The following is a 72,089-nucleotide window of genomic DNA, read 5'->3' on the forward strand; positions in this document are numbered from 1 at the left end:
CCTTTCTCCATGTAAATGACTACCTGAATAAATAATGTTTTTCTGTTAGGTTTTGCTTTTGCATTTTCTTTGGATGTACTTTATTTTTGGCAAGCTTTCAGACCTACAGTTGTAGGTGCAGTTCCACTTTTGAAAGGCATATCAGCAAAATAAATGCAGAGGAAACTGGCAGAGATTTTTAAGAAGACAAGTACCTCCTGTCCTTTCAATGTCTGCTTTCATCTTATTGTATATACTTTTTAAATCACCATAGCCCTCGGTTACCCAGTTCTAAGTATTCTATTTTGCAGATGAAATATACTAACACAAGAGCTCTTTCTGAAGCTTTCTAACTTGATTACTGTCATTTGGAACATCTGCCTGATAAACTTCCGCATTAGCAGCCATTGAATGAAATGTGGTTTCATTCCTCAGGAGATTCATAGGTTTAATTCCAGGAATCCTTAATCCATGGGTGATTTTACATTAAATCAAGAATTAACCCTTGCTTCCTTTTTCTGTAAAATTGACTTTTTAATGGAGAAACAAAACATAGGTAAAAAAAGAGGTCCAGTGCAGAGATATTTTTAGATAGAATCTATTGTCAGTATCAGAACAGAATGTATAGTCTTTTATTCATTCCAGGTCTGACAACACCTGCACAATTAATAGACTATATTTGTAACAGCGGGCTGAGTGGCTATTGACCCATTTTTGCAAATAAATATGTAAGTATGCCTGAGACAGTAAGTATAAACATGATATCTTGAAGTGGATTTTAGTGCTGTAGCTTGGAATAAAAGGCAAATGATGAAAAAATCTGAAGCAAAAGAAAGCACACTTACCCTTTTCGCGAGACTTCTTTGGAGAGATTTCTATTACGCAGAGTTTGTGTGACTACTTATTCAACTATGAACTGTAAAATAAAAATCTTTTGACAATTAGAGTTAATACAAACAGGATTTTATAAAGAAGGTACAATGTGCTTGAATATGTGAAGCCAAAATTACTTCCTGTGTGTTTTTAGAGGTTTTAGCTGAATTGGCAGCGTTACTAAGAATTCCAGTAGCTGAAATCCTTTTGCTCTCTCCCAGTAATCCTTGGGTGTCACTTCAAAGTGGAATGACCATATGCAAGTTCATATGTTCTTTAAGAATAGCAATACATTTATTGAATATCATGAAGATAAACTAAAACACAGACCATAGGATCAACATTTTGGTTAGGAAGAGCTGTTTTCATTTGATGTTGCAAGAGAGATCAACACAGTGAGAGATTTACGGTATTTTTTTTACTGTATTTTGCTTTTTTATGTGACACATTTCTCAAAATAATTTTAATATATCTCAAAAGGAAACCAAAAGATTTAAAAGAAGTTTTTAACAACCTTTATACCTGTAGAAAACTTACTACGTTGGAAGGTTTATGACAAATGGCGTAGAGGCTCCTTATAGTAACAGAGATGTGACAGTATTAAAATGTACCAAGACAATAGTGAGTCATAGTGTTGTTTTAAACATTGGAATTTCACAATAAAACCAGTCAGTTAATGGCAGATTACTGATAGATGGGTAGATGTAAGATTTTCTTCACAAAAATTGAATTCGGACAGGGAAATGGAAATGAAATAACACTGCTTATATTGCAAAAGTGGTTTTCCTCTTCTTAATACAGAAATGGCTTAATTACTGCAATGATGTAGACTGATTACAGAGCTTATAAGTATCCCCAATAAATAACTTCCTCTCTTACTTACAATTCTTAATTCCAGTGAAAGGTTTGGGTGGAGACTGAGATGGAATACATATGGCCATCTTCTTGCTGACAAACTGTAGAATTACAAGCATTTGAAAACAAGCTATTTTTTATGTAATTCCAGGAGAGTACTCAATTATCTCTGTGCACACAGCAGACCAGAATTAGATTCCTAAATGCTTCCAGGAGAAGGATTTACTACATAATCCTCTTCTCACTGTTCCCCACTATTCTATTTAGGCAGCTCATGCTTTTTGAGATGAGTTTGTATTTTATCCTGTTCACAGGTATATATAGTTCTGCCCTTTTTATAAAACTACCCTTATTCTGTGTGATACCTGTGAATTCCACTAATCACCTGATCTCTTGAGCAAGGCACCAAAATAATGCTTGTAGCAACTTGTTTTCCTTCATACATTTAGCATTAAAGGCAAGCAACATTTCTTCCTAAGTAAGCATAGTGGCTTCAAATCAAGCAAGAGCTTAGATCTCTTATGTATAAAATAGATATCCATGTATCCATATAGATATAGATACTCTTAAAACTTCATAAAAAGATGGCAAAAGTAGTTTTAGAGGAAGGGTTCCATGGCAGTCTCTTTGTATCCAAGATTTTGATTTGAATTATTACAGAGATAAGAATGCAGTTACAAATCTTGACCACAGTTTAAATTTTCATATTTCATATTTTTATTCTGTTAATATTTTTAAAAATAATTTCACAGGCTGAGAAATCTGTCTCATTTCTCATGTAATTTTACAAAATCAGGAGTAAGTGACAGTTTTCATGAAAAAAGAAAACACTGAGATAAAAAATGTTCTCTTTCCTCCATGTTCCTTACTCTGTGTGGCTGACTTAATCATCTTCCATTCTTTGCAGTGGTTAATTTGGGGTACACCATGCCTACTGCAAACTGGCAATTTCTTCAACAACTTTATTTTTACAAGTGTAGGAAGGATATCAAGTTTGCAGAAAGAAATGCAGCTAACAAAGACACTTGAGAGGCGTTTTCTTTCTCTCAATTATTTTTCAATAGGCAGGTCTAAGTCAACTGGAATCTGACAAACATTGTTCTACTTCGGACGAAGGGCAAGAAAGAATACTGATAATGACAATCTTGCTAGTCTCAGTGGCTGGCAAAATGATGGGAAAGGTTTCTCCAGGAGTCCATGGAAAACACTTGACAGATGATGCACCCATTAGTCAACCCTAATTCAGGAGAAGGAAGTCCTATTTAAAAAATTGAATCTCATTTTTATAACAAGGTTACCCACCTAGCTGAGCAAGGGAGGACAGCTGTTTTTTTATCTCAGCTAAGGTTTGACACTCTCTTGGTGTCCTTCTAGACAAAAAGTCCAGCATATAGCCCAGACAAAATCATAATGTAACAGCTGAACAATTGGCCGATGGGTCTATGATTCTATTATATTTTCAACAGTTTATAGGCCAGTTTGGCCCAGTTCTGTGACTAATGGAGTGGGGAGACCCACGGATCCTCACCACGGGATAGGGGAAAAAGGGGAAATGGTAGGTAGATGGGCCTAAAAACAAAACAGCAGCAACAACCTGAGGAGGAAAACGAATTTACTAAATAAGATATCAGAACAAAAATAACACAGTATAATACAATATAATTGTAACTGAAGCTAATAAATCAAATAAAATGAGAGAGAGTGTCCAAAAACCAAAGTACTTCTCTCTGATGCTGAAGGTGAGACAGCTAGGGAGCACACAAGCTGCCAGGGTGAGCAGAAATGGAAAAGGGAGGTGTCTTGTGACCTGTAAACAGTTTTATCTTTCCATCTGAACAGAAAATGGAAATTCAAAGTCCTCTGGGGTATGTAGTTGTTCTTCTCTTCCGAGAACCAGGTACCCGGAACTATCAACAATCCACAGAACTGGAGTGTTAACTTTTTAACTCCCAGTGCACTACATGATGTTATGATGTAGAATACCAGTAACAAAAATCATAAAACTGTTACAGACAAAATGTAAGAAAGCATTTCCAATGAAGGCATGTCATGGTTTTATGATTTTTGTCAATAGTATTCCACATTAAAACATCATGTGAGGCACTGGGAATTAATCCTCTAAGTCCATGGACTGCTGAATTTCCAGGTACCTGATTCTCAGAAGAGACAAACTACATACCCAAGAGAACTTTGCGTTCCCATTTTCCATTCACAGAGGGAGAGATAAATCTGCACACAAGTCCCAGAGACTTCCTCTTTTGCTGGTCATCTCAGCAATGGAGGTTCCCCAGCTGTCTCACCTTCAGCTTTAGTATAAGCCCATCAGTTTCAAACACTTTTTCGCTCATTTTATTTGTTTTATTAGCTTCAATTCCAGTTATATTGTATTATTTTGCATTCTGATGTCTTATTTAGTAAATTAGTTTTCTTCCTCAGATTGTTGCCACTGTTTTGTTTTCAGGCCCATCTACCTACACTCTCCCTTTTCTCCCTTCCCTTTTCAAAGGGTAAGGGTCCATGGGTCACCTGCCCTATTAAGTCATGGAACTGGGCCAAACCAACCTGTAAACCACTGACAAGGAATATTTAGTTCATAAGTTCATAAGTTCATAAGGTTGGAAAGGACCTATAAGATCATTTAGTCCAACCATCCTCCTTTCATTTAATAACTGAAACTGTGCCTGTTACAACAGCTTCAGATAGAAGCAGGTCAATATATCTCCTGCCGCAGGGAACAGTGAAGACTGTTTTGCTATAACTCTCTCTTTTAACCAAGTCAGCAAAAGCAATTATTGACTGCCAGATTTAAACAGTATCTTAAACAGTATTTGCAGAAAGTGAGTGAAGACTATTTTGGTAAGAGATTCTCAGACTGTGGAGATGTTGTGGATTCGTCTGTGATGCAGAAATTTCATTCTACAGCAAAAATGACCTAACTTCTTTTAAATCAGAATTGCCACATATATAACATAAACCATTTGTGTGATTAAGGGTGTAATGTGTCAGGTATCATGTCCTGAATACTAGGATGTGATTTGATGATTTTCTGATGTTACCTTTGAAGTGAGATTAATTACCAGACTGTCATCAGTCACTGACATCTGATTATATAAATGATGTTATATGTATTCCTAAAATTACTGATGTTCATTTAGAACTTTCTTTGTCTATCTGCCAATTATTTCCACCTAAGTTTACTGTAAAATCTTTTTTTTTTTTTTAATTTGAAAAGTGTAACCAGGACTGCTTCTCTCCTTTTACATCTTTTATCTTCAACAAAAAAAAAAAAAAAAAAAAAAAAAAAAAGTGAATCCAGCAGTAGAAAACACTTTCTATCTGTCATTTTTCATCTAGGAATTAGTAGAGCAGTTGAGTTACTTTCTGTGGGGTGTTTCAGATACAGACATGCTGATGGTCATGGAAAGGTGTGCTGGGCTCTCCTGGCAAAGTTTTGGCAGGTTAGCTGCTGGGGCGGTCTCTGTGAGGGAACACTGTCAGTTCCACCCAGCTCCAGAAGTGTCCAAAATGTCATCAATGCTGGTTGTTCTTATGGGAGAGCAGATTTGAGATAAGGGAAAAATGGTGCACAACAGCAAGTGGGAGAGAGGAGTGAGGAACGAGAGAAAGACAGCCCTCTAGCCACCGAAGCCACTGCAGGAGGAGCTTGAGCAGGTGGCCAATCATGGATTTCCACAGGGCTCCATTTAAGGAGTAGTTCTGCTTAATATTTTTGAAACTTGAAGGTATACTAAGTTAGTTTATGTATAATACCAAACTGAAAGGAGCTGCTGACTTCCTCAAGAGGCTTTGCAGAGATCTCAGCAAATTAAAGGGTTAGGCAATTACCAATTGCCAATTGCATGAAGTTTAACAAGAGCAAGTGCAAAGTGCAACTGGGTCAGGACAACCCTGGCTATATATTTACAGTATGGGTGAAGAAAGGTTGGAAAACAGCCTCACAGAAGAATCTCGGGTGTTCTGGCTGACAGCAAATTGAACATGAGCCAGCAGAGAGTCCTGACAGCCCAAATGGCCAATCATACCCTGGAGTGCACCAGGACCAGTGCTGCAAACAGACAAGGGGAAGAGTCCTCACACTCTGCTCTGCAGACACATAAAACTATTAGAGAGCTCTCAGAAATACGGTTTAAATTTTGGGTGGTCCTGCTTCAAGCCAAGAGTTGGATGCAATGATTCCTGTGGGTCCCTTCCACGATATTCTATGCTTCTATGATTCTGTGAACATTTTTCACTGTATTTTTTCCTACCCTGCTGAGGAAGGGGAGTGCCAGAACAGTGTGTTGGGAACCAGGAGACAAGCCAAGGTTAACCTTCTTCAGATGGGAAGTTTAGACATTTCTTCATCTCCCGAAAAAGCAGTATTTATTTGTGTTTGTTGGGGAATAAAATTCAGGTCATGATCTGCTTGTAACTTTTTCATTTATTTGCCTCTCCCTGGGGATCCTGAGAACTTGTGAAACCAGCTCAGACTGTAGTTGCATTAACTACACCAAACCCTCAAGAACAAGATCCTCATAAAATTTTATACTCTTTAATGAAAATATTGACTTCAAGGTTTCAATTTTTAAAATAAGTTTCTTTTACCATCAGACATTCCTGCTTGCAAAGGTATACTTCAAGATACAGTACTCAGGACTAATTGTGTTTTGTTTAGTCTCTGTATGGGAACTGTTGAATCACGGCCTGAATCACTGATTGATCACCAGAGGTGAGCACTGAGTCAGCCACAGGGGCACAGGTGAAGGTAATGTACCTGTGTGATTGGAAGGGGTGGAGCCTGGCTCCACCTCTCCCAGACCCCATTTAAGGGCTGACCACCACTGTGGAGTTATTGGCAAGCCTCAACCATCAGGAAAACTTGAGCCTCTCTTTATTTACCGGTTTTCTGTTCATCATCCAGATAAGCCTAGCAAAATATAACATCCACCTCATTATTTTCTGTGAATTCTGTTCTTTTGGGTTATTCACCCTACTGTCTCCTTTCTTTTTTTAATATATGAGGCCAGTATTGCTGCTGCCAACCACATCCTGTCATCCAGCAGATTCTTTAGCACTAGCACAAAATATTGAACTTCCTAGGAAAAAAGTTCTGCATAATTTTGCAGAAACATTCAGAAACTCAGTCAATTCCACATGCTCACCTGAGCATGAGGACAAGAAATGAACAGGCAGGTCCAGGAGATTCCTGGAGTCTGTTGAAGATAACTTCCTGATCCAGGTACTAGATGGCTGCTCTCCATTGTATTTGAAAAATCATGATTAAAATCCTCAGTGACTGTAAAAAGGGAATTATTACTCCCATTTTTAAGAAAGGGAGAAAGGATGATCTGGGGAACCACGCGCCAGTGAGCCTCACCTCTGTGCCTGGGAAGGTTGTGAAGCAAATTCTCCTGGTTACCATGTTAAGGCACATATGAGGTGAAGATTATCTGATACAACCAGCATGGCTTCACCAAGGGCAGTGGCGTAGTCGGCAGGATACCCTTCATGAGAGTGTTGTCCTTCCAGATATAATTTGAACCTTTTTTTCTGTGTGTGCCTCTTGGAATTGTGAGGAGTGATATTTTTTCATTTAAATGTGTGTACCTCTCCAAGAAGATCACTCTGAATTTGATAACTTAAGTGTGAAATTTGAACCTTTTTCTGTGTGTACCTCCTGGAGTTGCAAGGAGCATTATTTTTGAAAACTTAGATGTGGGCACCTCTCCAGGAAGACCGCTCCAAATTCTGAAACTTTACTTTTTATGTGTATACTTCTCGAGGACTTGTGAGATAATATGTGCATGCTTCCTCGAGAAGACCTCTCTGCATTTGGTGTTTGATAACTAAAGCTTTTTCATGTGCGCCTCTTGGGTAGTGAGGAATTGTGTACCTCTCCAAGAAGTTTGTTTACCTTAGAAAGTGTTGTTTTTAGCTTTTGTCTTTTTGTTTGTTCCTCTCAGCAAAAGGGAGGAGTGATTGGAACAGTATTTACCTTTGCTTGATAGGTGTGTTGTGCCTCCCTGGGTGGGGGTGAGGTGTTAGTTGTGCTTTTGAATACCTCCTCCCTCCCTCGGTGTAGACCTTTTGTGGGTATTGAGAAAATGTGTGACAGTGCCACAATGAGTTGTGAAGATGTATTATTTGAACTTTTGGAAAAGCATGGTGCTAAACTCTCGTTAACAGGAGTAGACTGGGCACGGCAAAACTGGTATAACGTACAGAGCGTCTCTGACCATATTAGTGTTCTGCAAAAGAATGCTCATACCCGAGTTGGAAAAGGGAAGGCATTTATTTGTGCGGTATTGGGCTCTGCTCTGGTTGCAGCTGTAGAATTCTGCGACCAGCAGCTTAAAGCAGAGAGCCAAGCTTTACAAGCATTGCATGAATCAGTTAAAGTAAGTCAGGAACTGATAAAAGCTCTGCAAAATCAAATTGTAAACCTAGAAGAGCATGTAGAAAGAGAAAAACATAATTCTGATCTGTTGCAAATAGCTTTAAGGGAAGTGTTAACAGGTAAGGATGCCAGTGGTACTAGTGCACCTCAAGAGAAAACTTATCCAAGGGAGTAATTGCAAGGTATAAAGGCAAGTGTAGACAAATTAGAAGCCTCCCCAGCTCAGTTGCATCCTTTAATAAAAACTGAGTATTCATACAATAATAGCGAGGATTTAGATCCTCAAATGAACATTAAAGAAATGCCTTTCTCTACTACTGAGCTAGCAAAATTGAAAAGAGATTTTGGCCACTCTCCTAAAGAATCAGAAACAGAGTACGTATGGAGGGTCAGCCTCACGGGTGGAGATCAGATACTTTTAACTGAAAAGGAGGCTGAAGGTTATTGGGGACCAGAAGTATTTTTAACTACTGGTAACAGTCGTGCTCCTTGGTCCCTTACACAGAGAGCTGCCTATTGAGCAGGTGGTCTTAATCCCATAGAAAGGGGAGACCCCCTTGCCATTACTGGAACTGTTGATCAACTAGTAGAGAATGTTCAGAAGGCTGCCTGTCTCCAAATGATGCATGACAGGAAGCTGCAGTTACACCATGAATCACCCATGATGTTGCCCGTTGATCCTGAGAGAATGACCCCTCTAATCAGGGGGCTTCCAGAATCACTGAAACCCATAGGCATACAGTTGCAAGGAAAGATGCAGGCTATGCCTCAGGGAGAAAGAACCTGGGCAATGTTAGAAGGAACTGTAACCTCTAATAATTTGCAGTCAGGATGCAAAGTATGGACATGGGGGGAGGTTGCCCAAGAGTTAATTAACTATGGAAGAAAATATGGGCCAGTGGTTTCTTCCTCCAGTAAATCTGAGCCAAGAGGAGTAAGGCTTGCAGCAGCCAGACTTGTCCTCAGGTCACCTAGCCCAAAGCTTAATGGAACTGAAAAGCTTTCATGGCCACTAAGAACGGATAGGCGAAGCATTGATCATAAACATAATGGTCTTTGGACTCTGGGCTGGAAAAAGGGCATTCCATGAAACTTGATGGATGGACTGACAACAGATAGGCTCAAAATGCTGGTGACTGGATGGCCGACTAGATCTGAGGAAAACAAAACCCTAGGTTCTAGTTGCCTCTCCAGCACCAGAAGAACTACCAGAGTCATCAGGAAATTAATTCCTTCACCTCTCGAGTGAGCGGGGGGTGAAGGGTGAATGTTAGGAAGCTCATGACTAGCACTGAAGGGACATTATTTGATTTGTTTTCATTATGCATATAAACGACTACCTGTAAACTGGATGGGGTATGTTATGTTGGAGTAATCCGCCCAATGTTATGCCCTTGATCTCATTGCAGATCAAGCCTCACAGATGCGGACAGAAGTACTCCAGCGTTGCATTGTTCTGGACTACCTGCTAGCTGAAGAAGGGGGTGTCTGTGGCAAATTAAATGATTCTACTTGTTGTCTAAAGATTGATGATAATGGGATTGATGCAAACGAATTGCTCAAGGTATATGAAAGATAGCACATGTTCCTGTCCAAACTTGGAAAAGCCCAGACCTTGACCTCTTTTCCTGGCTCCCAGGTGGCCCATGGCTAAATGTATCTTTTTTATTTATTATGTGTTATTGCAACTCTTATGTTTGTTCCTGGTATGATACCCTGTTTTATTCAGTTGTAAACTTGGGCAACATGTGATATCTTCTATGTACTTTACAACCTCCTCTGCTGATGAAGTGAAACATATCAGGGCAACAATTGTAACCAAGACTAAATAATCTTTTGTAACATGAAACTTTTGATTCCCTGCCCCCTCCCTCCTTTACCCTTCTGCTTCCTATCTTTTTTCTCACCATCATGGATCACCACTGTCCAATTTTTAAGCAACCTTTGAGTCACGGGGTGGTGTAAGAGACTAATATTTTATATCATTGCCTCAAAGTTTGCTGATGAACATGTCCGAACATGTCCAAGCTAGTCCTGGGCAAGGGTTGTGAAATCCTTTTGTCTAAGGGATGAGCAGATGGGCATGTCCTGGGGCAACAAAAGAGAGATAAGCTGCAGCTCAGTGGCCGCTTTACACTCTTCTGTGTGGTACTCATCTCCGTGGGGAGATAGCCATCTCAGGAGATGCTTGCCTGGCAGGCTAGCACGGGATTTGCCACATAGGCAAGAGAAATGAAGGATAAAAGAGGGATCGACCACCATGAGATTGTTGTGGTTTTGTTGTTGTTGTGGGTTGGTGCTCTTCCATCGGAAACCTCATGAGCTGATCCCTGCTGCTGAACTCCCTCCTGGGCCTGCTGCCTGAGACATGCTGCTTTCTCCTGGACCTCGCCGCTCCTTCGAGGTGTTCTACCATCTGAACCCTCACGAGCTGATCGCTGTTTGCTGCTTCTCCCGTGCTGACCCCTTGCTGCTTCTCTGATGCTGCCTGACGCTGTTCCTGGACTTTCCCCGCGCTGCTTCTCCTGTGCTGACCCAGTGGCGCTTCTCCAGGACAGCTGCTTGCTGCTCAGGGCTGCCCATTGCTGCTGCTGTTCTCCCCGCTTCTGCCACCCCTGCTCTTCTGCCTCGGACCGTCGGAGCCACTTGCAACCGGACCGCCTCTAGGATTCTGGCTGGTGACTTTCCCCGCGTTGTACAAACCCTTGCTTCTTTCCTATCTTTCCTATCGCTCGCCTCCCTTTCCTAATCACCCTAACAGTGTCCGCCTTCTCCATCTCCCTGGTCAATATTGGTAATAAACTGGTCGGACCAACATTTGAACCGTTGCTTCTTAATCTCACGCTGGCTATACACATACCCCTCCTTTATATTGGAGAATGACAGGCAGGTCTTGCCTGACTAATCTGGAGGCCTTTTATGATGGAGTGACAGCATTAGTGAACAGGGGAAGGGCAACAGCTGTCATCTACCTGGACTTCTGCAAAGCCTTTGACATGGTCCCTTACCACATCCTTCTCTCTCAATTGGAGACATATGGATTTGGAAGATGGACTGGTTGACTGGTCACAGCCAAAGGGTTGTGATCTATGGGTCTAAGTCTGTGTAGAGGCTGGTAACAAGTGGTGTCCCCCAAGGGTCTGTCTTGGGACTGGTGCTCTTCAATGTCTTTATCAATGACACAGACGAAATCGAGTGTACTCTCAGCAAGCTTGCAGACAGCACTGAGCTGAGCGGTGCAGCCGATATATTGGAAGAAAGGGAAGCCTTCCAGAGGGACCTGAACAGGCTGGAGAAGTGGGCCCAAATGAACCTAATGAGATGCAACAAAGCCAAGTGCAAAGTGTTGTGTGGGCTGGGGCAATTCAGGCCTGGTGTGCCCAGCACAAGAAAGAAACAGAACTCTTGGAACGTGTCCAGAGGAGGGCCAGTATGATGAACAGAGGGACAGACCATCTCTGCTATGAAAAAAAGTTGAGGGAACTGGGCTTGTTTAGCTTGGAGAAGGCTTCAGGGAGAACTCATAGTGGCCTTCCAGGACTTGAAGGGAGCATATTAACAGAAGGGGAAATTACTGCTTACGTGGGTTGATAGTGATAGGAAAAGGAGAAATGGCTTTAACTAACATGGGAAATTTAGGTGAGATATTAGGAAGAAGTTTTTCACTCAGAGGGCGGTGACACACTGGAACAGGTTGCCCAGAGGGGTAGTGGATGCCCTATCTATCCCTGGAGACATTCAAGGCAAGTTGGATGTGGCTTTGGGCAGCCTGCTCTAGTGGTTGGTGACTCTGCCCATGGCAAGAGGGTTGAAGCTAGATGATATTTGTGGTCCTTTTCAATCCCGGCCATTCCATGATTCCGTGATTCTAGAAAAACATCTCAACTTTCTCATTCTAAAAGGAAGGGCCTTCCTAGTGTTTTACATAAACATCACAAAGTTATTCAACATAAAGCCAGTGCCAGTTCAATAATTTACATATCCAGGGCAATTAGCACACTTTGCTGTAACGTGCTTCAGTGTATGTGCTGGCACCTAATCTACTTGCTAAAAGAAAGAAAACAATATGCTATTTTTCAGCTAGGAAATGCAAAGCCTAGGGATATGTCACTTTTCCTATTTTTGATTCTTGATAAGAATCAAATGTCCATCTTGTGTCTTGAGATAGCATATGGGACAGAAGGGCTCTTTTGCATATCCTTGAAAACAGGCAGACTGTCCAGGATGCCATGGATGCATAAGGAGTACCAGGAAGCTGCTGGAATTCAGTATTTCTCTAGTGGTCAGAAAAAGGAAACCAACCTTGTAGGCTATTCCAGCTTGCTATGTCAGAAGAGTCCTGCTGCTGCTGTAATATTTCTCAGCACAGAAATGCCAGTCAGTAGCATCAGTAGTGGACAGAGCCTGAAAGCATTTTCTCTCTTGTAATGCTCTTTGTGCCCTGACACTCCCATTCAGAAACAGTCTTCTTCATCTGAGGTACTTTAACAAGTAAGTCTCCAAATGGTGGCATTTCCCAAACCTTTTTTTTTTGTCTTTGTTGTTGTTGTTGTTGTTGTTGTTTTTTTTTTTGGAGGGGGAAGGGGAGTGGAGTGGGGTGTGCAGTGTGGAAAATTATTTACACTTCTGCTTGCTTTTTTTTTTTTTGCCATTTCTTTTATTCTCATTTCTGTTGCTTCTAAGTGATAGAACATCTATGTCAGTCATAAACAGCACCAGATATTGTAAAGCAAAATAAAACAAACTAATAAATCTAATATCACAATTGAGCATTTTATTTAACTCTCTTAAGCACTGGGAGGAGTATTTGGCAGAAGCCACCTCACTGGTCAATCAATTGAGATGGTCCTACCTAATCCAGATCGCTACATACATACAGTTTGGGTCCTTTCAGCTTCTGGAAAGGACAAACCCCTATGTGGAAAAGATAGTAAGCAAAAACAGCCCTTGGCCAATCACCATTTTCCTTGTAATATTTTACAAAAAAGCCCATACACTTTGGTTGCAGTTTTATAGATAATCAATGACAGTGCTAATCAGGGAATCAAAAGCAGGCACGAATTCTAATGTCTTTATTTCATTAACAAATAAGAGAGAAAGTAAGCTAAAGTCCTAAGCATGTTACATCCTCCTTATAACAGCCTGTTTTCATGCCATGGTTATGATGGAGAAGAGGCTTACAATGTCTACTGTTAAGTAGAATGACTCCTGCACAATTACATGTTTCTGTTTGTTGTGGCTACTGATCAAAGCTAGCATCACAGTCCATTACAGGACAATATTCTCCCACTATTTTTACTGTTTGAAGAGTGTACTGAAACATACTATTCAACTATTAAAAAGTATTAAAAGCATACTATCAAAAAGTACTTAAGTAATCAGCCTTACACTGAGACAATACAAAATTTGTTTAATAATTTTTATTTTTTTAATTTTGTAAAGCAGTGCATGAGAATACATGATTAAGATTTTTTTAATAAAAATCTGCATTATATTATACCCATGAAATAAAAACCTCTGGCAGACATTGGTAAGAGTAAAGAGGCTATTTTTATATTTATTCTTTATTTTTTATATCTTTATATTTTTGTATTGTTAGTCAATATGTATAACATAGAGCAATTTAATCACTCTTCTTATGATATGAGTGATTTTTTTTTTCCCGTTACATATGGACATTGTCTACTCTTGATCTGTTGCCAAACATTTCACAACAGTTTGGTCTGTCTTCATACTTTGATTCTCTGAAGAGTCAGTTTAACAAATGAAAGAGTATGGACTAGCAGGCTCAGTAGTGATGTTAGCATAAACTTTTTGATTTCAGGTTTGTTTGGAGGGCTTTCTCTGCTTTATCCTCTTTTGTTTTATGTTCCATTATAAAAGTCCGCCATGTATGATTTTAATTCCAAGCACTTTCAAGACTATAAACTTTTAAGGATATGTTAGATATACTGTCTAATAACTAGATATTAGATAAACTAGATAACATTTAAAATACCTTGCTAGTGTATTTTGTCTGCGTAGAATTAATAACAGCTTATGTCACTATATTTTTGTATGTTTGATCTTTTTTACTATTCATGTTCCCTAAGCATTAATAAATCTATCAGACTCAGTACCTCCATTCCAAAATTAAATATAAAAAGATTTCAGTTTTGTTTTACAGGTTCTTTACTTGTATTTGTGCTCAAGTGGTAGTACACACTTGAAAGTAAATATGAACTATATATTATTCTAGAGAATAAAATATAAATACTGGTAATAATTTTTACTGCTTCTCACACAATAGTTCATATAAACTGTCTCTTAACAGGTTTTCATCGGGTTAATTAAAGTTTGATTTGACCAGATAAAATCTTCTCATATACTTCTTTGGTTAACACGATATATGATTGCTTAGAATGATCTAAAAAATAAAGAGGATCAGTAATTGTAGATGGATTAAAACCTTCATCCACTAATCTAAATTTTTGTTGCTTGAAAGTTCCAGTCATTTCCATTGTTTCCTGTAGAAGAAAGATCTATTATTTTTTTACTCACTCTTCCACTTGTTTTTAGAAATCTTACTTGATACTGTTTGGTCTCATTGCTCTAGAACACTGTTTTTCCCAGAACTTCTGTTCTGTTATGGACCAACATGTGTTGACATAGTGGAAAGAAGCTGCAGTCACTCAAGAATGCTGTGAGGGTAGTGAGGCACTGGAACAAGCTGACCAAAGAAGCTGTGGACACTCCATGCTGGAGGTGTTCAAGATCAGGTTGGATGGGGCCTTGGGCAGCCTGATCCACTGAGTGGCAACTCAGCTCATGGCAGCTAATCTGAATAAGGTCTCTTCCAACCCAAGCCACTCTGTGATTTTTTTCTTTCATCTAAAATCTTTACCACAGACACCACTAAACTCTGAAGTGCTTAATTTTCATCTCAGACTAAGCTTATGATTTACCACTAGTCCTGGATTCCTGGATTCAACTCCTTCATTGCCACTTTGGTTAAGTTACAGCTTAATCTCTGAACATTGTGCTCCTCTCTTCATTAAGTAATCTTGCCAAAATTCCTAATGGACTCTTGTGAAATTCTAGCACAGTTGTTGCTATCCCTTTGACCTGTTATCAGCCCTCAAGGCAACTGTAATTAATGCTCTTCATACTTTCTCATACTGCATGGACCTCTGAGAGTGTTTCTTCCTCAAATTGTGCCAGGGGAGATTCAGGTTGGATGTTAGGAAATACTGCTTCTCCAAAAGAGTGGTCAGGTGCTGAAATGGGCTGCCCAGGGTGGTGGAGGAGTCACCGACCCTGGAGGTGTTTGAGGAACATTTAGACTTTGTGTTCAAGGACATGTTTTAGAGAGAACAGTTGGTGATGGGTGGATGGTTGGACTGGGTGATCTTGTAGGTCTTTTCTAGCCTTGGTGATTCTATGGTTCCTCCTTCCTTCTTCTGAGCTCCACTTCATGACCTCTATTCTGTTATCTTCTGTTTGCTGTGCCTCCTGCTTTACCTAAACCTTTCTATTTTCTCATTTCCAATTAATAAAATGGATTTTAGGTTATTATTCCAGTTGAAACAGTTCACATTTTAGTAATCCAAACCTCTTGTTTTCCCATGTTCATGCTTCTAATCTCTGCAAATCCTTTTGTATGATACCTATTCTTACTGTTGGATATATTTCCTATTTTAAAATAATCTGCAAATTGTGTTGACTTTATGTAACTCCTCTCCCAAAACTCCATTAATTAAAAAAAAATAAAAAGTAAATAGGACCAGTTCTAAAATAAAATTATATGATATGCGTACATGCACTTTCTGATATTCCATTAGCCCTCTTTGTGTTCAAATGGCATAGATGTTTGTATGTACCATGCAGACATCCAGCTTACCTGGATTCTTAGAAAAAGAGGACGGGCATAACCTGGCAGATAAGTCACCACTTGTTTATACATTTGCTCCAGGTCCATTGCTCCATTCTTCTTTAAAATAATAGAGGCCATTCCTGCTTTTCCTTCATGATCTGCAGGAAAGGAAGTGAGAACATTACAAAAAAGAAATAATGATGGACTGACAGTTACATATAATCTTCAAGTTTCAGTAGAATGGTAGGATTACATTTTGAGTTTATCCAGCATTACATATTTCAGAGATCACTCACGTGGTGAGTTAACCAACAGTGCTATAAAAAGAGTAGGAGTAAAATAGACAACCATTGTGGAGTACCATGCTCAACATTAATCAGTGTATGAGGACAAATAACAAATTTATCCGCCTCTCAAAAACAGAGTGCTGATGAGCTTTCCTGGATTAGTCAGTTGTACATTCTTTTCACTTTTAGCCTTTCTCTCTTGCCACTCAAAATTTCATCTCAAAACTATGAATCTGAATGTTGTCAACAAAAAGAAAGATTACATGCCTTAATCCATTTGAGTGGAAAGACAGTAGGTCTGTGAGGAAGAGAAAAATAGGTAAAATATAAGAGAAATACAATTCAGCAATAAAAAACCCTTCACATTTTAACTACTGTTTAAGTAGTAACAGCTAACCTTTTTCTCTTTTGTATCTGTTTTTTTTTCCTGATGCTACAGTTTCTGTGATTTGTGATTTGTGTCCCATAAACTGGCTCAGCCATTTCTTGAGAATCAGGAGGTAAATGCTGTGTGTGAAATGAGAGGCGCTCATATTTTTTATTCTGATTTTCAGTCAGTATTCTTCAATATGATTTTTCTTGTTTTGTGGCTTTTAACTGGTGGAAATGACATCTTTTTCACATTTTAATCTTACCATTGTATAAGGGTTTGACCTTGGCTGAGGGCTGAGTATCCAGGTCTCCTCTCGCTTACTCCCCTCTCTACCTCATGACAGGGAAAAGTTGAAAGAAAGTGAGAAGACTCATGTACCAAGATAATGGTAGTTAAGCAGGGAAAGTTAAAGGTGTGTGCACAAGCAAAGCCAAAAGCAGAACTCGTTTGCTCCTTCCCAATGGTAGGTAAAAGACAAGCTAAGCAGTGCTGTGTTATCAACACTGTTCCAGCCACAGAGTCAAACCACAGCACTAGAAGTGCTTCCTAGTGCTAGGAAGAAATTCATCTCCTTGTCAGTCAGATTTGCTACACAGTCTTAAAAGACATTAGCATTTATGGCCCAAATACTCTCATGAAAATTAACTAAAAAGATTCTTATTAATAAAGAAAAGAACATATTTTCTTTTCAGTAATTTCTTTTTCTTTTTATTCCTTGTAACGACCTTGGTTTTCTACTATTCCTATGTGCAAATGGTTGATGAGGTTTATTTAAACTTGAAATGAAATGGAATTTATTTAGATGCTTTCCTTTAAAGCAATGTTCATCATTCCCTTGTTGACATTATTTTATTCTGAAACATGAAAACATATTTTCCATGATTGTCAGTTGAATAAAGATTGAAAATTTAATTCAGATCATGCAGTTATCACAAATTCATGGAAGATAATTTTACAGAAGTACACATCATTGCATGCACATAAAAATGTTCTGGCTCATTCAGAAATAGTTGGCTTTTTCATCATCTACAATACACATCTTAGTGACATGTTAAAAAGGTGACCTTATCAGAAATGACTCATGGGCTTACAACACAAAATACAAGAGTTATGAAGGTTAACAACTAAACACAGGGGAAGGAAAAATAAAGCTGAAGTTTCTTTTACCTGGCACTGATACACCATACACATTTGCTTCTTGTATGAAGTCCAACATTACAATGACATCAGAAACTTCTGTTGTTGCAACATTCTCCCCTTTCCATCTAAAATGTGGAAAAAACAGATGGGCATATGTTTAAAAACCATTACCTTGCTTGTCGTCTCATTACGTTGATCTGATCATCAGAAGATAACGCTAGTAATTAGAGTGTTACTGGATAGGATCTTTCACTATAAAGCACAGTTTAGGTTTGCCATAATTTGATGATTTAAAAATTTCTGTGTATATCTAAATATGTCAGATGAGATCATGCTTTAGTACTTTGCACATTTTATCTGTTTCTGAATCCAGTTCTCCTTGCCTGCAGCAAAACTATCATTGGTAAGTATGATAACTGAAAGGATTGCTCAAAGACCTGAAGTTCCTTCAAAACTGTCTGTAAATGAATTACTCAGCTCTGCAGGAGCACTTTTTGCAAAATTAAGCCCCTAACACCCTTTTCAAGATCACTGAAACTGCATCACCATACTTACAAACTGACTGCTTCCAGCTGAAAACAAATAGTTCACTATTATTCTGACCTACATGTCTGTTTTTTAATGAAGAGATGTAAAAAAAAAAAAAAAAAAAAAATTGATTGTACCTGAAGGTATCTCCAGTTCTGTCCCAAAAATACAGGAAATTCTCATAGTCTTGAACCAGTAGGTCTCCAGTATTAAAATAAAGATCACCCTTCTTAAAGACCTCACTGAGTAATTTCTTTTCTGTATGTCTCTTATTGCCAGCGTAGCCAAAGAAGGGGTTCTTTGCATTCACTTGGGAAATGAGAAGACCAGCCTCACCTATATGAAGATGTGGAGACAAAGGTAAACTTAAAATACAAAAATCCTGTACTTCGCATTCATGTTCAGTTTTCAAAGAGGACTTTGCAAACCAGAAATCAAGTTTAACAGGGTTCAGTATTTAAGGCCAATCCATAAAAGCTTAATAATAAAATAAAGTAATAAAACCTGTTACTGCTGCTTTGCGACTCATGTAGTCACCTCTACACACAAAGTGACCATAAACACACAGAGCAATATTGTCTATTCAAACTTCTATCATATGTTTCTTCCTCTTGACTAAACAGTTCTCATCCATCAATTCTGAGATCACTAGTAGTTTTTTTATCACCTCAAAGTGCATAGAGCAAATAGTCCCTCTAGTCCCTCTTCCTACACCTTACTGAATTTCTAGTGATGCGTCTCAACTTTAGCAGCTCGCTGCTTAGTTAACAAGCCAGTGTATCCAAAAGAACAGCTGTCTGACCAAGGCAGTAAATCCACATTTGGGTTCATAACTTCAGAAGTTCTGAGAAAAACTCTGAAGAATTTTCAGTAATGTGACAAACATCATTGCTTTCATTTTAGAGTAAATTACAGGAGTTTTAATACAATTCTTCTTCCTCAGAAACCAAGGAGATATAATGTTGGATATCCTCTAATGCATATCACACTTTGAAAATAGGTATTATCAAGAGATAGTAGATACATGATAAGCATTTTGATGACAGTTACAGTCAGGCAACATATTTGATAAAGTAAATAAAGGAGCATTAAAAAAAGCACTTAATGTCTCTCCAAAATATCCCATCTGATCCACCAGTCCTCCCCGTGGATCTCCCAGGCAATCATCTGAATACGTAAACTTCTTTAAAAAACACAGATCACTTTTCCTTCATATTTAGAGACTCTGTCACACTGTCATTTTTGCACACTGTTCTGTGAGCCTATCCAAGGATCTCCTAAGTTCTTTTGGTGTCAGCACTGCAATGGCTAATAACAGTCTGTCTTACGTCAAAATTCCTCTTGCTTCTGCGAGAATGAAGATGAATAGTTTATGTTGCTATAGCACAGTATCACAACAGTAAGGTCCTTAAAAAAAGATCCTGGAAGTATCTGTATTACCACTGTGTCCTATTATAAGGCATACTTACCTTTTTTAACTTTCTCACACCAACCGTGCTTATTTCTAATTGGTTCATCTTTCTGGAAATCATACTTGATTAAATCAAACGGGAAAAAAAGCTGAAAATGGGAAAAAAGGTCTGCAGTTATTCATCTAGACAGTGACATCTGGTGGCAGCAAGAAAACCTTTAGTCTTGCTCATCTCAAAGAACACCGTTTCATCTGAAGCTGAAAATACTCGGTCTGTAAACGAACACATTGTCCTGGAGGTAACTGGATAGTTCTCATCCATCCCTTCTGAGTTCACTTGTACCATTTTTTATCATCTGAAAGTGCATGGAGCACAAACATTTTTGTGATCTTGTAACTTTCAGAACTACTTGGTGAAGTTACAGAATTGTACTGCTCATTTTCTTACCAATGAGCAGTGGGACGCACATATCAGTAGCACAGATGGATCAGAGTAGTAGAAGCATATGTGAAATCTTGTGCAGATACAAAAAGGCTTCTTGGGGTATCTTGCTGTCTAAAACAACAGGGAATGCTGATCCAAAGAACAAGGTTGCAGTGTGCAAAATGAACCCCAGAAATCAGATACTTTTTCAAGAAAGCTGAGGGTTTTTTTTGTTTGTTTGTTGTTTTTTTGTATAACACCGTACTATAGCTCTTAAATTCTTGAATTTGATAAATGCTACCGAATTTATTAAAGTAATTTCAAGGTAACTGCTTTATTCTTGATTGGTAGAATGGGAGGTATTCCTCACAAATAGAAGATTTTTTTGCTTTTTCTCGGAAGCTTTTATTTGGATTTCTGCATTTAATTGCTGTTCTTATTCACTTCTTTTTTGCACTGATATGTACTACTTCAATAGGTTTCATATGACAAAAAAAAATGCAATGAATGATATAAATAAGAATGAAATAGAATGATATATTATTCTGATATTTGTGTTTGTTTAGAACAGCAGCACACCCTCTTCATGTTCACTTTCATTTATCTACTCCTTCTGAGTACAGTATGAGAAATAAGTTTCTGTATCTCTATTGGTCTGTTTGATATATTATGTTGTTGTGAATGCTCAGAAGCTTTAAGGTAGTACTTGAGATCATCTAATGATCTGATCTAATGATGATTGAGATTTTTACTCTTTATGCTGCTGTATACACCTCTTAATGCTTTCTACTCCAAAACATTAACTATGCCTATTCCAGTTAGATTGTTGAAAGCAGTCGTGCAAATACACAATTAAAAGGAGAAAACAGAACATAATGGACATTAAACATTCAAAATGAAAGTATATGCCAATACATTTTCAATGCAAACAGCTATCTCTGTACAGAAAAATTTCTCTTCACATTAAATAATAGAAAATGAAGGCTCCAGAGCAAAGCATTTAGTCTGGTTACTGGCCTACATTTCTCTTATCTCATTCAAAATGTACTGGAAAACAGCCTGAAATGCTGAAGCATTACAATATTATTTTCACAGAGTAATGGATGTAGCACTCGTCATTTTAATCTGTATATTATTCTCCAGAACACTATATAAATGGGTCATCCAAAAATCACCATTCATCTTGCTGAAACTTCAAGTGAGTTAAACTGCAACATTATCATCTGCTACTGTGCCGCTGGGATGTTGTTTAGTGGTGGAATTGCAAAACCCTGTATTTTTTTTTTAACAAATAGGCTGGCAACATGAGTGTTTAAATATTGTTTTGAAAACAGTTTTGAGATTCCTACAAATCTCAAAAAATGTACAAAATGTACCAAAAAAAAAAAAAAGAAAGCAACAGAAACTCATTACAAGCTGTACTTGATACTAAGTAAAAGCAGAAGCAACACTTGATTTTAGTTAAACTTACATAGTCTTTCCCATCCATTGCTTAGTGAAATTCCAGGAATATGTGTTAAAGTTTTACTTATGAATACAGTTTTCCAGGATGTTGAGACATGGTTAAACGTGACTTTGTTTTTAAACTAAAAATTGCCTTTTCTGCCATGTAGTTCTATGGCTGTATGGAAAAAAAAGTCATAATACCAATTCAGCATTGCTGTTTTCAAAAGGATGTTTTAAATGTTGAAATGATTCCAAATTTGTTATCAACTTCTCTTTTCCATTAAATATGACTTAAATGTATCTTTGCTTACAGATGATTATCATCCAAACAGTTTTGAGTCAGAAATTCAGAATTTTACAATAGTTAAAGACTTTAAAATGTATTTATAAATTATATTGGAATAATCTTTCAAGGTTGTCATGGATTATTTTTTGTTTTTTATTACAAGCTCCCTGGGATTTCATCAGTTCCATTCCCTCCATTGCATATTCTATGCTGTCACTCAGAACATACTTCAGTGCAAGACTTAGATTTACATACATATTTGATAGTTGCAGAGAATGTAGCTTTTTCCCATAAAAAAATTCTGTAAATATATATGTCTGTAGGGGAACTGTTGAATCACGGCCTGAACCACTGATTTATCACCTGAGGCGAGCACTGAGTCAGCTGCAGAAGCACAGGTGAAGGTAATGTACCTGTGTGATTGGAAGGGGTGGAGCCTGGCTCCACCTCTCCCATTCCCCATTTAAGGGCTGACCACCAACAGGGAAGGATCTCTTGTTGGAGCTCTCTCCCCTGTGGAGTTCTGGGCAAACTTCAGCTCACAGTGATATGTAAGTCTTTTTTTTTTTTTTTTTCCTGGTTGTCTGTATACCAACCAGATAATCCATACAAAATATACCATCCACCTCTTGCTTTCTGTGCGTATTACTCTTTCAGGTTATTCACCCTGCAATGTCATAATGCATTTGAATTTGTTATATTACAATGACATTAATCAGAAACATTAGCTAGATAGAGATGTGAGTCAAGTGTAAATTTCAGACAGTGATTTGCTACATCACTAGTGTAATCATCAATACACTATCTTCTCTGTAAAAAACTTCATGACTTATCATCTAAAATGCTAGCCAGAGTTTTCTACTACTCTGCTCACTGCATCCGTAGTTACATGAGGAATATCCATATCTAGGAAAGTGTTTAGGGATCAGTTGATGGGCTAAGCTTCTCTTCCCCCTCCGTACATTTATCCGCTGGGTGAGATGCACATAGCTGGTTATACTGAGCGCTTCTCTGGGAAACTCAGAAATTCCTGTGAAGTTATTCAGTAATGTAGTGCATTTGCTCTTGGCTGTGCTATTCACATTCTACTTACTCACACACGTTCTGCAGACAACGTATTTATCGCTGGCAGTCTGAAAGAACCTGCACTTCTTCAGCTTTGTCAAAGTGCACTATTCATTAATCTGTCTATCTGTGAGCTCTCACTGAGCTGTGTCCAAACTCCCCAGGGAAGGTGACATTATCTCACTGAGAGCAACTAGATCAAGAGTCTGCATCATTCTATCTGTGCATCCATAACTGTAATCATTCAACATATTGAATGCAACAAATTACTGGAAGGCAATTTGGAATCTTATACGCATAGTGACCAATTCCTCAGAAACATTCAATAGAAACAACTAAAAGCTTTGGAGTCCAAGAATAAGTAAAAGTAGATTAAACGTTTAGTTGGCTATCTTCTTCTAGCAGTAAAGTGAATGTTCAGTTTATTCAGCGTATATATACACCGTAGTAACATTTTCAAGCAATCCCTCATATAAAGTGTATACTGTATAATAATGAATAAGTAGAAACATGAGCATTGCCTTGGGTTAGCATCTCATACACAGTGGCATCCTGGGTGTCTGGCAATAGCTATGCTGTTTACATGTTTCTAAGCATTAATTGTGTCCTCCATATTTTTCTAAGAAGAGTGTAGAACCCCAATATTCATCCCATCACCACCACTACTTGGCAGGTAATGACAGAAGACTTACTTTTCCTCATTTGGAGTACTCAGTTTGCCTTCTACAGCTGTAATCTTTGTCTGCCTCTCACCTTTAGAAACTGTCTTGTTTCCCTTAGATACAATGGAAATGACATCACATCAGTTCAGTTTTTCTCCATTAAAAACACTATACCTGGAATTTACCTGACATTATTACAGCTATGAATTTGTAAATTATGGATATACTTTTATAATACATTTAGTTCATTCTGACTGTGCAACTATGCCAATAGACGCAACAAAATTCTTTCCAACTTCATATCACATGAGAGAACCAGAAAAAAGGTTGATCTCCTTTACATATTGGTGGATATACAGTAATCGTCATTCAAACTAAGAAAAACAAACACAACAGTTACACTTCAGAATGGATTGTCAAATAACCTACAACCTGTAATACATATTTATAAGCAACAAAAGCCTGAAATAGGTCATCACTAACTTATGTCATTACAGTACAGAGTGAGTTTGTGTCATGATACTTGTTTGCAGAGTAATCAAAAACACATATAAAAGTAAAGAAACTTCATTATTTAAATATTAAAATAAAAAAGCCTATGTTATGCTGTGTTCATGATTGTGTCTTTCTCTCTGCCTCTCCTTGACTTTTCTGCAACTACACTTAACGTGAACCTTTGCCCATGTTAACACTGCTCTACTTTAGCAGACGTGAGCTAGCTGCTCCTGAAAATTAGTGTGTTACAAAGAAGACTGAACAAGCTGTTCCAGAAGGACTGCACAGGCTACAAGAGCAAAGTTCCCATAATAATATACTAGGAAACTCTTAATTTGACACATCTAAGTATTGTAATTAAACAAACAAAAAAAAGGGGTCATGTGCCATTTTGCTCTGCTAGCAGAAATTCTTTTAAAGAGACTGAGTACATCATGCTACTATAAATGCCCTAGAACAAAGCAAACTGGTTCTGAAAATGCCTGATGGTGCTTTGGAGAAGTCTTTGAGATCTCCTCAATTAGTAAGATAATCCTGGCTGAACTGTTACCATATAATAGCAGTCATATAAATTACCTAACAGCTACACATACCATGTCCACGTAAGTAAGGTGAGGTTTTTTGTCTCCACACTGAATCTGGTTTTCAGGGGTAACCTTAATTCTTCTCAAACTCTACAGACAAGTAATGTCAAATTAATACACATTGGTGGAAGAACTGGTAGCCGGTATACCTCAGATCTCTGTGAAGAATGGTAATAGCTAAATATTGAGCCTGCTGATAAACGATATGCTTTAGTTACTTACAACATACAAAGAAACAACAGAAATAACTGAAGCCTTACGTTTAAGGCAAAAGAGAGTATTGAAAATGACAGAATATACACTGATTTCAAGTCAAGCCAAATGCAATGAACGGCTTTTTCTCATTCATATAATCTCTTATTATCTTTCTGTTTATGTACCGAGTAAGTGGACAATCCCTAATTATCTTAGCAGATTATGTTGATGTTTCTATAGACTATACCAGTTTGAACTTGGAGCAGTGCACAAAGTAATGTAAAGGTACCTAGTGGAATCAAGTATTTAGTTTTGGCTGCATTTATTTATTTTTAATTCCAGTTTGCAAAAGGTAATTTTTTCCTGATATGCACTAATTGTCTTATATTTTAAATGTTATTATTAAAGAGTAACATGCATGCTTCATGTGCAAAAAAATATATATTAATATATACAATATATTATATAGTGTTGTTACAGTACGTATACTAGTACTAAAATACTAATCTTCTTTTTGGAAATCAAAAAGCAAATTTTATTAATATATGAATTGCCATTATTAATATATGAAAAAAAGCACACACTAATTGATTAAAAATACAGAAAATAAAGTCAGTAAATAGATAATTTCGAGTCTAGTCTTCTATATGCTGAAACCTACATATGGTACTTCCAGGAGGTTCACTTAAACTGTCAAAAGATATAACATTCTGAAAAGAAACTTACCAAGGTTTTGAGCAAATGTAAAGAATTAAAATGTAAGAATTAAAAAAAAAAAAAAGCTTAGAAGTAATGAAAACACATGGCTTAGAGTCATCTGAGGAAAAATATGTAACATTATCTCTAAGGCTCCTAATTCAGCAACTGCTCCTTACATTCCAGATTCCTGACTCCCTACAGTGGATCTGTCTCATCCTAAGGGTATCTATTAGCACTTGATTTCTGCTGTGTGTAATACAGACAGTGTAATACAATCAGTGATACAGAACACAGAAAATCAGCAGTCTGAATTAGTTCCTAAGCTCTCAGCAGCTCCTGAGAAACACAGTAGCTCCTGCAGTCTTTCTCTGAGTGTTTCCTGGTTGCTCCCTGCAGTGTCCGATTAAACAACAGCTGATGGGTTCCTATCCCTGACACAAAGATACAAGAATTGCTCTGGGCCTTGAACTGTGTGATGCTGTACTGAAGTTGAGTACCATGGAACATACAAGCTATAAACAAACTTGGTCTTTGTCTGAAGTCATCTCACACTGTTAGGTTTCCAAAAACAATTATTACTTCTCTGCAAAAACAGATTGGACATAATGTTTTTCTGTCAGCTTTCTTCAGAAGCACAAATGAGACTTAAAATATATACACAGGTAGGTATTGGTTATATTCTAGGTGATGTGTGTAGTCCTATTTATTTCACAAGTACAAATTTGCATAGATAGCAATATAATATTAAATACCCATTCTCCTTGCTAGAAAGCTTGACTAAGTAATCTTCCATGTTCATAGCTAAAGCTTGAGACAAAGGATATTTACTGACCTCTGTAGCCACTTCAAAAATAGTATTAATAGCATCAAAAGGGCAAAAACAATAAATTTCTTGGTGAAATACTTAAAGGTATATGTGTGAACGTACGCACTGTAAGCTGACCCTTTTCATTATTCTTCATTTACTTGGACAGGTGAAGGAGAAGACAATGTGAATGTTACAAATAACATGTACTGCTCTTCCGCAAGAAACATAACTTTGCCCTTGCTACTAAAATACAAAAGGTAGGCTATTCCATAAGTACTCAACAAAAAAAATTGTCTAGGTTCAGTAATCTACAACAAACAAAGTAAATATAGAAGACATTGTAGGAAAACAGGCATGGAATTTTCGAACTACTGTAATTGATAAGTGCTGTTTGCCATATTTATACAATCATGTTTGCATACGGAATATATTAGCTTTGAAATTTCAGAACAAGGAAGCAGATCACATGCAGTACAGTTAGAGTTATATATAATTATATCTAGTTATAGTATATCCCTTAAAGCTATTGATGTATTACCTTATTACTACCGATTTCAATTTGTGCCAAATAGCTACAGAGTACTACATAATATAAATATAACCTGAAAATGGCTTTCTACATCATCTGTAGATAACTAAATCAGAGTAGAACATCTGCATGTTTACTTCACAGATGCTAAGTTCAAAAGTACTGAAACAAACCTAACTTCCTTTTTTGTCTCTTAATGTAGTAGAGATTTGATCTAGATATTCAGAACCCTACTAAAAACTTTCCTAAGAGTGGAAAGGCATTTATGACTTCTGTGGACTCTAAAAATCTCAGTGTTACTGCTGAAAGTGTACCCCAGTTGGGTGCTAAGCAGTATCAGCAATATTTAGACAGACAAGATTTTACAGTTAATCTTGAAATAACAAAAAACATTTACCTTATACCTCAAGTCCCATGTCCTGTGGTCAAACCAAGAAAAACAATGACTTTCATCGACCTTTTTAGAAAGTAAAATATGAGTAGTCACCTTATAAAAGAAATTGGTGCGTCCAACAGAACCAATTTTTCCTGTGTGGTTCATGAAACAAATGTTTCCTTCAGTAGCACCATAAAACTCACAGATCTTAATAGGACCAAATCTGTCTAAGAATTCTCTCCATACATCATTTCTCACTCCATTTCCAACTGCTAGTCTGACTTTGTGATTTTTCTCTCCATCTTTCTGCAAATTAAAAGAAACAAAAAGCAAAAACATTAAACCACAATATTTTGATAACTACATTTGATTGTTGTACACACACACAAAAAAAGCTGGCATAACTAGCCTGTAGCTACAAGGTAGCAAACCATCAAAAAACAGTAACAAAAACTATTGTCTTGTTGAAGATGCAAATAATTGCCTGAAGAATGGTTAAAATAATTTATAGAAGTGATAACATATCTTTTCCATCTGTTTCCATGCAGTGCAATTAGAAAACTGGGAAAATTACAGAAAGGTAGACGTTGTTACTGACAAGTAATTAAAGTCAGCAGAGATGAATAGAAAAAGGCTGATTAAAAGAAACAGATTCCATACACTTGTAATATCTGTTTCTTCCTACATATTACATATGAATCATTTTCCATACTTTTTTAAGACTTGCAAGGTTTTGTTACTTGGAGTACAGTATATCAGTATAGAGTGTATATATACAGTGATCTTGAATCTTTACTGCTGTCAACTCTCAGGTCTTATGACAAGAAACACTATAATGTGTGTTCAACCAGTTCAGTGAGACTGATTCTATGTATGGACACTTTCCCAATCCATATGATTGTATGCAGCATTTTAAAAATGCAATCAGATTTAACCTGAAGTGCCAGAAAGCAAAAGACCTAACACATGGGGTTTTATTATTTCACTTTTTTTTAAAACAGGACTCCCTTTCCAATCACTGCAAACAGCAATACAGAACACCATACAAATGAGGCAACATGAAATAAATACAGGCACCATTCTGTTAACATATACCCGTAGAACTCTGCTTCACTGCAGTACACTAAAACCATTTATATGCATCACTGTATATGCATACTTATGTATATGTATGAAGCATCTCTATATACATACATGTGCACATATTCTCTTTCCTTTATATGCATATAAATATATATATATGTACATAAATATATGTCCCTATTTTCTTCTCTGTTCCATTCTCCCTTGTCCCTCCCAACTCTAATCCAGGATAAATCAGGTAAATCTTTGGAATGAAAATCCATTTCAGCACCTTTGTTCTAGCATAAAAGCAGAACAAAACATCAATGGGAAGAGATCTGGTCAGCTGACTCTATGTATTTTGCATGTTAAAATCAGAAAAGTTTATACTGAGTATGTATACAATATAAAACTGTACACAAGTCCCAGAGACTTCCTGTTTTGCTGGTCATCTCAGCAGTGGAGGTTCCCTAGTCATCTCACTTTCAGCTTTAGCATAAGGCCTTCAGTTTTGGACGCACTTTCTCTTATTTTATCTAATTTATTTGCCTCAGTTCCTACTATATTGTATTATACTGTATTATTTTTGCATTCTGACATCTTAATTAGTAAATTAGTTTTCCTCCTCAGATCATTGCTGCTGGTTTGTTTTTAGGCCCATCTCCTTACCCTCCCCCTTTTCCCTCTTCCCCTTTCCTGTGTCATGGGTCTGTGGGTCCCCCACCCCGTTAGCCAAGGAACGGGGCCAAACCAGACCACAAAACTGTTGATACATGGACGTGATCTGTAATAAAGTGCCTAAAACTGGCCTAAATATGTAATTTTTAGAGCAATTTGTTTTTTCTACTTTGGATGCAGTATCACAAAGCAACCGTGCAGACTTTCATATATTTGAAGTAATAAGGTGTGTTCCGCATTCAAAGATCAATACTGTCAAGGAACAATAAACATGTATATATATAAATTTTTTTAAAATTTTTTACAGATCTACTTTGAACATTGTCTAAAAAGCCTTTTATTTTCAGAAAAATATCTTCCATCTTTGGAACTTTCCAGTCTGTTCAACTTAAAGCTTTTCAAATTCAGATTTTTTCCTAAGAGTTTCAGTGTTAATCTGAAATTAATTTATCGGTACCTGAACTGCAGTTAGTCCTCACTAACACCATAAATTATTCAAGTGTACTGCCTCTGCTAAGGATTTGAAAAATCACACAACAGATCCTTTGTTCCAAAATGAACAAAAGAGACAAATAAGTATGTATTTATACACACTAATTTAGTGGGTCATTCATTATCCTGGGAACATACTAATTTTCTAAAGTTGATGTTAATAAAAATGTGAGTTAGAGTCTGAATTTATATTTTAGATTCTTAAAAATATTGCTGACATTTTGCGGAAAAGACAGGCTAGGATGAGCGAGAAAATGATGTACACTGCTTTTATTTATTTATTTATTTTTTCAAAAGGACAAGTTCAGCATCATTTATAAGGACAGCTACTTCAGTTCCTTGAGTTCCTCGCATTATTTTGGCCAGTTTTTATCACTGCAGCATGTCTGTTTCTCTAGTAGAAGAGAGATAAAAAGAGATTATTGAATTTCCCAAGTTAGAAGAGACCCAAAAGGACCATCAAGTCCAACTCCTCCTTCCCAGAAGAGCACCCAACCTTCAAACCCTACATGTGAAAGCACTGTCTGAATGCTTCTGGAACTTCAGCAGGTTTGGCAATGTGATCACTGTCCTGCGGAGTCTGTTCCAGTGCCCAGCCATGCTTGGGGTGAAGAACTTTTTTCTAACATGCAACCAGATCCACCCCTGACACAGGTCAATGCCGTTCCTTCAGGTCATAAAAGGTGCTATAGTCAGCACTATACTGGGCTTGCAATATACTGACTACTTCATTTTAGGAAGTATTCTCTTACCCACTGAGCCCTTCAGAAAAATACAGAGAAGTGTCTTAAGTCACCTAAAACTCACTGCAGAAAGCAAGCTTTCTTAAAATAAGGAATAATAATTCAATTATCATTCACAGGTAAGATAAATTTTCTATTAGACTGCATTCCTGCAACTGCAGTACTTGTAATTTAGAAATACTATCACAGTTATAACTATCTGCTTCTGCAGGTGTTTCTGGGGAAAATCATTAAAGCTAGCCTACACTTCAGCAGTTCATCAACTGCAAGATTGGAAACTATACGCAATTCATCTACCAGTAGATGTTTGACAGCTATGAAGAGATGGATTTTAAGTGAGGTACATTTTAAACAGTAAATTCACAGAGCTGTTTTTAATATACTTTTACCTACTCTTTAATATAACTAATACAGAACATTGACTACCTTTACAAATAACTGACTTTCAATTGAAAGTGAACAGTAAATAAAACAGATACAGCCATAACACCTACTTCATGATTAAATCTGTAAATATTTATTTACTACCCAGCTTACGGCCAGACTGTAAATCTGGCAGGCATGCATGTATTGCACAGGCACCACGGCAGAATACTCAAGCAGTAAAGAAAATAAATAAAAATGAAGAAAAAGGAATGTAATTCCAAGATGTTTTAGAAACATAGTTAAGCAATGCCCAATTGGGTATTCTATACACACAAAAATCTGAATAAATATGCAGAAACAGACTATGGCACCAAATAGACATATTTTGAATTTCTACCATATTTGAATGGCATTTCATCTACTAGCTTCATATCACTACAGGACATAGAAGTGTAAGATTAGGAGAGACTTCAAGGTGTCACCTAGTGCACACTTCTACAGGGAGATAAACTCTGCAACCCATAACAACTGAACAAGCTGCAGCTAGTCAGCTTAAAACAGTGCCACAGCTGGTATGCAGTGACTGCATGCATATTCCTGCTCCAGCAGGGCAATTGGACTAGATGATCTTAAAGGTCCCTTCCAATCCCTTACATCTGTGATTCTGGGATTCTGCTGCAAAACTGGAGTACCTAGTAAACATTCCCTTCACTAAGAGCTAAATTTCCTCACAATAACTCATTTACCAAGGGCCTTGCCCTGGCTAGCTGCCACAGACCAGTTCCAATAATGTGTGTTCTGTGATAATTTCATCATGCTTTTCTGCTTTCAATGTGAGTAATACGTCTTGATTGGTGATTGCAAAGATAGTACTTGTAATATGACTTTAGAGTAACAGAATGGGAGAACACTTTCTCAAAGGTTTTGAAGTTATTAATTTTCTTGCATTGTGATTTCATGTCATTATTGAATAACTCAGAAACAGCCTGTATCCATTTTTTTCTAACAGTAAAGGTGAAAATAGAATGCTTTTCTGAAGCATTACCACTGTTCTTAGTTTGCATCCAAACTTTATTTTTTGGTGCATTCAGCCCAGACCTTTGAACCATATACAGAATAGTTGCATACATTATACATGAGCTTCTTTACACACTACTTCTCCATTTTGACTGCTTGTTTATTTGTACAGTGTTTAATTGACAAGTCATGATCTGCCTTATTATATTAAATACCACATAGCTAGGATTCTTCATCTGCCAGTCTTTTCCTCCTTATGTGTTCTTTGTAAACTATGTGGACTATTTACATAACTAAGTTGCTGATTAAGAAAAGACTTTTAAAGGGCCATCAACAGTTTATTAATTGGGTGTGGGAAAGACTCGTGACTGCAGCTATATAAAAACGTACCTAGCAAATGCATTAGAAAAATCCAAGAAGGAAGGTTCATTGTCCTACTTTTATCATTTGTGCTGCAGGAGAAGCTAACTGGAGATAAGGAAAGGTGGCCTAAAATGTTTCCTGTATTATGTGCATGATGAATATGTAAGTAGTATCAGGGCCTGGGAAATGAAAAAAAAAAAAAAGTAAAATATATAATAAAGGCAGACAACACAGGACTTACAGAATGTATATTCACTGTTTATCTGTTGAGCTACTAGCCCTGTTAAAAAGAGATGATCAAATGAGATATGTACTACTGCCATTAAACTTATGCATGTACTAAAATTTCAAGATACATGCTTACATTCACTTTGCAGCAATACCTCATTATAAATTACAACTGGATTTTTGAGTAATGTACATAACCAAAGCTATAAAATAAAGAAAACTTGATAGCTTTTGAACAGAGGCACCATTAGGAATTCTAGGAACAGGATACATCCATTCAGTTCAGGAATTTGTTGTCTGTGATTTAGTTTATCTCAGTCTCACACTTTCATTAATGAGTATCTCGATATTCAAATAAAGGTATGTCCAACCTGTGGCCCACAGGCTGCATGTGGTCCCATGCAGCTAGGAATGCAGTTCCACCTAATTGTAAACTTGCAACATTATTATGTGTTCTTCAGCAGTATTCTGGGGACAGAGACACCTGCAGCTCAGAGCCCCAAACAGCCCGACCTTGAACGTCCCCAGGGACAAGACATCCATCATCTCTCCTGGGCAACCTGTTCTAGTGTTTCAGTACCCTTATCATAAAAACTTTTTTCCTTATATACAATCTAAATTCCCCCCTTTCAGTTTGATATAATTTCCCTTCTTCCTGTTGTACCAGACCTCGACAAAGAGGCTGTCCCCTTCTTTCTTATCACATCACTTTAGATAATAAAAGACTGCTCTCAGGTCTTCCCAGAGCCTTTTCTTCTCCGCGCTGAACAGTTTTAGCTCTTTCAGTCTGTCTTTATAGAACAGTGCAGAGCAGAAGGGCAGGCTCACCTTTCTCGACCTACTGGCCATGTTCCTTTTGATGCAGCCCAGGATACAGTTGGCTTTCTGGGCTTTCATGGCCTTAGGTACTCCAGAGTTGCACAGCACATGCATGCAGTTACTGCATACCAGCTGTGGCACAGTATCTGACAGACTAGCTGCAGCTTGTTCAGTTGCTAGAGGTTGCAGAGTTTATCTCCCAGCAAAATGTGCACTAGGTCACTCCTTGAAATCCCATCCCATATAACCCATCCCTCTAACTCTATGCATTTCATTAATGAAATGCCATTCAAAGTACCTATTGCTTGTGAAGACATGCATTATTAAGCAGATATATAGTTTCTCTTGTTTACCCATTAAGCTTCAGTTTATGTTATTTTTTAAAATAATATAATAAGTTTACATGTTCACTGTGGAAGAAATATCCAGAATACTATTGCACTGCTGACAAATTCCATACTTTTCACTATCTCAAAAAACACTCACAAAGTAAACAGTAATTTGCAGCATGCTTTTAATTAGTTTTGTGATATGAATTTAATTACTTTTTCTGCTTTTCCAACCATGTGGGGCAATTTGAGAATACATGTCAAGATTGTAAAAATCATTATTTTTTTTTTTATTTTTGCAACTCCATTTGCAGTCAACATTAACACACCACCTGCATATTTTCAAATGGAATAAATGCAGTTGTAATTAGATATTCAACTCGAATAAAATTCGATCATGTTTCTTGACTAGATTTGTATTTTAATAAGACAGATTTTACCAAAGAAAAATTTCCCTTGCTTCAGCCTTATTTTCTAGGATGAAACACGGACAGTACTCGTATCTTGAGAACTCACTAAGATTTCTCATCAACCCAGACATCAACACATTATTTACACAAAAGCAAGGTCAACCATCCTACTAGCTTTATGGGTTTCTTGCCCTATGTGACATTTTAATAAAAATGTATTTTTTAAAAAGTCTTGTTACTTGTATACTCGAACTACACTATATATTTTCTATACAGCTCCAGACAATACCTCTTCCCTCAATGGCTGAGGCAAGACAAAAGGTTGGACACAGTGATCTGTTAGGTTTAAATTCGAACAGTTATTTCTTTAGCTCTTCTAAAGGGAATGCCTTCTTTAGATGTACTTTTATTTCCTCAGAATATCTAACGAAGAAAAGTCGCTTTCAACTGCACTTCACCCAGAAATAGGAAGAAGACCATTGTATTTTTGGTGATAGCCCTAAGAGTCCATGTCCCCTTAAGAGCCCATAACTGTACCCTTGTACTGATGAGACCACAGTTTGAATACTGTGTTTGGCTTTGAGGCCCTAGATACAAGGACACTGAATTTCTGTCACATCTTCAGATAAGAGCAACAAAGCTGGTGAAAGGAAATGAAAACAAGACATATGAGGACTGCTGAAGGAACTAGAGTTGTTTGGCCTGGAGAAGAGGAGGCTTCAGGGAGATCTCAGTGCTGTCTACTACTACCTGATTGGCTGAAGTGAGGCAGGTGGTGGTTTCTTTTCTCAGGTAACAAGTGAAAGGATGAAAAGAAATGGTCTCCAGTGGTACCAGATGAGGTTTAAACTAGGTATCAGAAAGAATTTGCTTTCATGGAGATAGCTGTCACACACTGGAACAGGCTGATCAGGGACTATGTGGACTCTCTACTCCTTGAGGTATTTAAGAGACATGTGAGCACAGCAAAAAGGGACATGGTTTAGCAATGGGACTGAGTAAGTCAGGTTGGTGGCTGGACCTGAAGATCTTGAATGTTTATCCCAACCTAAATGATTCTAGTATTTTCTGAATGACTAGTTAAACTACATTAAACCAGCACCAGTTTAAACTGAAAAGATGAATGTCTAAGCAAACAAGCTAGAAAGAAAGGAATTCATCAAACTACAGGACCTCTTTAAGATAGGAGTCACTACATTAGAACCACTACCTGATATCTCTACTAGCCTTCAGTGCTCATTTTGGTATGGAAAACCAGTGCCTAAGGCCAACAGAACTACAGGAGCAACTCCGAAGGCTTTCAGGAATTAAAGCAGAAAACCTTTACCTTTACTCTTGAGAATCAAAAACCAGACACACAGACACTCTGTGGGCAGGCACCAAGAGAAGTAGGCCAGTGCACTTAAACAGCAGAAGGCAAAAGCCAAAAAGGTCAGGATTATAACCTGCTTTTAAATCCCATTTTAAAAATTTGTTAAGATACACAGTTTGTTTTGTTACATCAATTGATGTAATCTCAAGGTGAAAAAATAAAAGCCTACAAATCCTGTATCTAAGCTTCTTCATTTGAACATTTTATTTTTTCTAACTACATTAAGCTTTACTAACTTGTACAAATATTGGTTCAGTTCTTCTTTCAGGCATTGTTAATACTAGTAAATAAGTAACAACTTGAATTAAGAATGCTGCCTGCTTATGACATATGTAACTGCACAAAGACTTTGAAAAAACACAGGCTACTATAAGATTTTATTAGGGAATGGAATATCAAGTAAATCTCATGTTGTAGATAATTGCCTTCTGATTTATTTTTCCTCTTCTGATATCAGTCAAAATTGCTGCCTTCAAAAAAACTTGTGCCCAGTGGACGATGGTGTTTTCCAACCAACATAAACACTGTTCTCACATCTCTTCTCACAACACCTGAGTCAAAAGCAGGAAACTGACTACTGTTTCCTGATCCCAGCAGTGTCAGCTTGCTTGTCTTCCCCTTCAAAAGTACTGTTGTTCTAATGCAGCAGAATTTAAATAAAATAAATCCTTAAGCATCTTTTCTAAAGTCAGTCCAGCTCTTAATCCTATCCAAAGAAAACCTTGGCCAAATTGGTAGTAGAGATTGGCTCGCTTTAGCTTAACAAAATTAAGTCTGAAAGCTTATGTACACAATCTTATGCATTAGAGGTAACCCTAAGGAAGTGCTACTGATGCCAAATGATAACACTGACTCGATATCAAATGGAGATATAACAGGACAGATACATAAAAATACTTATGAACCATAATTTACTGAACTCTGTGAAACAGACTTTGAATACAAGTAGAAGTGAACTCTAGATTTAATACAGAGCTCATGAAGTTCATGCAAAGGACTGTAAATGAAATAATTCATGTCATAGTATACAACAGCTTAGGACAATAAAAAAAAAAAAAGAGGACAAAATGATCAAGAAGACTGACTTCTAATGTACATTCATAAACTATTTCGAGATTCAGGTCTTCTTTAGAGAAAAGCATGAAAGAAATGCTGTGTTACCATTCCCATGTTTCCAAAAGCTTCAGGACTCACTTCCAGGCTCAAGTAAATCATTATTCTAAAATGGAAAAAGATTATTTCTGTTCACCCAATTCCACTCCTGAGGAAAAATTATCCACAGATTAATAGAAAAGTCCTCCAAGGCCTCTTCTTAAAGATGAAATAAGGAGCTATACTGTTTCAGATTTTCTTACTTATTACAGCACTGTAACTAGAGATACTAAGCAATATCAAGCAGCAAGACAAAGTTATTAATTTGCTAAATATTGTCCTTCAAAGGAGAAGGCAAGCTAATATATTTAAAATTTTATATTTTCTATTATACTGGCTGTTACACTTTCAGTGTGACCAAAAAGAGCAGCAAAATAGTTGGGAAGAGAAAAGGCATGAGGATTTTAGAAGTCCAGAAATAGCTATAAGCATAAAATATTGCAAGGCTGTTGTGCTTTTACTTAGAGAAAAAGTTCTTTCTTTTCTAATGTACCAGCGTTGAGGACAACAGGTTACTAAAACAAACCAGATGCAGAACAGATTTCAAAAAATTTCTACTGCAACAAGTGTTCAGGAGCTATTGCAGATGTGAGAAGCACAAAGATGAAATGAGAGAACTCTCAAGGACAACTAAGGTAAGAAACTAGGAGCTACCACAGATGTGCAAAAAGATCTGTTCAAAATCTTTGAAATAAGAAGCGTCATAGAATGGTGGACTCCAACTGTAGACATATAGCATTTATTTAAAATATTAATATTAATGATAAAAATTAAGCACTTGAGACAATTGCTGTGGTTTTAATACATGTTTATTGGAAGGATATTTGAGTATTTGAAACTTGACAACACTTCACAGAACTTTAGCATTTGTATTAGCCAGACCTTTTTCGTGATGCCATTGTATAGTAATGAAACTTGAAAGAGGGATAACAACTTGACAATTTACTTCCCCAAACTGAAAAATAACTATGGATTACATAATATATATAGAATCATTACTCTTACTTGTGTGAACATGTTTCCTTTCCAGTTTAAATGTGACAAATCATTACTACTTTTTTTCCAAGTACAATATAACTAGCTTTCAAACTTGTTCACTTTATTTAAGTGATTTAATTTTTCCACAGAAGAACCATTGGGTTTCTCTTCATCCAGCTAGCAAACAAAAAGTAACCTCCCAGGCTAAAGAATTTAGTTATGTCAGCTCTTGAAAAGCATGTAGATAAATTAACAAACAAAAGGCTTATTTACTGGTGGCATAACTAACCTTATTTACAAAACATAAAACCTCTTCAACTTTACAGTGGTTTGGGAAGGTTTTTAAAGAACTCTTTGTTTTATAGAAGAAGTACACAAACCTGCCATTCTTGCTTTAAGTGCCAGAGCAGGATAAAATGGGTAAAACAAAAGGCTATGTTATGAAAGACAGAAAGGAGGAACAATTAACAACTCAGGTTGTAAGGACAGCAAAAGATGGAGCGCTGAAGATAAGTGGTATGCCTTTGAGGAAAAATGTTGGCTTAACTGGATTTTTTCTCTATGCTATAATTTTTTCTCAATTTTATTATAAAATTCAAAAGAAAGAAGAGAAAAAGGCATCACTACTCTAATTCCACATCACAGCCAGTGATGGTTGCTATGATATTACTCATATTCTCTTTAATCCAAAAATACTGTCTTAGCTAACGCCTGAATGGAGAGTGTGGAGTAGGTCCTATGACTCGAATTCAACATAACTTAAATAAACTTCTGAAAATGTTCAGTAAAAAAAAAGACAAACAACCAATTCTGAACATTGATCACTGGCCAGTACTTAAGATAGAATTGTAAACTCTTCTTCAACTCTAAAACAAGGGCTATTTTTATTCTTTTTCAGTTAATACAACACTACTGATCACTATCCTTTTAAAACATAAAATGAGGGCCTAGATAAAAAAAAGAATTTTCAGATGCATACATTTGAGTTATTAGCACCACTTCCTAAAAGAGGAGCTATTAGAACAAAATTCAGCAAAGAGGAAATAATCATAGAAACATAGAATCTTAGAATCCTTAGAGTTGGAAGAGACCTTTAAAGGTTGCCTGGTCCAAATCCTTTGCAATGAACAGGGACATGCACAGCTAGATCAGCTTGCCCAGGGCCTAAACCAGCCTTGCCTTGGCAGTCTCCAGGGAAAGGGACATCAACCACATCTCTGCGCAACGTGTTCCAGTGCCTCACCTTAAAAGACTTTTTCCTGAAATCCAACCTCTATCTACCCACTTTAAGCTTGAAGACATTTCCCTTTGTTCAGTTATCACAGACCCTGCTAAATAGTTTGTCTCCTCCTTTCCTGCAGCTTCCCTCTAGATACTGAAAGGCCACTATCAGGTTACCACAGAGTCTTCTCTTCTTCAGGCTGAACAGCCCCAGCTCTTTCAGCTTGTCCTTGAAGGAAGGGTGCTCCATTTTTGTGGCCCTACTCTGGATGTGCTCCAATACATCAGTGTCTCTCTTGTACTGAGAACTCCCCATCTGGACACATTACTCCAGGTGAGGCCTCATCAGCACAGAGTAGAGGAGCAAGATCACCTTCCTTGATCTGCTGGCCATGCTTCTTTTGATGTAGCCCAGGACTTGTTTATCTTTCTGGGCTGTGAGGGCACATTGCTGGCTCATGTCCAGCTTCCCATCCAACAGTATCCCAATTAACCACCATGTTTAGCCATTGAGCATTGATAATTATTTGATTACATATTTAAAATATTATAATGCTTATAGTTATATAATAATGCTTTTATATTAATGCTTCTCAGGTAAAGCATATTATAATGCTTTACCTGAAAGGTCATCTGCGATTAAAAATTTAGCATTTGTTACTGAAACAAAATAGGACAACCTGTGGCTCATAAGTGAATAGAACAGTAATTGCCATCATTAAGAAAATGAATTTTACTTAATACCCAACTTTGAATATTTGTTTCATATTCATTTTTACACATACAAACATTTGCTATGAAACAAATTATTTTCTTTATCTGTTTGCATTATTCTACAATAAATCTTGAATTAATGCCAGCTAATTTTATGTACTCAACTTAGCCTAAATTTTCATCTCTCTTTATCATCAAGGAGGAGAGATAGGAAGACACAATAGTTAGACCAAGAATTAATTCAATTAACTAGAGTCAGCTCTGTGTGATATTTACAATGGGTTCAGCACACATTGCACTCAATAACCTGCAGAAAGAACATCAAGGGAAACGAAGTAATTTCAGCTTTGGGTTTATGCAGTGTAAGGGAGGAATGTCACTTTAACAAATTTTGCATTGTTGACTGAAAAAGCATCCTAACTGGAACAAAAGACAGCGTTCTTTGAGCTGCTGATCAGATCAAACCAGTCAAAAATTAGCAAATGTGGTCTATATGGTCTAAATACAAGCAAACCCCAACAAGCCAAAACAGTGATGAAACACAACCTGAAAAATTTTAGACTTCTCAAACATTTATAAGCCAAAAAACCTAAGTTTTGAAAATTCTGAAAGGAATTTCAACAGTCATCCAGGTTTTCTGAAATTAGTCTGTAAAACTTCAATATTTATTCACTAAATGACACTGACTCAATTTTTAATCTCTAAATACTGTAATATTTTCACAATTCAAGCTCTATCTATCTATCTATCTATCTATCTATCTATCTATTTATTTTACAGTCTACATGATCACCAAATATTTCAGGAATCTCATGCAAGAAGAAGGGCAGAGGTACAAGCTGAATACAGCTTTTCTTCCTTTTTAAAATAACCACTGTAAGAACAATAAGTGTGCAAGTTCTTTGACAGATGAATAGCCATCTTTGTTCCACTCACCACTGGTTGGCTGCAAAGGTAGCGGCACAGTTCTCCAATGTACTGGATGACAGTCACATTGTACTTTTTACAGTCACTCCAGAACTGACTAGCTGAGAACTTCTTTCTTAAGACACACGTTGCACCTTAATGGAAACAACAGAAAAGGAAAGCAGTTGTTTTCTGTAAGTAGCAGCTTATCTAGCTGTGTTTGTATCTGCCAATATTTTTATGTTCACCAAAGTACATTTTAATTGTACTGCAGCGTATGATACTTGGTCTGCAACACAATAACATGCTGCACAAACTGTCAAAATATATGCTTCTAAAAGAAAAAAAAATGTAAAAACATTTTTGATGCAAAAACTACATTAATTCTTGTCCAAATATGGTTAGCAAAAGAGGTCTTCCTCTATTACAAGACCCTCATATGTCCTCAAAATACAGAACCATAAAGCTATTCAGAAAACAATACTCATTTGGTTTAATTTCTCTAAAAGCAGTGAAAACAAATCTGTTTAAACATATTTTTCTAGTAATTAATTCTCTAATAAAAATTAAATGAAGTCTACCTAATTCAATGCATCCACCTATACCAAGAAGAGATGCTGCACTGTGATAAAGAGGCAGAGTAATATAAATGATGTCTTCTGCAGTAGCACCAAAAGCCCAGAGTCCAGCAGCTCCTTTAAGAACTTGCATGTGACTGATGACTGCGGCCTTTGGAAGACCTGTAATGTAAAAACAAAACTTTCAATAGACCTTATCTTCAAGAGAAGCTGCCTTTTTCTTTCAGTGCGAAGTCTCTAAAATCATAACTGATACAATACTTTCTTGGACAGCCATCTATTCAGCTACATAGACAACTGGATATTTAGTACAGTACTATATGCTTATTTTTTACACGTAGTAACAGATGAGACAACTTGTTACCTCATATATTAGTTATTAAATCTGATGTATATCAGTTCAAATAAGAGTTCAAATAGAAAAGCCATGACCAATACACTACCAAATTATACAAAACTAATGAAGGGTCACCTATACATAAGGACTTTTTTTTTTTCACATAAATCAGAATAAAGCAGAAAATAAAGCTAGGTCTCTTTCAGACAAGAGAGACTAACACAACCAAAAAACTATGGGTTTTACACTAGTTAGATGAAGTAGAGTACACTTACCTAAAAATACCTTAACCTGAGTCTAGCTACATCTTTTAGAACAATGTGAAGACTATGTAGAATTTAACTAATTCTAGTAAAAGATGCTAAAAGTCTATTCCAATTACATAACAGAATTTCTGTGCTGAATCTGACTCATACAAGGGGTTATTGTGTACAAGTACTCTGGTACTTGTTCAATATGCGTTCTCTACTACAAGCAAAAATTTCAGATTTAGTTTTGTTTGTTGATGAACAGCAAGAACTACTTAAATTTCAAAAAAAAATGCAGTGTATCTCAGAAAGTTTTATCACTTTCGTAAAGTTACTGTTACTTTGAAAACTAATTAGAGCTGTTAAGTGAAAGTGCAATCAATTGAGATTCTTGTTAAAAGTAATTCCAAAGCTCATCACACTAAAGAGAAAATGCAAAAAGTAATTCCAGTGGAATAGGATGCCCAGGGAAGCTGTGAGGTCTCCATCCTTGGAGACCTTCAAAAGCTGCCTAGACGTGGTCCTGAGCTGGTCTGCTATTTCATGATTTAGCAGGGGTGTTCAGCCAGATAACTTCCAGAAGGCCCTTGCAACTTCAGCTATGCTGCAATTTCAAGATTCTGTGAAGTGAGCTGGAGAGTCTCAAGTTCTTTCTTTCTGCTGCTACAAACAGATGACCACAGATTATGTAAGACAGTACTTACAGTACTTACTTTAAAGTAAGCTAATAATTTTATACTAAACACTAGGATCTTGCATAACCAAAGATGCTCAAATGTTGACTTGCTTCACATTAAAAGTTGGTATCCCAAACTCCTCAAGCTAAGCAATTCTTATCCTTCTAATTACATCTCACAGGAATAAAAAATAAATAATGAAATGTAAACTAGCACAGTACATACAAGTACCCCATAACAACCCTGTCTCCAAATTGGAAAAATATGGATTTCATGCTTTTCAAATGGACTCTTCAGTGGGTGAAGAACTTGCTTCGGGGTCACATCCAGAGAGTAAAGGTCAATGGCTTAACACCTGAATGGAGATCACTGATGTTGCAGAGGGGCCAGTGCTGGGACGGATACTCTTTAATATCTTCTTCAGTGACATTGACAGTGGGAATGAGTACACTCTCACCAAGTATGTTGATGACACCAAGCTGTGGGGTTGACACACCAGAGGATCAGGATACCGCTCAGAGGGACCTAGACAAGCTTGAGAAGTGGGCCCCAGTGAATCTCATGAGGTTCAACAAATCCAAATAGAAGATTTTTAATTGGGTAAAGACAACATCCACTACCAACACGAGCTGGGAGTTAAAAGGATTGTGTGCAGCCCTGACAAAAAAAGACCTGGGGATACTGTTGGATGGGAAGCTGGACATGAGCCAGCAATGTGGATTCTAAGATTATACGATATGTGTTATTTCAAATGTAGCTGACATCTGGAAGTTTTTTAGCTTTTTAACTTTTTTTATTCTAGGTCAACATTTTTACTACTTAAATCTTCTCCTAGAAGCAGAAATAAATTCACTAAATTATTTATTTGAAGGAAAAAGAAATATAAATCAAATAAATCTTCATTTAATTCATCTTGTAGCTAAAACTGAATGGGAATGCCAATTTGCTTATCTTAGCAACATCATGCTCCTTTTCAAGTCACTAACCAATTGTGGGGTTTTTTGTTTTTTTTTTTTTTTTGTTTGTTTTCTTTTTCTTTTTTTGTTTTAAGTCTTAGCTTCTTAGCTGCTAGACAACTGGTATTAAATTCAGCCATCTGTTTCTACACTAAAAGGCTAATAACTTAATCCTATTTTCTGTCACTGCATAAAACACGATTTAATGAAGAAAAATTGTCTATTTCCTTGAATCAAGATTGCTTTTTAAAGTTCCTGATACAATGTCAGCTGTGTTAGCTATAAAAACATGAAAAAAAAAATTATAAACACTTCAGTAGTTAAGCAGATGTCAAAGCTTCTCTCACTGTATTTGTACAATCTAGCAAATAAAAAAAAGCACATAATACATTGAATATAAACATTCGTCAGTAAGAGGAATGGTTAATTCCCCCCAAAACAACACAAAATATGATATTGTATTATAAAAAGATTAATCAAAAGATTAAGAGAGCTTCAAAAAAAAAATCAAGCTTCTAGATGACAGCTTTAAGAAAATATTATCTCTTTAGCAGATCTGTACCTGTTGTTCCTGAAGTAAATATATATAAAACAGATGACTTGAGGTTGTTGGCAGAGCGTAGACTAACTGGAACAGGATCTTCAGATGCAGCATCCATTTTGTCTAAAAGGCTATGCACACTTGGAAAAGTGGAATCCTTGGTCATTACCCAAACATCAATGTCTTTCTGGATGTTAGGAAGAATTTCTTCTAATGCTCCAAGGAAATCTTAAAATTTAATACAAAATGTCATTACTTATATTACGTCTTCAAAAATTAGATGCAAATATGGCACATTTCCTCTGAAAGTTTTAATTTTTGGAACAGAAAGAGGAGTGCTATTCATCTTCACTGATGTAAATAAATAAAATAGCAATGAGCTGGAATGGAAATTGAATGAAAAGAAGGTCTAAAATAACAAGAGTACTGCTGACTCCACAATGTCTAATTTTCATCTAGCTCTTGTGGCAAAATGGAGATCTTTTGATTACTAGCTCCTGCTCTCCTGCTTACTACTGTATTTTTTAGAACTCTGTCATTGCTAAGAATAGAAAAGTATCATTAAGTTTCAGCTCAAATAAAATACGTTAAAGATGAATGGTAAATATACACACAGGCAACAGTTACCATGCAGCTTTCCTTGGATGTTCTCAATGGCAGTCTCTTGAGTAGAGGGATTTTTTTTTTACTCAAAAACACAGAAATGACTCAATTAGGGAAAAAAAAAAAAAGAAGAAAAAAAAAAGAAGCCAATGTACCATGTGTATGGACGCTTGAATTTCAAATAAAAAAATGATACAGACCCGTGGCTTATTCAGACAAAAAAACCCCATACAGCTACTTTTTTTTTGTTTCTTCAACTGAATCTTCACCTGGATCTGATTTCAGGTATCAAAAAATTTTATTTATTTACATCTACACATCCCTCCACAAACAACACTCCTTCCATTAGCTTTTATCTGAGTTTAAATGCAAACTCACTTTTACAAAATAGAATCAGTAGTATAAATAAGATGCATGTTGTTTACTTAATCAGTAAAGGAACAACGAGATACCAGATTAAACAAAAAGGAAAAAAAGAAACAGAGGCCAACTCATAAGTAATACATTTGGTATTTATATGTTTAAACATTTTTTTCTATCAGTCACTTTCACAGAATACTAAACAGACATTAAAGTACTAATCCAGCAAAATTCTTCAGTATAGGAGTAGTCATACTGCTTTCAATAGAACCATTTATATGCTTAAAGATATGTTTACACTTAAGTGCTTTACTGGATCTTAGCCTACATAATTATCTTGTAAATATCCCCATAGGTATAAATCTATGTTATTATCTCAGGTTTTATAAATCAAGAAACAAATGAAGCTGAAATGACACACCCAGAACCTCACAACAAAGCAGTGCCAGAAACAGCATTTGGATTCCTGATGTCAACCCCAAGCTCATTTTGCAAAAACTAAATATGAGTGTCACCACTAGAACCCTTTTGCATATACTGTAAACCATAACAGTGCAATGTATTTAATACTTTCAAAAAATACTTTCCTCCTGACAGACTGCTGTATATATTGTAGTGAATGACACCTCTGTTATCTTCACAAAGATACAGCCTGACAAAGATAATGCCTTATAAACCTGAAGAGGACAGAGAATGGCTTCAGTATATTTTGGAATTGTTTAGAAAATATATCTGATGGGGCGTGACATAATCATATTTGTGTCCTAGCTTCCTCACACTACAGTTATTTCAGGAAGATATCACCCAAATAATGAAAACCTAAAAGGCAGTCCTGTTTAAATCATCTGAGTACAGTCACCTTTCACTCACCATACATAGCAACAGAACACAATAATGAGAAAGAAAAGCCATTTTAAGCAAGCTGCAGGAAATCCTATACACTGAAAATTCAGGTTCTCTCAAACTGTAATTCTCCTTTTCCATCACATGATACAATTAGGGTATATTTTTCTATTCATGAATAAATATGAAAATACAACAGTAATATTTCTAATGATTAACAGCTGTTAATATACCAAGTGTGACCAAATGACTGTATACTACGTCTCTTCTAAAAATTCTGTGATTTGTGCAGGTACAGGTTAGGCTGAGAGAAACACAAGTGTGTCTGAAGTGGCTGGAGCTCTATTTCTGTTCTTGAACAGAGCAAAAGAGTAAAAAATCCTTCACAGTTGACTGTATTGGCATAGGTGCCAATTATTGTGCCAGCAGAGACGTTAAGAAAGGTTAAGAATTGTTCATCATTAGCATTAAGGATTTCTCAATTTCTGCAATTTCTAGTAATAATACACACCAGACTCAGCTGGCCACACTGCATAGTAGCCTCACCAGAAAATCAGTGTGGTATAGAGATACTAAGCACCCAATAAAAGTTAAGTAAAATTTTTCCTGTGTAACTGACTGTGTAATTGTAAATGAAATTTTACCTTCTGTTGAATTACAAAGAATCTTCTTGCAAAAGCCCTGCAGAAAACAAACACAACACATCTGAAAACAGTAACATTGTTTTTAAGTAATGCAGATACCAAAGAGGCCATTACTGACTTTTTATTTTTTATTATCCATAGCTAGATTCATTACTTCTTGCATTATTTCTAATAGTTCTGTCTTTCATGTTTTTAACAGTGATTAAAACAAAGGTGTAATATTGGCCTCTTGTTGTCTTCTCTGCAGAAGATATTTTTGCTTAGAAGTGTAAAACAGAGAAATTCACAAATACTTCTGCTGGGTTCTATTTTATTTTATTTATTTTTTTCATTTATTATTATTCAGAAATTCCAGATACGATATGCACCTAGTTCTTCAAGTGTCTGAGTAATAAGAACTGAAAGTCTGTAAAAAATAAAATTAAAATTAAAAGATTTGTCATTTTTTCCCTTCCTTTCTTTCTTTGAAGAAAAAAGTATGGTGACTACTAATATTGATATCAACTTTACATGTATAATAATTTAATATTCAAGAATGACAAAAGGGAATAATTCCTTTTCAGTAGATTGAAACGTTTTTACTCTAAATAATTAAGATCCAACTTCAGATTAAAAATGCATACTGTTTGCTGTTTCTTGATTCATACAACCAAAGACTGTTGTTTTGTACAAGTACTCATTACTTTTAACTACTACTGAACATTAATTCTGTGAATAAATTATACAACAGTATAGTATCTTTCTTTTTTGTTCAGAAATCTAGTACTTGGGACAATATATGAACAATTTGTTATATAAAGAAGAAAGGGTAATTTAAAATTTCAGTTTTCGAAGTGCCAGAAGCATAAAATTACTTCTGGAACAGAAATGAATGATAGGGTGCTGGAAGACAGAACTCTCAGTAGGACTAAGACATTTCCAAAGAATAATTCTGACGACAGTAGCTTGTTCCATGAAAAGAGAATATACTTGCTTAATGTTGCTTAGAGCGTACTGGTAGTCACAAATCATCTTGTTCTTGTGCCAGAAATAAACAGCCCTCTTAGAGGAACTGCTACATTTCAATATTTCTTGAGGTACCTGGCACATGTACTTAACTATATAGTAAAGCAATAATAGTTAAGCAATTTTGCTATTTAAATTTGTGGTTTCTCTCAAGTACTTGCTTTCTCTTTAAACTATGAAATTTTATCCATGTTTTGGTTTATTTGTTTTGGAAGAAATGACTGTTTATTTGATGTTTGGCAATACAGACAGCAGTTCTGTGTGCACTGTTTACATAGTTTGTATATGAATATTCACCAGTGCTAATTATTTAGCTTCCACTGGAGAAAAAATAACAAAGCTATAAATTTGTCAAAATGAATATGCTTTTCCAAATATTTTTTTCCTTTTCTTTAGTGATTCATCTTTTAACATAAAGCTTGTGAAACTATGTTATAATAAATTCATGTGCACATAGAAGTATTCATTTTTTGAGAAGGAAAATCAAAGGAATCACAGAAAATCAAAGGGATCACAGAATCGCAGAATTGTAGGTGCTGGGAGGACCACTAAAGATCATGGAGTCCAACTCCCCTGCCAAAGGAGCTCCCTAGCCCAGGTTGCACAGGTAGGCGTCCAGGCGGGTCTTGAATGTCTCCGGAGAAGGAGACTCCACCACCTCTCTGTGAAGCCTGTGCCAGTGCTCCATTAACCCTCACTATGAAGAAGTTCACAGATACATTTCTGCAGAACTTCCTATCACAGAATCACCCAGGTTGGAAAAGACCTGTAAGAGCATCCAGTCCAACCATTCACTCATCACCAATAGCTTTCATTAATTCATATTAAATTGATTACTGATATTAAATCAATAGATTTCAATTAATAGAAATACTCCCTAGAAAGGCCATGGTGCCTTAAAAGTTAACACATAACTCAGTGCCTTAATCCTCTGTTTATACTCATACTATTTACATGGATAAGGGTGACAGAATCTGACAATAAATGTAGTAAGGATAAGTACCTTTTAGCAGATCAGATTCCTGATAAACTGACAATCTAATAGACAGAAGGCATACAGCTTCCTTTTCCTCCTTCACAAGTTCCTTATTTACCTTATTCTAAGACAGTGTTGTTCGAAACTGTGTTTTTAATAAGACTTCTGATTCTTAAGACAAGTATTCTCCAGAATGGGAGCAGTGATATAAGGTTTCTGGAGATGGAAGACTGAAAATGTTACACAAGAAATTAAACCAAGAGCTAAATGCTTTTGAAAAGAAAGCAGACAAGTAAGTAGCTAAAGCAAAATTTTTCTCGGAACTACTATGGCAAGTGAATATGCTAGAAAGGAAAACAAGGTGTACACACTGGCAACCTCAAGAATCTATATTTGCCTTACAGGCTGTGTTCAAACAAGAATAAAATGACTTACCAGACTGTGCTAATTGAACCACAAGAATATTGCTATTCTATAAAAATCCAAATTTCTAGAGATATTCATTTCACATAAGAAACCAACAAGGAGACATTTTGCAGCTCTTCTAGCATATGAGAGGCTGAAGAATAAAAGCTTCAGGTATTCTGCAACCTTTCTGCAACAAAACCAAAATGAAACCCCTAAACTTTAGCTGCTCTAGAAGACCTGAATCTTAAGTCAGAAACAGCAGTGAAAATATCAGAATTGTCAGACGAGAACAAGATCTGACTGCAAGCTCTGAAGGACCTATAAGACTATACTGAACCACAGCCTCTGAAAAATTTGCAGACAAAAAAAGACAACTTAGGAATACAAGGTCCACTAAATGAGAGTGATCTTGCAAGAAAGGCATGGAAGAAAATGTAACCATAAATACTACTCATACTATTTGGATAGAAACATCACATTTGTTGAAAGTTAAAGCATACTGAAAATGACATGATGGACCAAAAGAAGAAATAAGTTGCAATTGTCACACACAGAGGATTACTACACCAACATATTCTGAGCAAGGATTTTACAATAAACAACTGTCTGTGGGCAGTGATACAGGTATCAGCAGAAGGTTGAAGGCCTCCTGTCACCCAAATGAAATCTTAATTGGATTTAAATGCAGATTCCAGATTTAACGTGTTGCTAAAAGACACAAATTTCAAGAGAAATTCTGGTCTTACTGAATACGGGCAGTTAATGACCAAATTGTGACAGGACAATTTCCACTGTGCTGCAATGTATGAACTAGATAATTAATTGAAAAGATAGTCTTGTAACTCTTTAAGTGGAATTTTTAATTCAAGCTCGTTTGTCGGTGGTGCAGAGCATACATACTGCTAAAAACCAGAACAACCACCCAGAAAAAATACTGTCATATAGTGATCTGTAATTAAAAACATCTTTATATGATGATGATAGATATTCGACTACAAGTTGAATGCTTCTAGTGTATGTATTTTGCAATAGAATATCCTATTCAGAATACCAAGTTCAGGCTATTTACAGTCCTGTAGAAAAGAGCATCAAAAAAGCAAAGCACACAAGAAAAACTCAGGTGGTACCTACTGATAAGGCAGTATCAGTTAAATTCTCAGAGGTGTATTAACTGATTGCCTAATCAACTGTGTAACAGTGTGTTAACCTTCAACTGCAAAACACAGACCTCTCTGAAGAGGCTGCTTCTCCATATGACACGGCCAACAAACAGGTACAAAGCAGAGCTTCAGCTTCTTTCTCAGAGATGGACAAAAAATAGCTCCTAAATCCTGAAAAATACTGTAAAGCCTCAAGGGTCTGAGACCTATGAATAATGTAACACCAACACATAAAAGACCAACTCAGGGACTAGTTTGTTGGTATTACCTGTTTACACATAGCTTTTCTCCTCATTGCTAAGATGGACAGACTCAAAAAATAACCACAATGCATAAAAACAGCCTTAAAATTAAATGGACTCATCAATCAAAACACTCAAAAGCACATACTTAAGAGACTGTTTTAAATGAGTTGTTCTTTTATTTAAGGAAGAAGGCAAAATTTCAAACTGACAGTTCAGAAAGATTGCCATCATATGCTTTGGGATTACACATAAATTGGCTGTTGTTTCATTATTTAGTTATTAAGTACTCTATTACTCTTAAACCAGCATAGCACATACTACATAATTAATAATTCAAAAGTACATATGGGAAAAATATTAAATACAACTGTGAAAGCAGAAATTTGCAGCAGCAGCATAAAGCAGACAGAAGGAAATTTAACCAGTTAGGAGTCACGAATGCAAAGCCCTACAAACTTTGTAAATAGGAATAGGACAAGAAGATGTGAACTAGAAATAAGGCATAATATTTGAAATGATAATTTTAGAGAGACAGAATGAAGCTAACATTTCATATTTTGAACTATCCTCCTCCATACAAAGAATCACAGTTCTGCATGACCCTTTACCACTGCGGGTTTCACTAACAATTGATCAAAAATGTAGAGGTGCTCAGGAGCCCAATTTTAGGTTAGACTTCTCTGGCTTTGTTTTATAGATCCCTATAACTGAAGCTTAACTGCAATAATACATTGCAGATTATATCTACATTAAATTTTTAAATTATTTTGAAATATATAATAAGAAAATGTATTGGAAACACACAAAATCACCTAATCAAACACAGCAATTTCTTCTATAATCTTCTACTTACACCGTAAGTTGGTTATTGCAAACTAACCCTCTACATGCTACGCCTATAAAGTAAAACCCCCAGTTCTAGACCTGGAAAACAGGCATACCTTTGTGAATAGATGTAAAGAAGAGTCTGCATAGCACATAGCTATGGTACAAACCTCCTATTTTTAACAGGTTTGACTACTACAAGGATGGTAGAATAGTAAAGGAAAATAGAATTTGTTACTTGGATTACATAAAAATTGACTGTTTCAAAGAGTGGGAAACTATTCCCAATAGCTTATTTTACTCTGAGACGTACTAGGCAATTCTTGAAGTAATTAAACATCTGGAATATGCTGCATCTAGATGTTGCTAACTTATCTGCACTTAATGCTTCCAAGAACAGGTTAAACCCATGTCATTAGAGCACGGACATACTTCATTTAAGTGGCTTTAGCTTTATCCTGAAGCTAGAAAGCCCCAGATTTCTTTCATTCTGTAAATATCTTGAACTTTGGTTTTCGGTGAAGGAGCTGGAAGGGCATACACTGGAAAAACGTGACATTAAAAGCTTTAGACATATAAACCAACTGAATACCGTACCTGCTCCCACAATCAGTATCTTGGGCTCACAGCTACTGAGACAGTGAAGGAGAGACCTGGAGCGGACATTGAAGTTGAGGAAAGCTACCACACATCCCAGCTTGGCCAGTCCAAACCACACGTGGATGAAGTCAGGCTCGTTGCCCATCAGTAGAGCCACCGTGTCACCCTTCTTCAAAGTGCCGTGGGAAAGGAAGACCTGTGCTACCCTGTTACTGCGTTTGTCCACATCCTGGTAAGAGAGCACCTTCCCGTCGTAGATGAGAAATGCCTTGTATGGCTGCTTCTCAGCGAGCTTCACAAACTTGTCCAGCACGGTGACAATCTTTCCTCTCTGCCTGTAGCTCTCTACTCTCAGCCCATAAAGCAGTACTTTCAGCAAGTACCTCAAGTCAGCCCAGAAGTAGGGGAAGAAAAGTTTCTGGATGAGATGCAAGGAGGCAATCCCGACAGCAACGCCCGGTACACAGGACGGAAGAACCATTGGGAACGGAGATAAGTCGTCCCAGGCACGCGTTTCCTTACAGCTCGACCCACGGCTCAGCACCCAGCCGGCAGCCCGGCGGGGTGAACAGGCTGAGAGGGAATCCGACGGCAAGCACCCGCCTCAGCCTCAGCCGCAGCCAGCTCCGCACCTGCGGATGGCACCGCGGGCAGAGGCGAGGTCCGGCGGGGAGGGAGCGCTGCCCCCACCGGCGGAGCTGGAGCGAGCGCGATACCTCCAGCCTTCCCCTCCCTCGTCGGGACTCCGGCGCGGCGCCGAGCTGCTGGCGAGGCCACGGGAGCCGCTCCCTGTGCCGGTTGCATAAGACATGGACCGCCTCACTCCGCCCCGCATTCATTGCCCGGCAGCGGGAGCGGAGGCCGGCAGAACAAAGGGAGCCTCGCCCCGTCGTGTCGTGTTGTCCCGTCCCGTCCCGTCCCGTCCCGTCCTCGCTATAGCTGTTCGTTCCTGGGAAGTCCTTAGGCTTCTACTCTTGGCCAAAGCGTCCAGCAGGATTTGGGGTACACAAGGCTTGACACCGGCACTGCCTGCGCCCCGACGCGGCCTCAGGAATTTTTAGACAGAGATCAGCCGAGTTCCCAGAAGCGTGCTTGTGACTGCCAGCTGGGAATGGCAGGCTGGGTCAAGGCTGTGGGTCAGTGTACCATGTCTGGGTCTTTTTGGAGGAGGGCAATGAGACTATGAAGGACCTGGAGCAAAGACTTATGAGGAGCACATTGTAGGAGCTGGGAGTGAAGTGTGAAGCTCAGAGAAGTGGAGGCTCAGGGGAGACCTTATTGCTCTGTGCAGCTAGCTACCTCAGAGGAGACTGTGGCAAGGTGGAGGTTGGATTCTGCTCTTAGACAGTGATAGGATGAGAGGTAGTGGCCTCAAGTTCGACCAATTGAGGTCAGGTTGTGTGTTAGGAAAAACTTATTCTTGGAAGGAGTGGTGATGCACTGGCAAAGGCTGCCCAGAGAGGTAATGGAGTTACTATCCCTGGAGCTGCTCAAGGAATGTGTAGATGTGGTACTGAGGGATATGGTTAGTGGGCATGGCAGAAATGGGTTGGTAGTTGGATCTTGGAAGTCTGTTCTAACCTTAATGATTACATGATTCTTTAAGGAACACCATGGGCAAGAAGTTGTCAGCACCTGGACACAATGTTGGTACCTATTCTCTCAAGGTCTGTCATTGCGGACAATCAGTATTCTGATGGAACCTTGGTTGTACATGGTGAGACATCAAACCTGTTTGTGTACTTCAGTGCAGATGAATTTATAGTCGTACAGGCCATGAAAGGATGAGGTCATTTTTAATATGACACATTTTCTGTACTTGAGCTTGCTGCAAACAATTTCAGCATGCCTTATGCATCCTGACAAAAATTCAGAGGTGCTTGTTTAAAACTGTATAGTACATTCAGTTTTTAGCAGTATATAAATGCACTCCAGAATATTTCTAACTTTAGTAAAGTTATAAAACCATAGGTACTGGTTGACAACATGAATTCCTCTACAGTTTGAGTTCCTTTTCCACGCCACATCCAGTTCTGATAACATCACAGTTCTGCCTGTTGTTCAGCTTCACTGTGTAATCAATCAGTGAAGCTCAAAATTCTATCTTGCAACAGTACTGCTTTGATATTTTCTGCCTTGCCACTAGGAACAAGGCCTGATTAGGTATGAATGCATAGTCATATATTTGTCATATGCGTGCTGTTTGGACGGCCATCAGAAATAAATTCAAGCAAATGAAATTGATGAATGAAAATGAACTAGATTACAAATTGATTTCATGATTCTGTAAAGGCTATGTAAAGGTGACAGGCTGGCAGTTTTATATCAATAGTAATGTACCTTGCTTGTGAGATAATAAGAATTGCAGTAGCTAATAACTGATAGAGCAGAAAAGGAAGATAAATACAGGATGGGCTTTGAATAAGAAAGATATGTTTTAAATATACTGTGCTGTGAACTAAATCAGACAAGGAGGAGCAGGAGTCACTAAGGTGACTTGACTGATGATTAGCACATGACCAAATACATTAATCATAAGAGCAGAGAGAATCATAGAATCATAGAATGGCTTGGGTTGCAAGGGACTCCAAGGATCATCAAGTTCCAGTCCCCCTGCCACAGGCAGGGCCACCAACATCTAGACTTGGTACTAGACCAGGTTGCCCAGTGCCCCATCCAACTTGGTCTTCGATACCTCCAGGGACAGAGCATCCACAGCATCACTGTGCAACCTGTTCCAGCACCTCACTTCTGTAATGAATTTCCCCTTGACATCCAATCTAAACCTTCCCTCCTTGAGCTTAAAACCATTCTTCCTTGTCCTATCACTGTCTGACTAAAAAGTTGATTCCCCTCCTTTTTGTAATCCCCATTTTTGTTGCAGTAGGCGTGCCCTACTGCAACACCTTTAAAATACTGGAAGGCTGTGATGAGGTCTCCCTGCAGCTCTCTCTGCTCCAGGCTGAACAAGCCCAGCTCCCTCAGCCTGCCTTCGCAGGAGAGATGCTCTAGCCCTCTGATCATCTTCACAGCCCTCCTTTGGACCCTCTTCAGCAGCTCCACATCCTTCCTGTATTGGGGCCCTCAGACCTGGACGCAGTACTCCAGATGGGGCCTCATGAGGGCAGAGCAGAGAGAGACCTCCCTGTCCCTGCTGGCTACCCCCTGGGATGGCTCATGGTGATTTTCATCCACCAGCTCCTCCACAGGGCAAAGGAAGAATTTTGTGCTGTAGATGTTACTAGTGCTACTAATGCCAAAGAATTAAAATGATAAGTGTGATCCTAATATAAAGACAGTGATACTTAGAAATTTGCAGTTTTGAATGAAAATTCTGGTTCTATAGCCTCTGAATTGTCCAAGTTCCTCTCAACTATGCATGGAAATCCAATCTTTTATATTCATTATCCAAGTTTCCTTCTAAAGCTGCCTTCTTTTTATCCTCACACAGCGGAAAGGGAAATCCAAATACTGTATCTGTTGATTTTCAAGAGTTTTATAATTTTTTATAAAAACAATAAACCTCAGGCAAGAAATTACAGTAAACAGTAAAAGAGTTACAGAACTTAGGCAAATAATACTGAAAATACTTTTGGTCCCTGCCTGTCCTTGAATTCCTATGTGATATTGGACTAATCTCTTAAACCTTCCAGCAGCTGGGTGATTTAGCTAAGCTGTATGCCTAACCTTAGACTTTAAGATCCTCTTAGACTCCTGATTCAGTGGTATCAACTCTAGATTAAGACACTGGGAGCCATGCTTTAAACCAGGCTTATCCAACCCATATTCCCACGCAGGCCTGGACAGACAGTAATGCAGACCTGCAAGATCGTAAACTTTTAACATTATGATGTGTTTTTTTAGCAATACTTTTCATGAGTCAATGGTGCATAGCTTGAGCGCAGACTGCATAGGATGCAGTAGAATGCTGTGGAGAGGAGGGTGTGGTGCACTGCTGACTGCCTCTTGTGCCCCCACACATACTCTGTCACATTGAAACCCATGTGTCGTATACTGCATGCACTTGGGCCGCTTGGTGAATAAAAGTAATTGCCAATAATAGTAATATACGTCTTCAAGGGGAAAGTTAACCTGTCTGTGCTAAGGTTCAAACTGTAATGGCATTCAAAATGAAACAAATTATGGGATTATGGCAAGCTCAAGTTATGGCAGATAATTTTATTATTTTTATACATTGATACATTGGCTACACACAGTCCTTTGAACAGCAAAAAAAAAAAAAAAATAAAATACAGCCTTTCTTTCCATTTTGATAAAGAAATCTGAGAACTGTTTCAAGATTAAAAAAAATCCATTTATCAAGTTTTGTGTATATTTGCAACTACTTTCAGTCAGTGTAAAAGTACTACTGTTGGAGAATGGCTAGCTAAGCAAGGTCATGAATCAATGGAGGCCTTATGAGAATCAGTAAGGGCCTTATGTGATGTAGCAAAGTGTTGAGCTGTCTGGTTCAGCAAGGACAGCATGTAGCAATATATGTAGCAATATGCAGGCGCGAACAAGGAACAACTGGTGAGAGTAAGGCACAAAGGCACGTAGCTAACTTGCTTAGGGTGTAACTTTCTCAGGGCAATATTAACCAATCATGTATGTGATGCTAACGCCTGTATCCAATCACTTTGTGACATGCACTTTAGCTGATGTTAGGAAAAGGTATACCTGTAAGACATAAAGTAGAATAAAGTGGAACTGTGCTTATGAACCATATTGGCTGGCTTGTCATGTGTCCCCTCGCCGACATCCCACATACTACTTGCAAATTTTCAAATTAATTGATTTCGAATTAATGACTTAAGTAAATAGAAGCCAAAATTTCGACTGACTCTGCACTTCAATAGTCATCTTGGAAAAAATTGTGTTAACTCGTAGTTAAAACTATTAACAATGCACATACTTTCAAGAGGCCAAATCTGTGCTGTGAAGAAATACTAAGTAAGGCTATTCAAAAGATTTAAAAACTCTCATGTTTCACATGTAAAAATGGATAAATTTTGGTATACAAAACTCACAAGTTTAACAAGAAATTCACTCATTATTCAGCTTGTTGTTACATTTCATGTGCTGGAATGTGTTTTGCTGCTGACCCTATGTAGAACTCATGCCATAGACAGACCACTGGATTCTGAATTATGTAGTACACTATAATTATTCTGCTCAAAGGGAACTTCAATAGAAAACATTTTGATGCCTAGAAAGATGGTATGACCCAATAATGAAATAGAAAGGAGTTTAATTTTCTTTTGTTGGTACACAGAAAAAAAAATTTTTTTTTGAAAAATATTATCAGATAAAGCTAAAACATTTTCTAGTAACATCTCAAGGTAGTAAGAAAATATACACGAATTGCTACTTGTAAAAACCATGTTGTTTCGATATCATCCTTTGACATATTACATCTTACTATATTGCATTACATGGATGTCATACTGCCTATATATCTGCATTAACTCTGAATGAAGTTAAGAATAATCTAAGGAGATTCATTTGTGCTTTTTTAGTAGCATAAATGTCAAGAAAGTGAAATACCTCAATTTTGTGGTTGTTTTGAATAACATCTTTTTTGTGTATTAAAGTGGTTTTTTTTTGTTTGTTTGTTTGTTTTTGTCTTAACCCGCCCTCCCTCCCCCAAGGAAAATGATTTATTTTGAACAGTAAGCTATTCGTTTCCACTTTTGATTGAAGTAATTTTAAAATACTGACACTTATAGTGGAATAGAAGTTTTAAATTTTACAGCAGAGTAGAATGAAAGTTCTTAGAAGTGTGTCTGACATAGCAGTAGCTATAGCAGGAGCTTTTGCAGCTTTTCAGAGATTACTGTATTAGAAAGAGGGAAAAAAAAACAAAAAAAACCCACCTTCACAGTTTAAATAATTTTCAAATTAGAGGGAAGGTGACACAGATACTGATAGGGCAGCAATCTGGAAATGCTTTGGACTCTAACTAAAAGAGAATGAATGAAGAGAATGAGGTTCTCATTACAATTACACTTGATCAAAAATAAGCATTGCAGTGTAGACATACTTTACATGAGAATATGCCAAGAAGTATTCAGTATTGAGCTGTCTTTCTTAAACACTACAACTTAATTACTTTACCCAGAACTCCACTTAAGAGGAAGATAGTCTCTCTTTCAAAGGCTATTACACAATTCCACGATCTCTTAGTACCTGATAAATCTTTCTGTTTTAAAATATTAAAAATATATACTATATAGATAAAAAGTATATAAATGCTTACATACCTTGAAAATCTAATCTCTTAACTCTTCATTCATCATTATTCAGTTACATCTCTTCTGAAGTAAAATAACTACCTCATCCTTCACAGTGCACAATTTCAGATCACTGGCACAGGCTGCACAGAGAGGTGGTGGAGTCTCCTTCTCTGGAGATGTTCCAGACCCGCCTGGACGCCTACCTGTGCAACCTGGGCCAGGGAGCTGCTTTGGCAGGGGGGTTGGATTCAATGATCTCTACAGGTCCCTTCCAATCACAACAATTCTGTGATTCTGTGATCTGAATAATTATGTGTACTAATTTCTAAACTTTATATTTGAAAATGATATCTAGTAAATAAATCTAAAAACAAACAAGTAATAAGCAAATCTGGATTGGCTGGCTGAGCTGCCAATCAATAAGTCACAGGGCAGAAAAAGACACATGAAATAACTTTTGACAAATGTCACATCAACAGCTTGAAGATGAGTGTTATAATCAGAGTAATGGTACTGCAGGGACCTGAGGAGACAAGAGTTGTTGCAGTGACACAGAAATGATATTAGGGAAGGTTTTCACCTTTGCAAAGCAATGGGCTCAAGTCCATAGGAAACGAGATGTCATTTTTATAATATTTTAGAATGCATTTTAAATTGTATTTCTGTGAGGATGTTAATCTAAAATACTTATTTTATAGAAAGTTTTTTTTTTTTTCTGTCTCAAGTCATTCATTGTAGTATCTCAAGACCACTACAGATCTGTTTCAATATTTCACAAATACGATGAAATAACATCTCTGATAACCATAACATATTAGTGAAAATCCTTACTGTTAGTGTAGTATAAGCACAAAAATTGTATACTTTACAACTTTCTGTTTTCAGTAAGTTCCCTGGGTAAATCTGTAGCTTTTCCAGAATTTATGAAATTGTATTCATTCTGAGATCCATTTTCCTAAATATTACTCCAATTTCTTAATATTCCACTAAAATTTAGCTATCACCTTCCATAGAAGCAAACTGCAGTGTTCAGATTTTCTCATTTTGTTGACAGTTTTGTTGACCACTGGTGAAATAAGCTCACAATAGTGAGTTTTTGTATCCTGCAAAGATAGATTTGTGATTCAGCTTATTATTCAGAAGTGCAAAAATCTGTAAAATTAAAACCTACTTTTTTATCCTTCTTTTTGTGATCTGTTTACTGACTTGTACATATGAGATGAAATGTATTAATGAAATGGAATGTTCTTATTTTACCCTGATAGCCTTAGGCAAATACATTTCAAAAGCAATACCTCCTTTGTATCTGTTACAGTTTCCATGAAACTAAATCAGAGGTATTACTTTAAGGATGACCTACATATGTTTTTTTTTTATTTATTTTATTTTAATCCTTACACAGCTACTGTATGTCATGTATAGGAAATGACAACTGACCTATCAAAGGGATAGTTAGCCTATCTTGACCTGGCTAATCACTTAAAGAGAAGGAACAAAAGGACCTCTTAAATAAGAGATGAAGATTTTGAATCTAAATATAAATCCTTTAGGAAGGATATTATGATGAATCTAGTGACATGTAGCATATGCAAGAAAACTAAGTCATTAAAGCATGGGGAAAAGCCAGAAAAGAAATGAACTGAGTAAGAGTGGTAGTGCTCTTTCCCTCACTATGAAATGCCGTCTGCTTTAGATCCTTTAACTGTGTATTTTATATTGACTGCTAGTATAACTTAGCTCAAGTTGTGAGGTATTTTGAAAGTGCCTGACTAACCTATAGACATTCCATTTCTTCATTTTTGGCTATCCTCTTAACTGTTTTCTCAACTACTAATGCAGAGCATAATTATCCCAACACATTTTTTAAAGAGATGTCAAATAATAATAACATACTTCTATGTAATCTTTCTTGGAATAGGACAACAGGAAAGTCTAGCAGAAAGTCTTTCAGTGATTACCAGGGAAATGTTTTGGCATGTTGGGATGTGTTAAAATAAGGAGTGTATCTGAGCTTTAAAGGCCTCGAGCAAAGCTATAGCAGTGAGTGACTAACAAATTAGCTATAAGAAGTTATCTCTGAACCAGATGTCTAGCATTTGCACTGTTTACACTGTTGGCACTTGCTAAAAAGAGCAAAGGTTTTTGTTTTTTTTTTCTTCCAATAAATAAATTTTTCTTTCTAATTGAGATGCTTTGAATAGCTACCAGCTGGCAGTATTTTTACTAACCTGTTGAATTTCTAGGTGAAAGTGCCATCAGAATCATCCTTCAAAGGATTAGAACAGGGTGTTTGCTTTCTGTGCCTTTAGGCATGTCTAAGATAGTTTTCAACTTGCCTCTGTTTTCTGAGCTTTAATGTTTACATCAGAAAGCTAAACAGTATGCCACAGAACATCTGTTGCTTACACGTGCTTTCATTATTTTTTGGTTTTGATTGCACTATAAATTTTGTTTGATGATCTTGAAGAAGGGATTGTGAATAGTTTGTCAGTACTACTTCATGCTCTCAGTACTATAATTGTACTGCCATGCCTGAATCTGTCCATGATTTTAATAAAAGTGTATTCTGTATGTGACATTCTATGCAAAAATACTGTGTCAAATGGTATAACTGGACTATAGCTAAAATACTGATTTCTGTAAATTGAATAGCAAAAACTTCTGCTCTTTTTTTTGTTTGAGGCCTTGTTTGTTTGTTTCTTTGTTTGTTTTCTCCCTCTTCCTATCATCTTTTGTGTTGTCTGGAAATGAACAGGGGAAACAACTCCTTTGAAGGTGAGAAACCAACTTAAATGCACAAGGAGAGGAAAAAGCTTCAGATACTTAAAGTTATAGGTACCTGCACATGTTTGGTCCATTTCTTCTGAATCCTTAAAACACAGTCATCTTCCTCAAGCATCTTCTACCTATATCTTGGTAAACAGAATGATCAAGCAAATTGTTCTTGTATTAGGACTTCTGTATTGAGCATGTGTTTTTCTTTGCATTTCTAGTAAGTTTCTGGCATATTCAAATTTCAACCATGCTTAAAGCAACATTTGATATGCCCTCTGTGCTTCTCATTTTCCTGGTATTCTCCTTTCTCCCTTCACAAGCCAGCTTACTTTGAGAGATGACTGAAGATCCTCACATCACATTACCATAGTTGCCTTGCACCTAGCCAGGGGCACCAAGCAGCAACAGCAGGGCTACACAACAAGATGGGGACAAGATAGGTCCAGAGGACATCCTCGATGGAGGCTGTAGTAACTTCCATTGGCAGAGGGCAGTCCTGCAGCACCCACACACATCTGTTTGGACCCACTGTTGAAGTACCCCATTAACAGTCTCAGTCAAGGCATGGGGAAGAAGTTCCAGGATCCATCTAGCAAGTCTAAATAGGAGATTCAGCCTAAAAAAGGTAGCAAAATCCATCCACAGCTATATATCAACATAGCTTGGGTAGGAGCAGCTGTCTAGGCCTGAGCTTAAATAGAGCACTGAAGGCCTGAGTGTCCAACTTTTTTGCTTGCCTGGGCAATACTAAGCAAACAGGAATTGACTTGTACTGTATATAAAATGTATAATACAGTTAATGTGTATGAAGACCAAAATTTATGGAGTCTTTTGTGGTTTTTTTTTAACTAAAATTAAGAAACAAAAACAGTGCAACAAAAACATAAAACTAGTGGGATATTTGGATCTGCTTTTGAGAAATTAATGCATTAATGTCTGTTTCTATGGAAGTCATTGCAATTCTTAGAGAGTTCTCAAGGTGTTCATCAGAGATTTCTGATCAAATATTCCTCTTCCTGAGCTTTATCCTGGACAATAATTTTTAACAAATGTACATACTGCCAAAAAGCAATGACATTAATGAGATGCGATTGTGAAGTGATTTTCTCTGATGATAGGTCTCATAGAAATCTAACGAAGAGACATAACCACATTTTTCTTAAGAGTTGAATGTCTGACTGCAACTCAATACATTCCATTTGAAAATTCACAGATAATCTATTTATGCTGACTGAGAATGGGCTTGTAAATATATATATAAAAAAAAAGTATGACTTTTTTGAAATCCTAAAGCCTGTTCTCAAGTTCTTTCATCAAAACGGAAAACAAGGCTACATGTATTTTGCTGTTCACAAGATTGTGTTTAGTCATTGCATAAAAATGCATAAAATTATTTGTCATAAGCTTGCCATAATTTAAGTTTCATTTCAAGCACTGTTAATATTTGAAGTATAGCACAGATAAGTTGATTTTTACCTTGAAGACACATGTTTAACTCATTTAAATGAGCAGCCAAATTCATAAAAAATACTAAATCTGTGAGCCATTCTTATCTTAATGTTCTGAAACAAATTCTGCCTTTGATTCCATAAAGGACATGATTTCATGTCACAGATCATAAAATCTTCTTAGCTTTTTACTCTGACTTAGTCACCTTCCTTCATAAAAGTAAATGATGTCACCATAATCCATACTTTTAAGAAAGTCCTGAAATTGTCAATGACTGAGTCCCTTGGACTATATGAAATTCACAGCTTCGATGGTGATATGCATGATATTATCAATTTTTAAAGCTTTTGCACATACATTTTCTTGCTATACAATGCACACAGAATCACAGAGTTGCAGAATTGCAGAATTGTAGGGGTTATGCAGTGACATTTAATCAAATGTTGAGTTGCTGATGGCAGTTGCCCCACCTTCTATTAATTTTATAAGTTCCTCTTTTTTTAAACAACTATTGTCGTGGCGCCATCAGTAGTTATACCAGATATGTTGATAAAGGTCGAAGAAAATGGCTTTTTATTTATTTGTTTGTTCATTTGTTTGTTTGTTTTGCTGCTTCATAGAGTCAAATCAATTTCATTGTGTCTTGTAATGGCACTAAAGAAGCCATTTTTTTTAAAGATGTTATATTTGCTATCAAAATCTCAAATGAAAATGGCAAGTTGAGCCCTATCTATAAGCATCATTACTTCAATCTATGGCCAAAGCATAAAATATCAAATTAGCAGCTTTAATCTCCAAATTTATTTCCTATTTCTTTAGTTCATCTGGCTACAGTCTGGTGAGGAAAACTGATTTTATAAGGTTGTTTTTTATCAGGACAAATTATATGCACCATGCTTCCCAAACATTACTTAATAAATCACCACCAGTAAACGGTTTTGATTCTTTTTCAATCAGATTTGCTACATCATTACCACCTTTTATAATGGAATCTTTCTGAGTTCAAACTTTTAAAAAATATTTTTATTTGATGAGATTTTTTTCAGTTCTACTGTTTTTATGTTTTGTTTTTATGAAGTCTTTCTTGATATGCATCAAATTTGGCAGCAGGTTTCTGCATACAGTGTCTTTTCAAACTTTAATCTTTAGCAGCTGACATGATTTAATTGCAATTTAATGTTAAGTGTTTAGCAAAAAAATACTCATCTGTTCATTTGTTGTTGAACACTCTTCCTTTATCCACAATTTTCCTTTATTGTGGAGTTCTGATTTCTTCTGTTGAAATATTATTATCAGCAATCACTGCTTTTTACTTAACAAGAGGCACAAGCACATGCCACGTACAAGTAAGTGTGTACAAGAGACATGAGAGCTAGAGTCAGTACAGCCCTGTGCCCATGTCCTAGGGCTAAGCCAGGTGGAGAAGAGCCACTACCATGATGACACTGAAACAAGAAGTGGGTGGAAGGTTGGACATGCCTGTTTAAGACTTTTATGTACATAGGGGAGATCCCAGTCATGGACCGTGCTCAGGGCCATTAAGTCCAATTAATAATACCGTTGCTCATCGTGACATTCTGAGAAGCTCCATGATTCCAGCTGGATCCGCATAGGCTTAGTAGTTTTCAGAAAAATGCTTCTGGAAAAAGAAATGCTTAATATTCATTCAGGCAGTATTCTTGCCAGTAGCAGGGGGGTTGGAACTAGACTATATTTAAGGTCCTTTCCAACCCATGCCATTCTATGATTCTAGGTAATTTCTCATAAGAAGTGTAATTTAAATATGACATACTCAATCACCTTGATAATAAACCTTGTGAAATTAATGATTAAAAAACAAAACAAAAAAGCAAATTAATAAAATATATTAAATTAATATTTGCATTTATCTTCATAGTCACTATAACATGTGGAGAAAATATTTTTATGTGTGCATGTGTCCCTTCATGGTTTTGTAAGCCATTAATGTTTTGGACAAAATGGTAGTTCTTCTTAGTTTCTAAATGCTCAGGATATGTCTGTGTTATTAAATGGTTATCTTAAGAGCAGGGTGGTAAACATGTAGGTATTCCCTAATGCTACTTGGGTAACAAAAGAAAAAAAATGGTGGTAACAATAAGGCAAGAATAGACACTTAGAAAAACATGCAGAATTTTATGAGCAAATACACATGCTTTTATTTCTGAAAAGGTTTTTCTTGCCAAGAACTTAAGCTGGATGCAGATTAATACATTTTTATGTATATGAATTAACTTGTTCCAAAATGTAACTTTCATGCCATGGTGTTGAAAAGGCAGTTTTCAATGATACTCCTATGTGCAGTGGCCAATGTTTTTAATTTTCTTTTTCATTTGTTTGTTTTACAGGACTTACTGTAATAAACATTAGTAACCTATGTTACTCCATTAACTAGGTAATAAATAGCCTGATATTGCCACATTGCAAATCATAACTTCATACTCCAGCCTCAACACTGTTAAAAAATCTTATAGCATGAGTGTTAGTGTCTAAATAAGTGCATGCTGAGGTAATCACTATTTACATTTCCTCAGCTAGTATTTACTGAGATATTACTATGTTGACAACACTGAAAATATCTTAAACAATGAAGTAGCCCAATCCATTTAAGACTGAGAACAAAACAAAAAATAACATTAAGGAAGCTCTCTGTAAATCAGCTGACTGTTCAAAGATAGAGTTGACCTGTCAACAGATGGTCATACTGGAGTGTTTGTGGTTAGGATGTCTTTCTACATTTCAGTCTGTCTAGGAACCATGATAGATAGAAAATAGCAGACTGTGAAAATGAGCTTGAGAATTACTTTTGCAGCTGCTAAGGTATGTGGAGGCAGGAAAGTTTTTCCTGTTCTGTTCGTGGAATAAACAAAGCGGAAAGGAGGAACAAAAGCACAGCCTGTAGGAGTTTCACACATCTGATAATAGCAGCTATAATAACCTGCCCCAACCAGAACACAACAATATGTCATTTTTCTATGGTAGTCTATTTGAGTAGCTTTGTAGAAAAGGTTATCCTTTTTTTTTTTGGTCTTAATTACCAATGTTGGTATACATCAAACTTGTTTATTGTGTAAAAAAAAGTATACTTAAACATAGTATCATAGAATAACCAAGGTTGGAAAAGACCTCCAATATCATCCAGTCCAACTGTCCACTTTCACCATTATTCCTCATTAAACCATGTACCTCAGTTCCTTGAACACCTCCAGGGCTGGTGACTCCACCAGCTCCCTGGACTGCTTGTTCCAGCACCTACCCTCTCTTTCAGAGAAGTAGTGTTTCCTAACATCCAACCTGAATCTCCCCTGGTGCAACTTGAGGCCATTCCCTCTACTCCTATCACTAAGTGGGAGAAGACTCCACCGCACCACAACCTCCCTTCAAGTAGTTTTAGAGAGTGATAAGGTCTCCCCTGAAACCTCCTCAAGACTAAACAATCCCAGCTCCCTCAGCCGTTCCTCATAAGACTTGTGCTCCAGACACCTCACCAGCTTTGTTCCCCTTCTCTAAATATGCTCCATGGCCTCAGTGTTTTTCTTGTAGTGAGGGCCCCAAAAATGAACATGGTACTCAAAGTTCAGCCTCACCAGTGCTGAGTTCAGAGGGATAATCGCTTCCCTTATCCTCCCAGCAACACCATTTCTGATACAAGTCAGGATGCTAATGGCTTTCTTGACCACCTGGGCACACTTGCTTGTGCATGTTCAGTCAAGCATCAACCAACATCTCCGGGTCCAATTCTTCCACACATTCTTCCAGCCACTCTTCCCCAGGCCTGTAGCATTTCCTGGGGTGGTTGTGACTTCAGCGCAGAACCTGGCACCTGGTCACATTGAGTTTTGTCCCACTGACTTCAGCCCAGATATCCAGCCTGTCCAGCAGGCTCTGAAGGGTCTTCCTACCCTCAGGCAGACTGGCACTTCCAGCCAAATTGGTCTCATCTGTGATGTTACTGAGTATGCAATCAGTGCTCTCATCCAGGTCTTCAGCAAAGATGTTAACAGGACAAGCCCAAGTACTGACACCTGGGGAACACCACTCATGACCTGTCACCAGCTGAATTTCTTCTGAACTATTTTCCAGCAGTGGTTTTTCTCTGCTTGTAGCATGACAAAAATATGTGTAACCTACTTTCTTCAGAACATAAAGGCAGCATTACTGGAAAAAAAAGTCCTGACATTTTAGCATCCTGGCTAAAAGGATACCAGGCTTTGAATAAAGACAGTAATGCTTTCTCTGTTCATTGTTGAAATATTGCTAGAAAACTTTCTGTTTGCTTATGAAAAATTAAGTACTTCAAATTATTTGTGTCTTACTCTATATGTGTGGGGTAAATCACTCCCAAGGATGGTACTTCACAACAAAATAGTATAGATGATAGTATATTTTGGGTAGTTCTATATAGATGGGATACAAATAATACAAAAGAGGAGATGGCACACCTTCAAGATGTCAAGGCTTGCAGGGAACTCCACGTAGGAGGGATCTCCGAGAAAAGATCCTTCCCTGGTGGTGGTCAGCCCTTACATGGGGTTTGGGAGAGGTGGAGCCAGGCTCTACCCCCTCCAATCACACAGGTGTATCACCTTCACCTGTGCCCCCATGGCTGACTCGGTGCTCACCTCAGGTGACCAATCAGTGGTTCAGGCCGTGATTCAGCAGTTCCCATACAATATGTAGTTGATTCACATGCTAATGTTGTATCAGTTATGATATATGCATTTAAAAGCATTTCACCATATTACTTTAAAATAATCTTTGTAGTGGTGGTTTGATTTTTATTTGAACAGCAAGTTTCAAATCTTCATTATTAAAATATTTGTTAAATGTTGTTGTATGAACCTTATAATTCCTCTATGAAAATAATTTTCATAAGTAATATGATTAAAAAAAACCTGAATGCGTACCGTTATCCAAAACAAAGGCAAAGTAATTCATATAGAAATTTGAAATGACGAATGAAGAGACATTACTGATACCATTTTGAACTGGTATTCGATTTTATGAGAAAGAATTAAAAAACAAAAATAAAACAGGCAAGATACTGAACTCTGATATAATTGTGGAAAGTACGCAAGGAAAAACAACAACAACAAAAAAACCTGTAAAGAATTCTTAAGAGTGGAAGAGGTGACCAAACGCTTTGAACTGTGAAGCAGATGAAAGCATTTGGAAAAACCTGACTGCCATCTGTTTCTACTCTTACCAAATCAACCTCACATAACCCAAATTTTGGCAGGTCATCTAGACTTTACCGATGCATACAAAGCCTATTTACTTTTATACTTGAGGTAAACTCATCTCCTTTTTGAATAAAAATTTCTAAACATAAAACTGGAAGAGGCTCTGAGAAGTCATCTGGTACATCTTCACTGAAAGTCAACTGTAAAGACCAACAAATGTGACTTACCTGACTAGTACATGCAAGAAATCCTTGTGCCCATATAAAGATGTACAATCTTCTTTGGATACCCATCATAACTAAATGTTCCAGTCAGAGTATGATGTTTTTCAGTAAGTCCTTACTGAAGCATCTATTTTTCAGCTTCCTAGCAGTCTACCAATTTCTATTAGTGTGGAAAAGTACTTTGATATCTATCTTCATCATTCTCTTCTTTCATTTTGAAAGTAGTGTTTGGTTTAGTGGTCAGCCATTAAGAATTCTTCTATGCTTCATCTCTGCTGCTTGTGAAATCCTACATTCGTACCCCTGTTTGACAGGGCCAAGGGAAAATAAAGGGAGACGTGAAAATGAAATCCTTTTAAAGAGACCTTTTGCTTCTCTGGTCTGTGGATATCTATTTTGTGTGCAAAGCAAAGCACCCAGATTTGAAAGCTTTAGAATTAGTTGGAAAGGATAGATACTTCCAGAGGCAGCTTGTGTGCTAGATTGATGTGTCTACTGTTAGTTGTCATAAAAATTGCCTTTTAGTACTTTTTGGTTAGGATAACATAGTTCAGATCTGATCCCTGTATTCTGAGCTATTCTGGAAGGAACTTAGTCTTGTTAGTCTTGCAGAAAAAAAAAAAAAAAAAAAAAAAAAAAAGCACTCATGAAGGTCAGAGTTGCTTGTGATCTGTGTGTAGAATAACATCAGTGGTTTGGGGGCTACAGACTATTTTTTGTGTCCTGCTTGCAGAATGAACAGGTTTTATCTGTTTGTTCTTACTTAGAAGACATTAAATTCAGCAACCCTTACCAACAAACACTATTTTCCTTTTTGTATAGGTACAATTTATTTCTTCTTTACATTTAGTTATTTACGTTTTTCATCTTATTGCTTCTCCAGTTCATCAAGATCATTTTGCAATCCATTTTTATATACAAAGGAATGGCAGCTCCACCACTGGATGGTGGATGTGGATAGGAATTTATTAGTATATCTTTCATTCTGTAAGAAAACACCAGGATAAATATTTTGAGTGTGCTGCTTGTAAATAAACACAGCATATGTGCAAGAGAATAAGCTACTACCTTTTGAGTGTGAAGAATGAATACAGTTCTTGTCCAGGATATTCCACAAGTTCTTTGAACTCTTTCTGAAGAACACTGGGAAGTAGTTGAACGTAGTGAGCAAAAAGATGAGGAAAAAAAAAAAAGCAGAAATAATAGGCAGTTAATGTTCTGTAATGAGTCTTTATAATAAATATGTAGTCAGATGTACGACCAAATTTTTATCCCAGTTCTGGGAACTCTTCAGGAAAGTTTTTATTAGGAAACAATTATGTTGAGGTAATATTAAAAAAAAGGAGTGCCCTAGGCTATATTAGAATATGTACTGCCAACAGAATGAGGGAGGGGATCCTTCCCCTCTCCTTAGCATTGCTGAGAACACATCTGGGCTACTGTGTCAAGTTTTGATCTCCCCAGTAGAAGACACATGGACAAACTAGAGGCAAGTCCAACAAAAGGGACTTTAAGATGTTAAAGAGACAGGAGCATCTATCATATGAGGAGAGGCTGACAGAGCGGAGTACTCTTTAGCCTAAATTGAGAGGATTTTATTAAGGTGTACAAGTACAGGTTGAATGTGTGAAAAGAGGATGGAACCAGGCTCCTCCAGCCGTGCTCAGATAAGAACCAGTGGGCATTATGGGAATAAAGCACCATGTTTCTTTCTGGCTCAGACTCTGTGACAACACCATACAAAACTGCAACATAATGAATTCTCACTATTTCTGACAGGTTAAGAGGCAGACTTGCTGCTACTGTTGACTAGGAACAGAACTATATGAACCTTGTGAAGACCTCAGAACAAAAACTGTACTGTCACACTCTTGAGAAAGGTGCAGTACAAACACATGCTGTGACCAAGTCCAAAGGAAAATCCAGGAGCTAGAGGCCTTAAAGCAGCCACAACCCCACACAATCATCACGTGCAGAGAGAAGCAGGGCTGGTACAGCACCTGTGTGGCACATGATACTGAACACTCTCCACCTTACAGCAGCTCCTGGCCCAATTGGAAGGGACTATCACATGGTGTAAAAGGTACTGCCAACCCCAAAACCAGCAGCACTCACCCCAGCACATCCTCAACTCCCCCAGAAGGAGGAGGAAGACAGGCTATCAGGACATCATGGGATCCACATGGTTTGCTTTTTTTTCATTTCTTATTTCCTCTCTCTATTTCTTCTCTTTTTCCTCTCTGGATCTTCCTTCTTTTAATAAAGGTACACTCTTGCTTATTCAAAATCTCGACTGTGTTCTGAGTCTTAATTTGGAGGGATTGGAATCAGTACAACAAATCAATATCGATATAGCAAACAGTGGCATACACTGAAGCTCAGGAAGTTCAACATCAATATAAGAAAATATGTATTTGCTAGGAGGTTGGTTAAGCTATGGCACAAGTTGTCAAGAGCAGTTGGGGAGTCTTCCTCCTTAGAGATATTAAAAATGTATTGTCCGTATGTGGTCTTGCACAATCTTCCCTTGTTGATCCTGCCTGACTGGAGGATTTAGACAAGATGACCTCCAGAGATCCATCTCAACCTCAAACATTCTATGATTCTGTGATGAAAAATCAGACTATTACTTGAAAGATTCCGTGTGTTGAAATTTAACTGCAGGGGCTTCTGCCTCTGGGCTGCCGTGGAGGTTCAGCACGTGTGCTTCCCCTGCAGTTTTCTCCTTAACGTAAGCTCACAGCTTTTGGTTTGGAAATTTTACCTCTCTCTCAGTTGTTCAATTTTATTAGATTTAGTAAAGTTACCATTCCTTCTCAGATCGTGCCGTTGTTTTTGTAGACCCATCTCTTCCCGCTGTTTTCCCCCCTCCCCCCAGAGCGCGGCTCTGCTCGGGCGGCCGCGTGGCCACTGACACAGTTTCTTTTTCTCTCCTCTCTCCCTTCTCGGTTTCCCTTGGGTCACTGTCACGGATAACACCGTGACAAAAATATAGCAACAGCACACTTAAGACACTTCCTAAGCCACTTGATTATGTGTAGTGACTAAAGGCCTGCTAAGTTAAGCTTTCAAAGCCATTTAGTTATTTCTTAGTACTATTGTAGTAACTCCTCTCAGCAGATTAGGTTTCTTTCATTTAGAATGAACTGCTTTTAAATTACTTTGCAACAAATTATTATACAAGATTATCAATCATCTATGGCTTTGTGCCATATAAAAATTATTCCTGAAACAAAATGCCATGTTCAGAGATTCTGTGTCCTTTGGAAAGACCCTCAATGTAGAAGAAAATTATTCTTTGTTATAAAGAGCTTACAATTTATGTTCTTTCAGTATGATCTGATGATACGAATATAGGCTCTTGGCAACAACTTATGTCTTTTATAATGCAAAAAAGACTTCGTCTCTGTTGATTTTTTTACTACCACCAAATGTTTTGGTGCCACAGGACACCTAGCCTTCCTAAGTGTCACCGCCTCCAGCAGTAAGCATTATCATAGAATCATCACAGAATCACAGAATAACCTGGGTTGAAAAGGACCTCCAGCTCAACCTCTTTACCTTGGGTGGAGTTACTGACCACTACACCAGGCTTCCCACAGCCACATCCAGCCTTGCCTTGAATGCCTCCAGGGATGGGGCATCCACAGCCTCTCTGGGCAGCCCGTTCCAGTACATCATCACCCTCTGAGTGAAAAGCTTCCTTCTAACACTTAACCTAAATGTCCCCTGTCTTAGTTTAAAACCGTTCCCCCTTGTCTTATCAGTATCACCCCGTGTAAACAGTTGCTTCCCCTCCTGTTTATATGCTTCCTTCAGGTACTGGAAGGCCGCAATGAGACTTCTCCAAGCTAAACAATTGCATTTCTCTCAATCTTTCCTCGTAGAAGAGATGCTCCTGCCCTCTGATCATCTTAGTGGCTCTCCTCTGGACCTGTTCCAAGTTATTTTGTCAATATTTGAATATTGTACTTGATATATTATCTACAGATGCATATTTATATAATTTTTCCTGCATCATTTTCAATTTCAAAGTGTAGATTGACAAATCTATGGCACAAAGACTAGAGAGTCAATCCCTGGCCCCAGTTACCAGCATTTAAATTGAATGATCTGTTTTTTTTGTTGTTGTTGTTTTTGTTTTTTTTGTTTTTTTTTTTTTGTAAATATAACTATTACTAATACTTCTCCTTACCTATGGGTGCTTTCTTGCACCTTCAGTGTTTTTTCTTCATAAGCTCTTCTTTTGAGACACATTTCAACAACTTACTAGAACGTAGGAACTCCATTTAAAGTAATATAAAGTACATATGAATGCTTAAAAACCTCCCTATCTTACTCACATTGCTGTGAGAATGATAAAATATTACATTAAATTGATAATTAGTACCCTATTAACTTTAGAATATTTGGAACAGCATGAAACACACAAATATTATGTTGATATTCTGAAAACCAATTGTCAGAAAGTGTTCTTACCATGGTAAGCAACACAATGAGTACAGATCAGATGATTCCCTCCTTTGATAATAAAAAGAAGTCCATTGTTTTAGAGTATTAGAGTAGACTGAAACAATTTATGTACATTATAATAACACAGTGTCAATTTTGCTTTAAATCTGTCTTTCACTTCTAAGAGACATAACATTACTGGAATAAAATCATGAAGATTTTCTCATTAAAAAATACAAATTAAATTTAAAAAATTTTAAAAAGTTACTTCAGACAGATCAGAACGGAAAGATACAGCTCAATGGTTTCATTCAGGTTTTCTGCCTTCATCCTCTGTCCACACAATCAGATTGCTAAAAGATCAAAAGCAGAGGAGTTACTGTTATGGCCACAAGAAGAATTTTTCAGTATGTCAGATTAAAAGCAGAAATGATTTGGAAAGCATTAACCTGTTTTTGATGTTAACTGATCTGAATCTTTTGTAACTTTTGCACCCTTGCAGCCCAGAAAACCACCTGTATCTTGGGCTTCATCAAAAGAAACACAGCCAGCCAGATGAGGAAGGAGATCCTGCCCCTCTGCTTTACTTTGGTGAGACTTCATCTGGAGTACTGTGTCCAGATGTGGAGTCC

At 37.2% G+C, this 72,089-nt stretch overlaps 1 protein-coding gene across 1 annotated transcript; it reads right to left on the bottom strand.

Moving 5' to 3' along the window:
* Positions 1-14,381: 14,381 nt before the first annotated feature.
* On the bottom strand, positions 14,382-51,617 carry SLC27A6 (solute carrier family 27 member 6). The gene is made up of 10 exons (XM_065740665.1): positions 51,118-51,617; positions 43,473-43,679; positions 40,696-40,854; positions 40,145-40,269; positions 27,376-27,570; positions 19,754-19,844; positions 18,422-18,620; positions 17,784-17,881; positions 15,984-16,114; positions 14,382-14,610 (listed from the first exon to the last, which is right to left on the bottom strand). The coding sequence occupies exons 1-10, from the start codon at positions 51,599-51,601 to the stop codon at positions 14,434-14,436; spliced, it is 1,866 nt and encodes a 621-aa protein (XP_065596737.1). The 5' UTR covers positions 51,602-51,617; the 3' UTR covers positions 14,382-14,433.
* Between the last annotated feature and the right edge of the window lie 20,472 nt (positions 51,618-72,089).

The sequence above is a fragment of the Cyrtonyx montezumae genome, unplaced genomic scaffold, assembly GCF_038088225.1.
Source record: "Cyrtonyx montezumae isolate F1298 unplaced genomic scaffold, pur_monq_1.0 scaffold_29, whole genome shotgun sequence".
In the NCBI taxonomy this organism is placed as follows: Eukaryota; Metazoa; Chordata; class Aves; order Galliformes; family Odontophoridae; genus Cyrtonyx; species Cyrtonyx montezumae.

What these genes read in the sequence shown, in the direction of transcription:
- SLC27A6 (XM_065740665.1), bottom strand. Translation starts at nt 51,601, where the DNA reads ATGGTTCTTCCGTCCTGTGTACCGGGCGTTGCTGTCGGGATTGCCTCC. An exon ending in AGGTGGATGCATTGAATTAG is followed by an intron (nt 40,270 to 40,695) that starts GTAGACTTCATT and finishes GTTTCCATTAAG; the next exon opens with GTGCAACGTGTGTCTTAAGA. An exon ending in CTCTTTTTCTAAGAATCCAG is followed by an intron (nt 14,611 to 15,983) that starts GTAAGCTGGATG and finishes TTTCTTCTACAG; the next exon opens with GAAACAATGGAAATGACTGG.